The sequence below is a fragment of the Vombatus ursinus genome, unplaced genomic scaffold (genome assembly GCF_900497805.2).
Source record: "Vombatus ursinus unplaced genomic scaffold, bare-nosed wombat genome assembly UNPS02010284.1, whole genome shotgun sequence".
Lineage (NCBI taxonomy): Eukaryota > Metazoa > Chordata > Mammalia > Diprotodontia > Vombatidae > Vombatus > Vombatus ursinus.
Window position 1 is genome coordinate 16,334,180 of NW_020950062.1, and position 72,089 is coordinate 16,406,268.

The following is a 72,089-nucleotide window of genomic DNA, read 5'->3' on the forward strand; positions in this document are numbered from 1 at the left end:
CTGTCCTGGAGAAGATTTGTGGTAATAAGATTTAATGTGTATGCAAAAAGTCAAATATAAGAATGATCAATAAATCTTATAAGGAAAGATCTTCCATGTCCCCTGTATGACTCTAAACATTGGTCTATAAGCCAGAGTGTGGTTATCTATGTTGACCTGAGAATTTAGCCAGTTCTCAGGAAAAGATGTGCTCTGGTAACCTGGCCAGTTCATCAGAACACATCAAGTTAATTAATATTTTAAGATGTTTTGCTTGCTCTGGGAACTTGGCCAGTTCCCGGAGCAAGTAAAAACATGTACTAGAATCATGGACACCTTTGGCACAGGGCCTTCTTTGTTAGAGGCCCTATTTAAATCCTAATTTGGAAAGTCATCTTTGCATTCTAACCTATGGAGAGGATGCTCTGCCTGGGACTTTCCCAATCAGAGCCTGAAAGCTGTACCCTGAGAATCCTCAGCTTGGACTTCAGGTGTTGGTGCTTCCCTGAATTGGTGATGTTGCCTTATATTATTGCTATCCTTTGTATTCTTAGCCTGACTATAGTTGTATTGCTAATTGCATGTTGCTGTAAATCTAGCTTTTCTATACCTATATTATAATCTCAATTAAAGCTACCTTCACTTCTTTCTCTAGTAGTGTGTCTTATTGTAGTAGCGAATCCGAACCACATTTTTCTTTCTTAATCACACAAAGAAAAATGGTTTGGGAGAGAACATTAAAATCTGAACAACTGGAGGGATCAGGGAAGGCTTTTGGTGAAGGTAGTGTCTTAACTGTGTGAAGAAACTTAATTGGGGGATTTCCTGGGTAGTTCTGAGTTAAAAGTAAAGGATTTTGTCTTGGGCTTTGTGAAATAATTATTTTTCCCTTTATTTTGTAAAATATATGCAATCAAATTAAGGAGTTGCAATAATCCAGAAATCAGTGACAAAAGCAGGTGTATCCCATTTCATATGAAAAACAGAGCTAAATGAAGATATTACTTGAAAAAAGAAAAAGTTGCCAAGCAACAACATCTATCTGTTGATTGCAAGCAAAATAATATAAATATCATAATAAAGTTCTGAGAGAATTTGAAAATAAGAAGCTTATACATGAGTTTACACATGAGTTGTTAGTCCCATCCTGGGGCAGCTGAGTGGTACTATGGCTAGAGCTCAGCTCTAGAGTCAGGAGGACCTACGTTTAAATCTAGCCTCAGACACTTACTATTTATGTGGCCCTGGGCAACTCACTTCACCCATTTTGTTTCTGTTCCTCATTTGTAAAATGAGTTGTAGAAGGAAGTGGCAAACTACTCTAGTATCTTTATAAACAAAACCTCAAATGAGGTCATTGAAGTCTGACACAAGTGAAATGACTCTACAACAACAATCCTGTCCTACTAAGCACTACACTTACCTCACTCTCCCAACTTTTAACTTACTTTCCCTAAGGGTAGCTTATTACTTAGTAGGTTCTTTAAAAACTTCTGATGCAATGAATCATAAAGAATTCCTCTATATAGACCAATGTATGGACATTACTGTGTAACAAAAAGGAAGAAAAACACTGAGTTCAAAATCGTAAAAGGGATTCTCAGAGAAGTATTGAAGACATAGAGTGAATAACTCCTTTTTACATCTTGTAAGTAGGTACATGCGTTCAGCTGGGGTAGGGGTGATAAGGTGGAAAAGGTCTTTTGGTATTGGTGTGAGAAACTGGTAAAATGACAATAAACTGCGTGTATTTGCATGTGCACAATGCACAGTGCCTAGTACATAGTGGGAACTTGATAAATAGATGCAGCTTTTCTTAAATTGGGATATAATGTTACAAATTGACCAGTGACTGGGAGTGAATTCTGAAAGCAAGAGCAGTTCTCATAAAGAGGCAGAGTTCACTACTCTCTGATCAACTAGAGAAGCCAGAGGAAGACAATATGTATGATGAACATTTTTTGAGTCCCTGTCATATGATGTTAAGTTGAAGAAACTAGGAATATTTAAACTAAAGAAAAAAATAAGACTGATGAAGAATAGAGAAATAAATGTGTATAAGCAAATTAGATGTATCCAAGTATTTTGAAAGGTTATGTAGAACAAGATTAGATTTATCTTTCTTGGCCCTATCACGAATAAGGGGTTTGTTAATTCTGTCCTACCAGTGGCCTCTAGATACTCCTTCCAACAAACTTTCATTTCACTGTACTAGGGGGCAGAATGAAGAATGAAGAGGCAATTTAGGCTCTATTTGAAGGCAAAAACAAAACAAAAGCACAAAAATAATAAAAAAAAGAAACCTCTAAACAACTAAAGTTATCCAAAAGAAAAAATTGTAAATCTTCAGTCATATATTGGCTGAATACTTATAAAAATAGGCATAATGGGGTTGAATTGGGGTGTGAATTGGTTTAGAATACTTGAAGGCGTCCCTTTCAAATCTAAAATAATGATACTGGGATGATTTTTTAACTTATACTTAATGAAATCAAGGCAGACAGGTGTCCAAGGGGATCAAATGCTGAACCTGAAGTTGGGAAGACCTGAATTCAAATCCTCTCTGAGATAATAGCTTTGTGACCTAGGGTACATCCCTAAGTTTCAATTTATCTCAGTTTCCTCTTCTGTAAAGGGAATAATAATAGCATCTACATCCCAGGTTAGTTGTGAATATAACATGAAATATTTATAAAATGATTTGCAAGCTTTAAAGTACAATATAAATGCTTCTTCTCTTCTTCCTCCTTTTTCTTCTAAGGAGTGTGTCCTTGAATAATATTTATTATATAATTTAAAAAAAAGGTGAACTTAAAATAAGGTAGAAGTTCCTATCTACTAGCAACGTTATGGAAGTCAACATTTGACCCAAAATTGTTGAATTCCTTTCAGGTGATTCATGCTATACAAACTCCTTTGGTTTTGTAAATTTATAATAGAAGCTAAACTTTTTCACCATAAGTTTTCTAACATTACTATTTTTGCTGATAGTAAATCTCTCACAGATATTACATTGTGCCATGCACTTGTGCTATTGCTAATGACAGTCTTGCCTTTTAGCACCTTCACTACAGCTTTATTTGGTGTAGATTCATCTCCATAAGATCAGATGGAAACAGAGAATGCACAGTAACTAATTGCCTCAGGGAAATCATTTATATTGAATTGGGTTAAGAAAAATAGAAATGATGGAAACATATGTTATATATAATGTTCAAGGTTGTGTTGCATAGTGGAGAATAGGTGGGCCTTAAAGGTAGGAAGCCCTGCATTCAAACCTTTCCTCTGACAGAAAGTCATTTATTAACCAAGGAAGACCATTCATCTCTTTGTGCAATAGCCAAATCTCTAAGACTCTTAAGTTACAAATGAGTTGCCTCAGTGGAGGGAGCTCCCACACCTAAATTTCCCCACAATAATGAAACCATCAGTCTAGACCAAAAAACAGACAAATACACACACTCACACACACACACAAAACCCCTATGATATATCTATTACCATATAAGTGGATTACAAGACTAGGCCAGTAGCAGAAAATTTGTGGCTGCATATGGTGATAGGATATGTTTTGTTTTAATTTACTATGACCATGTCTTTCAGCATATTTGAAAAATACATGGTGACTGGCTCTTCTAATAAGGGGAAGAGAATAGGCAATTATATAGCACCTACTGTATGTCAGGTACTGTGCTAAGCACTTTTTGCAAATATTTACAAATATCATTTGATCTTCAGAACAACCTTGCAATGTAAAGGCTATTATTGTTCCCTTTTCAAAGCTGAGGAAACTGAGGCAAACAAAGGTTAAGTAACTTGCACAAGGTAAAACAGATAGTGAGTTTCTGAGGCCATATTTGAACTTAGGGCTTCATGACTCAAGCCCCAGGACTCTCCACTGTACCATCAGCTACCTTTAGTCCTCTAAGATATTCAATGTAAGTTGGGCAGTTCTGTGTGGCATGACTACAAATCATACCATATTCTTTAATGCCATGTTCAAGGACATTGAATATTAATCCAAGAGTTATTTCCTCTTAGGAAAACATTTTCTATTTTATTCATGAGTATCTGAGAAAATGGGAGTTGGGAAACAATTAGAAGCAATTATCTCTCTTCCCTTTGTTTACTTTTAGAGATTCTTGGCTGAGTGCTGGGTGGGGATCATTTCCAACAAGCCCATATATCATACAGCACTACTGGTTATTAACCACTTTTGCACAGTAATATTTCTTGCTTTCCCCTCAAAATTTCACCTGAAAATTCTATCCTGGACAATTGTATGTAGCTTGTATTTTGAATAACTTTAGAACAGAACCCAAGGGCATTAGCTTGTAGGTCACAAGAATAGGAAATTAATCAGATGAAGTAATTTTGTTTCTTTTTCCTCAACATGGACAATGTTTTGTTTTTATTTACAGAAGCTTAATTCATTTAGATACTTATTATCAGAGGCTTTGAATAATTACAAGGAAAGGTCTCAAGCACATAATGTTTTGGCTAAACTAAACAGAAGCTGTAAAATTCTTAAAGAATTTGAATCCATCAGTAAAAGTACGGGATTGAAATATGAGTGCCTCCTCATAATTTCAGAAAAGAAAAAAGAATTAGGGGAAAAAATAGCATCTTTCAACTTCCAAACTACATTTACTTAGTATATATGATAAAGCAAACATTACTGAGGAGTGGGGGGGTGGGGAGACAAGGAAGGTACTTTTAGCCAAACACTAAGTGGTTGTAATGGTGCAATGGTGGCACCTGTTGGTGTATGATAAACATGAATCTGAACTGCAGAGATATCTTTTTCCCAGGTTAAATCTTCATCCAGTTCACCATGCCTATATGCTGAGAATAGTACTGGAAAAAAATGTTTTTTCTTGTGAAAATAAGGCATTGCTCAAGCCTCCCATGTGTATTAACAAGTTCTACAGTAGCGATTCACCACAGTAGGCAGGGGACTTCTTGAACCACAGGACATTAAGGAGTGTATATCCTCATATCCTTCAGACACTGATATTTTATTTTATTTTTTCCCTTTTATTATTATGATTTTTTTTTACTTGTAAGAAATGCTTTACAAATCTGTCCGAGGCTTAAACCTGCCTCTGGGCTCCCTGAAAAGAATTAGGGAAAGGACACCTTGGTAATTTCACCTTAAGCTTCATATTTTTCATATTAAAGGGAGATGCAGTATTTTCTGTGGCTCACTGGGAATGTCTTATTTTACATGGTAATCAGCAGAAATATCCTTCTTTTGATTATAATAACTAAGGTAGGAAGTAACATGGTGGCACAGTGGATAGAGCACTGGGCCTGGAGTCAGGAAGACTCATCTTCCTGAGTTCAAATCTGGCCACAAACCTTACTACCTGTATGACTCTGGGCAAGTCACTTAACCCTGGTTGCCTCAGTTCCTCATTTTTAAAATGAGCTGGAAAAGGAAATGGCAAACCACTCCATTATCTTTGCCAAGAAAACCCCAAATGAAGAATCAAACATAACTGAAATGACTGAATAATAATAATAATAATACTAGTAATAATAATAATAATAAGCATGGTATAGGACAGTGAGGTAAGGGAGAAGTATCACTGGTCTGGGTTTAAGCTCTCTCCTACTTGCCATTTTACCTTGGACAACGCATTTCATCTCATATCCTTTATCTGTATTCATAAGTCTCATATTCTTTATCTGTAAAAGTAGAATTTTATTTTATTTTTTAAACTCTAATTACTGTGAGACTATGACCAACCTTATGAATAAGAAATTGATTTTACAGTATGAATTGAGATGCTATGAGTATAGCTATTCCTACTCCTTTTTTTTTTTCTCTTCAATTGACTTGAAGCTTTTTGGTTTTCAAAAGAGGGGGGAAATGAAGGGAAAAAAAATAACCTGGGGTAGTCAATACCATCAAATTTGGAATCATTTAATCATGGGACTGAGGCAGCCAGGTAGCACAATGGATAGAGTGCTGGGCCTGGGGTTAGGAATACCTGAGTTCTAATCCAACCTCAGACACTTACTAACTGTGTGACTCTGGGCAAGTCACTTAATCTCTATTTGCCTTAACCCACTGTCGAAGGACATGACAAACCACTCTAGAATCCTTGCCAAGAAAACCGCATGAGCAGTGTTGGTGTGATATGGTCCATGGGGTCAGGAAGATTCAGACATTACTAAATGACTAAATAACAAAAACAATCATAGGATTATATAGAGAAAGTTAAAAAAGACATCACTTCAGAGACCATCTGGTCCAATTGTTTTATTTTTCAGATGAGCAAACTGAGTCCCAGGGATCTTATATGATGTTCCAAGGTCACATAGATAGTATGCACAGATTAACTTAAGATATAAGTTTTTTTTTTCTCTAAATATTATAGGTATCTGAGAGCTAACCCTTATGTAAGCAATTAGGACATACATAAAGTTCTTGAGACAGAGTAAGGGACAAGCACGGGTGTACAACTGTAATTTGAGTAGATTGAGCTGCTATTGTACCAGGACATAAAAGAACCAAAGAAAATTTTTGGATTCCCTTAATGGCTTATCACAAAGGGATTTTAGTGGGAAAGAGTTTGTCAAATATCTTTCCACTAATAAGAAGAGAGAGAATACTTGTCACTTAAGAACACTATATCACTTCCTATAATACAAGTTGGCTGAGGGCTTTCTCCTAAGGAGGGGTGTGTGTCTTAATTCTGATTGGTAAAATATTTTAGATGAAACCATGACCAGGTGAACACAGTCTAATACAGCACATATAAAGAAGACTTTGAAGGCAATATTGTAGGAAGATATGAAGATGTGACTCACTGAGAGAGTATCCTGAAATCTATAAAAAGGTAAACAACTTCATTCTAGTGGTCTCTTCCTCTTAAGAATTATGCACCCTAGAAAAAACATCTTACTCAAATCATGTATAAATGAGTTCATAGAATATACAAAACAGAGTGGTGAAAGTGACAGCAAAAGACAGTGAGGAAATAAGAGAAGAAAGAGCAATGGCCCTAAAAATAGCTGACCAAAAGGAGGGATATTGAAAAGACTAAAAAAAAAAAAAAGAAAAAAAAAAGAAAAGATTTATTATTGTCTAAAGCAGGTCATATAGTGACAGATGCCCAACGGTCCTTCAAAGTCAATATATGTACTCTGAAATCTGCTACCAATATGGGTCCACTGAATAGGAAATAGCCACATTTAAATTCAAAGTAGCTCCAGCTATGATGGAATTTCGTTTTGTGAAATGTTTCATTTGTGAAGAAACTGGTTATTTATTTAGATCTTGTCCTGATAATTCTAAAGTACTTTATGCTGAAAATTATTCTTGTAGGCTTTGTGTCTCTGTGGAACATAAATTAAGAAAGATTGACTTGAAAATAAGAAGTCATATCAAATGGTCACAGTTGGATATTGGCCTAAGGGTATGAATGTAGATTTTAAAGAAATTTTGGAGGCTTCCAAACCACTCAACTAAAAAACTTCAGTAGTCAAGATGGTTAACTTTCAATTACAAATACAACTATCTTTTATTGTTATTGCTAGTATCTTAATAGTGTGTTATAGTTTGAATTGAGACAACTTTTCAAGGTCAGAATTGGATTCAACAAACAAGGATACAACTACTGACCATCTACAGCAAGTGAAAATTTATAGGAAATCTTCATGTTGTCAAAATGCCTTTTCTGGATTTTTTTGTCTACTGAAAAAAAGAGTAGTACTTGTATGAAATCCTCAAATAGGAGAATTTAGTACATAAATTAGAGTTTCTGGGGGAAACAGCTCAAAAGACATCTCTAGCCAGTAATCCCTAGCAAGCTCCCTTAGTCTTAGAACCCTCACTTTTTCATTTCTATCGATAAATAAATTTTAACTTTAGCCTGTCATTTGAATTTAATATATTTGTTTTATGTTCATTCAACTTGTTTGATAATACACATAAAAATTCAAGGTCATTTAAAACATATTTTGATTACTTATTTCACCCATAGTAAAATATCAATTTAATTATTAAATAACTAACATTCGTATATTCCTTTAATGTTTTTAAGTCTCAAATCAACAAATTTGAGCCTTACAATAGTCCTGTGAGACAGGAGATATTATGGCCATGATACACATATGAAATCAAAGACTAGAAAGATTAAGAGATTGCCCAGGGTCACATAGTTCATGGTTAATTTATCATAGTGAAAGTTACAACTATTATATAAATCAGTCTCTCAAATTTCAATAAAATAGAGGAAGAGGAATTTTAAAAGGCTTTCACTTCACTCAACTCATAAAAAATCCTTTACTTTATGAGAAGCTGCATGTCTGTGTATCCAGGAATCTATATCTATATCTACACACTTACATACATAAATGTATATGTATGTATATATATACACCCACATATATACATGTACACATATGTATACAATATGTGTACACATATTGTGCACATATACATAGAGAGATTTCATATAGATATATAACATACATTTGCATATAATATATGACATATTATAGATATCTATCTTTTTATATAATCTCAATGAAGATCCATAGCAAATGTGTGAGGCCAGTGTCTTAGATCCATTTTACAGATGAGATTATTTGAGCTAAGTAACTTGTTCAGGGTCACACTGCTAGTAAATCTCTGAGGCAAAATCTAAACTCAGGTCCTCCTGACTCCATGTCCAGTCTTCTATCTACTACTGCAGCCATCTAACTGCTTTTGATGAGAGAAATAAATCCCCACTCCCAAAAGTTTAGGGAAAAAAAAATTGTACAGAGGCAAGGTAGGTAGTAGTGTAAATATAGCACTGCCCTTGGAGTCATGTGCATGGAGATAATATTTTTGTTATTGCTCTACTTTTAAGCTTTTTTTCTTTTTTTTCCCCATTTCATAGTACTCTATTTTTTTAAAACTACATGTAAAGATAGTTTTCAGCATTCACTTTTATAAGATTTTGAGTTCCAAATTTATTTCTCCCTCCCCTCCTCCCTTCTCTTCTCTCCCCCTCACCAAGACAATAAATAATGTGATATAGACTATACATGTACAATAATATTCAACATATTTCAACATTAGTCATGTTGTGAAAGAAGAATAAGAACAAAAGGGAAAAACCACAAGAAAGAAAAAAACAAAAAAGAGAATATAGTATGCTTTCATATGCATTCGGAATACATAATTCTTTCTTTGGATGTAGAAAGCATTTTCCATCATGAGTCTTTCAGAATTGTCTTGGATAATTGTATTGCTGAGAAGATCTAAGTCTATCAAATTTCATCATCACACAATCTTTCTGTTACTGTGTACAATGTTCTCATTGACATAATAATTAAACCTATAGAAGCTGATGGAAGAGAGAGAAACAGACACAGAGAGACACAGACATTCACAGAGAGACAGAGACAAGAGACAGCACAAGCACAGTACAGTTCCTGGGGATACTCACAAGTAAGGAGCATGATATAATGTATATTTTGACAAAGGAAACTGAATAGTGGTAAAAATAGTAAGAGAATAAAAAAAACAATGTCAAAAACTCTAAGAGAAAATATTCAGGAGAGAATCATCAATAGTGTCAATTTCTACAGATAGCTCAAGAATGATGAGGGAGACTGAGGAAAATTACCAAGCTTTTTGCCTATGGCAATAGGCATAATAATCAAACCATTATATTAAGGTTGGTTCTGAAAAAGGCATTTCAAAGGACTGCTTTATGGATTACCTATACTTATTCTGACTCCCAAGAACAAAACTCCAATACTCGATGTGCAGACTCCTATTAAAATATGTTAACTTTCATCAGGGATTGTTCCCCCCTCTTTCTTTTTTTTTAATCCGTAATACTTGGCACATAGTGAGTGTGTGTATGTGTATGTGTGAGAGTATATGCAGACAAAGTACACACATGTGTATATACATACATATATTCATATGTTTACATTTATAAACTCACATATATACACTCTCACTATGTGTTATATATGATATATAGAAATATACATGCACATGAACATATGCATACTATATACTTGTAGATTCCATGCATATATGAACATACATATATGAATATATTTCATACATTTATATGTACACATATATAGATATATGTTTCATTCATTCATGATTTTTTAAACTCTAGTAATAGTAATCATTAAAGAAAAAGGATAAAACCCTGAAGATAGCTATAATCCTTCCGAAGATAAAGGAAGAAATAAAGATTTATATAATGCCTACTATGTGCCAGGCACTGTGCTAAGTGCTTTAAAAATATTATCTCATTCAATACAACATCCCTGCTAAAGGTACTGTTATTATCCCCCATTTCACAGTTGAGGAAATTGAGTAAATAGATTTTAAGTGACTTGCTCAGGGTTGTACAGCTAGTAATTGTCTCAGGCTAGATTTGAATTCAGGTCTTCTTAACTCCAGGCTCAGTGCTATATCCACTGTGCATCCTAGGAGTCTTATTTGCAAGGCAATAGAAGAGGAAGTAGTCACATAAAAGTCATCTGGTGGTTGGGAAGGCTATTAATTGGGAATTGATTTCTAAATATATTTTCTGCATTAAAACAAGAAATAAAGAACCTTTCCTGAATAAGAATTTCCTTTTAAACAACATAGTGAAAGCCATTTTTATCCCTAATTATAAAACAAAACAAAAAAAAACCAAAATCATGAAATGTATGTTTATATTCCTATTGAAATGATTTTTTTTTCTATGACAAATCTTTATGACTGACACTGTACTGGTTCTACATGATCTTAGAGAATTTATCAAATTTATTCATGCAGTTTTCTGTCCTGTTACTGTGTATGTAGAAATTCTGAAAAACATATTGAGTGAATTCAAACTTTATCTACACAGTGTGAATTAGTACTAAAATACTGTGTATATGTTTGTGTGTATATGTGTGTGTCTATGAAACATAAGACACAATGGATAGAGCACTGGGCTTGGAATCAATGAGTCATCTTCTTGAGTTCAAACTTGGCCTCAGAAACTTATTAACTGTGCTACCCTGTTCACTTAACCCTGTTTGCCTCAGTTCTTCATCTGGAAAATGAAGTGGAGAAGGAAATGGCAAACCACTCCACTATCTTTGCCAAGAAAATCCCAAATGTAATCACAAAGAATTGAACATAACTGAAATGACTGAACAACAAAAATATAACATATAAATATGGCTTTGTCTATTTATTTATTTGTTTATTTTTATCCAAGGACAAATTCTCTTATCACCACTATGATTTCTTTTAATTTTTCATTCTAATACTCATATAAATGCTATATTACATTTATGGATGAAAGCACTCCCTTGAAAAGCAGTAGCATGGGCTACTTGTATTAAATTAAGCTGATTAGAGTCTACATGAATACAATTATCTTTATATCCTTAATCATTAGTAAAACATGCCAAGATGGGAGATCCATCATGGGAGTTCAGCCTTTGACTAGGGCCCATACAGCTATTGAGCATTTGAAGACAGATTTGCACTCAGGTCTTCCTGACTCCATCCATTGTATCACTTAGCTGTCCACTGCTATTTTTCCAGTGCTTTAATCACCCCAAAACAAAAGTCGTGGGTTCTCTGATTTCATTATGCAGCAGATTTTTACAGTTACATAAAATTCAATGCCAGGGGTTCAAATACAATTTTAGTTCTTCACCCTCTAAACTATCATGCTTTCCCTAGTGCTGGCAAGTTTGTCATACAGTCTTCCATGAAATGTTTAAGTACATACCTCCAATTGTTTCCGTCTACAAAACAATTTTCTTGACTTAAAGATAAGTCCAATTTGTTTTAAGAACAATTTTCTTATCAATTTTTTTACAGTGATAGTCCATATTCCACCTGAGAAGAATATCAGGAGTGTTACTTCTTTATGTTATTCTTGTAAATAGCTGACTAATTACATAATAAAATTCTTTTCCTACTGCTTAACTCTAATGGCTTTCTCTGCTAAGTACCTCATAATTCAAGGATCTTATAATTCAGGGCAATTTGTTATATCTGTAGTGTGGTGAGTTTAGACTCATAATACTGAAATGAGATGTTTAAATTTTTTAGTTTATACATGGGATGTTCATTTTTTTTTTGGCTCTGCTGGCAGAAAACACATTTTTGCAGATACCCTACTTACTACTTGGAAAGAATTTTTTTTTAAGTTTGTAATGAAAAAATTGAGAGTTCTTAAGCTGTGGTTTAGGAGCTTGTAAGAATTTATTCTCAATGCCCCATTACTTTTGTGAAAAATTTCTACTGTCAGAACTGAGATAAGAAGAGTGATGTGAACAGTTTCCAGCAAGAATATGGATGCTGAACTCAGTGTGTAAATTCTCTAGGGAAAAGTACAAATCCCTTATTTATAGGTCAAATCATGAGAGGTAAAATGATTATTTTTATTAATTTTAGGCTTTTCTGGTTATCAATAAATTAATTTTATTTGTATTTTTAAACTAGGGTTTTATTATTTTTCTCTGCTTTTTATAGAATAATCATTTTTTTCTCTTCCTTCCTCCCTCATGCAAATAAAACTCATTTTTCTAACAAAGTGGGAAAACACTTGTAACATTATTGTACTTTGACCCCACTATCTCATGGCTAGATCAGTTACACAGTTACATTGTACCATTCCCTCAGTGTTTTTTCAAAGCTCAGGAGGTGACAGTGTGGGGAACTTCTTTTATCTGCCCCTATCTAGATGACCATTGATTGTGTGCCCCTAGTTTTAAGGGTAAAATTCTCTTTAACCATAGTTCCATTCAACTATTTGCATCTTAATAGATTGTATAACTGTATAGGTAACATAATCATTATTATTCTCATTTTATAGATGTGAAAATCAAGGCTCAAATTAGTACAGGGACTTGCACTATCATTACACAGTAAGTAAAAGAGGTGAGATTTAAAACCAAATTTTTTGGCTCTCTGTTTACATTATTTTCAACTGATAGATTAAGAAATGCAAGGTATAGACATTTAGTAAGGAGAAGCAAAACAGAGAAAGAAAAATAAAAGGGAAATATCTGCAATGAGTAATGATGCAAAAGTGTTAAATAAAATCTTAGCAATGAGATTGCAGTCTTCAGCATATCACAAAAATTATACATAATGTCAAGGTTGGCTTTATATTGGGAATGTGGGGCTGATTCTCTTAGGAAAACTATAAACATAGACCATATCAATAATACGAACAACTAAATATCTATAATGTCAATCAATGCAGAAAAGACTTTTGACAAGATAGAGTATTTATTTCTGTTTAAAATGCTAGAAAACAGGAATAAATTGATCTTTCCTTAATGTGATAAGTACTATTTATCTAAAATGAAGAATCGACATGCCATACCATAAGGATTAACAAAAGTTTTGTAGGTAAGATCAAAGGTAAAGGAAAGATGTTCACTGTTATTACTAATAGTGATAGAGTGGTGGAAATGCTGTTTGTTAATAGGACAAGAAAAACAAATTGAAAATAAAGATAAGGCAAAGTGAAAACAAAATTATCTCTTTTTGCAAATAAGATGATACTTAGATTCACCTAGTGTCAATCACAAAAAGTGTGAAGAAAGGGGTCTAGTAGTACTAAATTCCAAAAATGTGTTTCAAAGAAGCAATCTTCAAAGTAACTACATAAGGGTTAAGAAATAATGAAGTTGATTGGTGGAAGTACACAATATACAGAAGTAAACAATCACAGTAGGTTAGTGTTTGATAAACCAAGAGATGCCAGATATCAGGGCAAGAATTCAGCAAGCCCCTCCCCCCCAAAAAAACACATTTGGGAAAACTGGAAAGTAGTATGGCAGAACCTGGGCATAGACAAACAACTCACACCATATGTGATGATAAGCTCCAATTATCTAAATGATACATAAAGTATGGCATCATAAGAAAAATTGGAGGAGCAAAGAAGCAATTGCCTTTCAAATCAATGGATGGGGTAAGTTCTGTAACTAAACGACAGACAGGATCCCAAAAGATAAAAACAATTTTGATTCCATGAAATATTTTAAAAAGATCCTTCATATGCAAAAGAAACACAACTAACATTAGAAGAGAACTACGTACATGGTGAGGAGATCTTTGCAGTAAGTTCCTTTGTTAAAAGTCTCATTTCAAACATATATAGGGAATTAATTCAAATGAATAAGAATAAGAAATATTTCCTCAATTGTTAAATGTAAAGGGATATGAACTGGCAGTTTTCAGTGAAAGAAACCCAAGCTACCAATATTATATAGAAAAAATGCTCTAAATCAACAACCATTACAAAAATGCCAATTAAAACAACACTGATGCACACCTCATAACCCATAAAATTGGCAAAACTAACAAAAAAAGGGAAATGATGAATATTTGAAGGGCTGTGGGAAAACAGGCATATCAATTCACTATTAATGGAGGTTTTGCCTGGTTCTACTGATCTGGAAAGTAATTTGTTGTCATTTGTCCAACCCCATGAAATGCTTTCTTATGTTGCAACCAATTGTCTCTGTTTCTTTGATTACCATTGCATCTATTGCACTTATTTTTCTAACAAAGTGGGAGAATATGTTGGAGATTAAAATGTTTCACTCTTCTACAATCAGAGGGGAGTCTGTTGGGTGTTTAAAGCATTCTTAATACTCTATATCATCTGTGAATTGATTGGCACACATCCCTTCAAGATTTGAAACGGCATCAGGAGACTCAGTCATTCTGGAAATCTCAATGGCTTAGACCTGCTATTCTATTAGTTGCCAGTTTTAGTGAAGAAAAGCAAATCTAGGAGTCAGAAGCCCAGCTTGTTCTCTGAGCCTGTTTCCTCACCATCTTGGTTCTCCAATAACAACATTTTTGAAAAAGACAATCAACTTTAAGAGACATACAAACTCTCAATCACACCAACCACAACTGTAAAATGATTCAGGATTAAATAGAATACTCATCTCCTAACTGAGAGATGATATATTCATATTCAGATTTAGATAAATGTATGTATATACATATATATATATATATAGATGTATGTATTAAACATGCCTAGTGCAGGAATTCGTTTTGCTTAACTATTCGTGTTTGTAACAAGGATTTTGTTTTTCTGACTTTCTCACTTGAGGTGTTGAGTGGGATAGAAAGTGGATCTTAATTTTTAAAAATATAAACTTTAATTTAAAATAAAAGAAATATATCTAGGGTCATTTTTTTTGCAATCACAGGAAATGAGAGAATAGGTGGAAAAACTAAAAAGTTTTAAGCAATAGATGTTGTGAGCTGAATGAGCCCATTTTGGATTGCATTGATTTTCTCTATAGTAATTGAAGTTAATATTTATATAACACTGTGTGCCACTAGCTGTGCTAAGTGCTTTATAATTATTATCTTATTTAATCTTCACAAAACCCTGGGAGATTGTTATTATTATTAGAAACATTTTACAGATAAGGAAACTGAGGCAGACAGGTTATGTAATTTACTCTGGGTCACACAGCTAGCATCTGAGACTAGATTTAAACTGAGGTCTTCCTGGTTCGAACCCAAAACTCTATCCACTGTACTGCCTTGTAGCTACCTCAGAGCAGGAGATCTAGCTCATCTTGTGGAAGTGAGAGTTGTTTTTGGACTTCAAAGGAGAGCAGGAAAACCTTTTTGCATTGTCACTATAGAAAATGAGATAGAATAAATATGGATAGTATAATAATTTTTAATACCAGGGAAGGCTTATCCAAAATAAAGATAAAAGTCACAAAATATTATTGGCTACATTTTACGGTTTTTTCCCAGCATTGCTCAGTGCTATGAAATAGTAATGGTAAAATACAATCATATAAATTGCTCAGGAATAAGGGTTCTCATCTAAGAAATTACCTAATAGCAATATCAGAAGGGATTCCATGGTGGTAACTAATGAAACATTAATTGGTAAATCATGAGATCAGGCTTAATTATGGAACCAAATGAAACCAGAACTGTGTTATATGAAAAGGGGAAGAAGCTCTGGTGAGGACAAAATGAGAGCAGGTATGTTAAAAGGACTAACATTTCAAATAAGGAAGTTTTGAAAAAAGATTTCAAAAGTCCACATATTGAAATTAGTGACATTCTATAATATGATGAAGTCTAATGTTTAATCATGGTGCTCTGTTGCTGAAGTGGGATGGGAAAGGAAATTGCTGTAATTGTGAGAGTTGAAGAATTGTATGGCCAGATTATTCAAAGACATTCTAGTGTGAACACTGGAACTTCCAAAGATGATTCAAATGTCACAGATCTAAAGTGGATAGGGACCTGTGAGGCATTCTAGGTAAAAATATTCACTTTAGAAATGAATAATTGGAGACTCACAAGAATATTAGTGGTCAGATAAGCAGTAAGAGTCAAATACAGGGTGCAAATCTTGCTCCTCTTAATCTAAATCCTTGATTATTTTCAGTGTACTGTACTGATGTACTGGGCGTGGGATGGAGAGAAAACCCATGAAGCAAGATGAAAAGAAATTTGAGGAAATTGGGTAAGGGTGGGCGGAAATCAGTAAATGATAGCAACAAGGGTGGGAAAAGGTTTCGTAGGTCGCATAGAGATTTTTAAAGAGAGATGGTCTGGAAGTAGTAGTAGACTGAAAAAAAAGAGATGTTCATAGCCGCATTTGACCTGGTGAGTTGGGGTTAGGAGGAATATGTAGCCTGCAATACAAAGGACTGAAATATATGTGAAATATCAAAGTGTAAAAACAAAGAAACAACTTTCAGTTGATTGAAAAAGGTGGAAGAAACATTGATGGAATAGTCTGAGGCTCTAGGCAACTGGTTGAGACCTTTCAAGCATTTTATCAATCCAGAAGATCAATTTCCATTCAAGCATTTCTAAGTGGGAAGATGGCAGACAGAAGGCAAGATGATCTAGGTGGATGAGTGAATGGGAAATGATGGTAAAGCACTGTCCAGAGTCTGGGGCAACCCATGAGCTGAGTGTGCTTGTTCACACTTACTCTATCCATGAAGGAAAATGAGAAAATTCTAGCAGGCAGAAAGCAAGATGAGTTAGATAGGCAACTGAATGACGTGTGATATATGATTTGATGTTTGGAACCAACTATTTAGGGATCAGGAAGTAGACCTTAGAGGTAAAGATCAGATCATGGTAAGGAGAAATGATGGAAGCAAGAAGAATTGCAAGTAAAGGTATGGAAGGACCTGAAAAGGATTATGCATCTTAAAATATATGTTTTCTGACAAGATGGTTAAAAGCCATCAATCTGAATCTAGATTTGGCCTACTGGCTTTCTAGTTAATAGTACAGACAATAGTTAAATAGGTCCTGCTTTCTATATTGCTGCACTCATTTAGTCATGAGTTACACTAAGTACTATCCATATGTTATATATTTAGTAAATGATAGAGAAAAGCAAAATCCCCATATTTTATAGATTCTTATATTTATCCATATAAACCTTAAAAATTTTCATCACAGAATATCAGAATTGGAATGAACTTCAACTGTTTTCTATTTTAACCCATATGTGAAAGAAACAAATCCTCACCAAAAACTAAGTGCATGTCTAGAATCAGCTTGAAACATTCAACATACAACAAACTCTTAACCTTCCCCAGGACCTATAATTTAGTAGACACTTTTTAAGTAAACAGCCTGATCTAATACATACAGATCAGCAAATATTCTACAGCTTATAGTCCTAAAGAGATTCTTCTGGACATTTAAAGGTCAAATGACTTGCCAATGGTAACATTATATGAGTTAGAAGCAAGACTTGAACACAAGTCTTCTTAAATATTAAATGAGCTTTCCAGAAACTGACTTGTGTATTTTATTTATTATATAAACATTTTAACATTCACTATTGCCAAATAATTTTGAAAAAAACAAAACAAAACAAAGTTTCTCCTCTGAGCTGTAAATTTATTTACCATTTTAGGTATTCAGTGACAAATGAAAATACATATTTTCCTTTTTATCCAACTACTTGCCCCAATCAAATACTGCATCTTTCCTAAATAACCATGCTGTCTGAAAATGAAGTGGATTTTCTAGTGTTATATTTCATGAAAGGGTCCAAGTCTAAGCTGCAAAAACCATTTGTTAAGGATTTTGTAAATAACTCCTTGAAAAACTTTGATCTCACTCTATCCTTTCTTTTTAGTAATTAGGTGAAGAGGGCCTTTGCTTTCATGTTGGCATTGTTGTTCAGTTTGTTAAAGAATCCAAGATAATAGCATAGTACTGTTAGAAACTTGCTTTGTGTGCCATTTCTGAGGTCTTGTATTTACTGGAAATTACACTTTGAAGATTTAAGATATTCTGAATCTCTCCAACCTAATTATGCTAGACATTAATCATCATGTTGGCCTCATCATGGAAAAGCTTTAATTAAGAGGACTTGGTAGCTAAAGGTCTTTGAATTTTGTTTAACTTCTATACCTGGCAAACTCATTTATGTACTTTCTTGGGATTCATATGTGTATGTATGTATGTATATATGTATGTATGTGTGCATATGTGTGATAGAGAAAGACAGAGAAATAGAGACAGTAGAGACAGAGGCATACAGAGATATATGGAGAGAGAGAGACAGAGACAGAGTCAGAGAGAGAGAAAGAGAGAGAGAGAAGAGTCAGTCTCAAGAACTCCTCTACTATGTAATTTTAATGAAGTAATTTCTTCACCAATTTCAGTGATATTGCACATCATATTGTAATTTTTGGAAGCATACCCAAGGGCTCTTTTCAATTTAAATTGGTTTCTAAATGTATTCCCATGTAACAATAACTTACAATGTATTATGTTACATGTCCAAGGTTATTGATTCAAAATGCAGAATTTTGTGAGAATATATCAATACTATTTTAGTGGACTCATAAAATATGCGAATAATTAGACCTTTTCAAAAACATTTCTTCATAATACTGAATATATTACTTTTTAAAAGACATTTATCTGAAATAGAATTAGGACAATAATGTTTAATGAAAAATATTTTAATCTCAAACTTTGTTCTAGAGAAATATAAAATTGTGGTATTCATTGATCATAGAACAGGGTGTTTCTGTTTCCTATACATTCAAAACATATATTTTTCTAATTTTTTCTTGTATATAAGTTATTAGATTTCAAGTTCTTCAGGGGCAGGAACCATATCTTTTACTGTATTTCTTTTTCTTATCGTGTATAGCACAATCATTGTTAAAGGGTAGATGTTCTATGTAACAATTACTTCATTAATAAGATCATCTAAAATGAAATTTAGTACCTCAAGCCCTTCCTAACCAATACTTATTTGTAGCCTTTGATTAAGGGCCTTGGTTATTTTCCTCTTTGCCTTTGTTATTTCCAAGTTTAAGTAAAAGAGATTTGAGTTGGCTACAGACTTGTGAACTTCAAAAGGTCAGAAAATTGAATCACTAGAAGCTCCAACAGCATTCTTGATTTCAGCTTCTTTGGCTATCCAGTCCAGCATATATTACCAGAAGAATAGCTTTGTGCATCAAATCCACTGGTGGCTTAGATCAATAATAGATTAGATTAATAATCACTTATACCACATTTGAATGGGAAATTGGTAAGTTGAATATCAAGGAGAAACTGCATTAATTCTGAGCCAATTCTCCACAGGGACTGATATGGCACGTAGAAGAGTGAGTCCAAGTTGTTGTGGGGAAATGTTTTTGGTTTTCTTCCCATTATATCATCAAAGTAAATCTTCCTTTATAGAAGTTAATTAACATTAACTTGTTAATAGAACTCTGGCATTAATTACAGAAGAACCTTCCCTCAACACTCACGGGTACCCTTAGAACTTTGAAGCGATACCTAGCCAACTTAGCTCTGAAAGAATGAGTCCAGAGAAATTATTACACTGACTTCAATAATATAGTCAAGAATTTATTTAACAAACTGCAGATGTAAGCCAACTTTTAATAAAGCTTGAACAATAAGAAAAAAAAAACCCACAAGACTGTACTTTCCTTATTTCCTAAAAAGGAAATCATTCTCTCTATCTACATAGGTATTAAATAGTCTTTAAGTGTCAATTGAAGAAATGAAATAATTCTGTAAATGATTCAGTCCAAAATATTAAAGATAGTCTGCAATATCTAGAAAATAGAGGTGTCATTTTTATTATTTAAATTACTGAAAAAAATGACTACAAATTATTGGTAAATAAAAGCCATTACTATCTCATTATCTATTCACTTATATACTTCCCAGGCATTTTTTCATAACCCCACCATGCTACATCCTCTCCAACCATTATCCTTACTGACCTCCCCTACTCCCATTGCAAACTTCAATTCTTTTCCTGAGACTTGTACCTCTGATAAGTAAAGTTTTGCCTTGAAATTAAGGTGCCATGCCCTTCCTGATCTCCACAACTTGTTTCCTTATTAGTTGCTATTTATATGTAGCTCTCTTCAAATAGAATTTGTGCTCATTGAAGACAAGGGTTGCATGCTTGTATTTTTATCCGCAACACTCAGCAGTAGTGTGCATAAATTTAAATTTTGATCATATGAACATGAACAACTGATGATTCTGTATCACCTGGAATGATGAAATAAAGACTATAAGTTATGAAAGTGGATTGAGCACTTTTGTAAAGCCTTTGAATAGTAATGGAGATAAAGTTTGCATGGTTACATGGAATGTGAGGTGGAATTGAAGTCAGAGGAACTAGGCTTAAAGCATTATCTTTGTCACTTGCTTCACATGAGATCTTGGACAAATTAATAAATCTCTCTGGGCCATGATCCTCATCTGTAAAATGAGAAGCAGTAGGATATAGTGACTAAGACACTGGACATCAGAAAAACCCTTATTCAAATTTTATCTCAGAAACTTTCTATGTGACCTGCAGCAAAACATTTGATATATCTGTGCTTCATTTTACTCAAAAGTAAAGAGAATAACTTGGATTCAATGGTCCAAATATTTTTGTAGAAATAGGTAGGTGCTTTTACCTTTTCTTTGATTTCTTTGGAAAAACACACATGCACACATACACACACACAAACACACACACTCTCACACAAAAACCTCATAATGGTATTGCTGAGTTAAAGGGTATGAACAGTTTTATAGTCTTTTGGGCATACTTCCAAATTGTTATTAGAGAACGATTGAACTAGTACATAACTCCACCCACAATGCATGTGTTCCAATTTTTCCCCTTCAGCATTTGTCATTTTTTTCCTGACCTTTGTCAGAAAAGGTCAGACCTTTCTGAGGTGTTATCTCGGAGACATTTTAATTTGCATTTCTCTAATCAGCAGTAATTTAGAGAATTTTTAATCTGAATATTTATAGCTTTGATTTCTTCTGAAAACTTCCTGTTTATAAGCTCTGTTCATTTATTAATTGGGGAATAACTCTTATTTTTGGAAATTTGATCCACTTTTTAAAATGTTTATGAAATGAGGTCTTTATAAGAGAAACTTATACTTTCCCCCAGTTTCCTGTTTTCCTTCTAATGTTGGCTGCATTAGTTTTGTTTGTGCAGGAGCTTTATAATTTCATTAAATCAAAACTATTGATTTTACTTCCTGTAACCTCATCTCTCTCTTGTTTGGTAATAAACTCTTACTTTATTCACAGATCTAACAGTGCATTTTCTCATGCTAATTATTTGTTGGTTTGATGGGAATGACATTGGATAAATCAATTTACTTAAATGGAAATGTCATTTTTATTATATTGGCTCAGTTTACCCATGAACAAATAAATAAATAGCATTATCTTCAACAGGGACAAACTTGAACCTTCCCAATGAGATCAAAACTGAAGCAAGGATGTCCATCATCACTACTATAATTCAATATTATATTAGAAATACAGGCTATATCAATAAGACAAGAAAAAGAAAATGAAGGAATAAAAATAGATAATGGGGAAACAAAACTATCACTCATTGCACATAATATGATGATATTTGTAGACAACCCTAGAAAATCAACTAAAAGAAGTGGTTGAAACAATTAACAACTTCAGCAAAGTTGTAAGATATAAAATATACCTACATAAATCCTCAGCATTTTTATATACTATCAAGAAATCCATGCAGGAAGAGGAAGAAAGAGAGATTCCATTTAAAATAACTGCAGACAACATAAAATACTTAGGATTGTACCCAACAAGAAAAACTCAGGGATTATATGAACACAATTACAAAACATTTTTTACATAAATATAAACCTAAATAAAAGGAGAAATATTAATTGTTTATGGGTAGGTTAACTGAATATAATAAAATGGCAATTCTAAGTTAATTTATTTATTCAATTATATACCAATGAAATTACCAAACAATTTTTAATAGAACAAAAAATAAAAATAGTAACAAAATTCCTCTGGAAGAACAAAGAATCAAGAATATCGAGGGAATCAATGAAAAAAATGTTAATGTATATAGCCTAACAGTTCCAGATTTCAAATTATATTATAAAACAGTAATCATCAAGATAATCTGGTACTGGTTAAGAAATAGAATAGTGGATCAGTGAAATAATTATATAATATATGGTAGTAAGTGACCATAGTAATCTAGTATTTGATAAACCACCAAATTCAATCTTTTGGATAAGAACTTGCCATTTGACAAAAATTGCTTGGGGAACCTATAAAGCAATTTGGCAGATACTAGACATAGAACATTGTCTGACACCATATCCCAAAATCATGTTAAAATGGATAAATGAATTAGAAATAAAGAGTGATAAATTAGGGAATTTTTTTGCAACAAATTTCTCTTTTAAAGGCCTCATTTCTGGAACATAAAGGGAAAGGAGTCAAATTTATTAAAATAAGAGCCATTTCCCAGTTGATAAGTGGTCAAACATATGAACAGTTTTCAGAAAAAGAAACCAAAGGTATAGGTAATTGTGTGAAAAATTATCTAAATCATTACTGCCTAGAGAAATGCAAATTAAAACAACTCTGAGATACCATCTCACATTTATCAGATTGGCCAATAGGACAGAAAAGGAAAATAACGAATGTTGAAGGGGATGTTGAAAAAATAGGGACACTAATGCACTGTTGGTAAAGCTGTGAACTAGTCCAACCATTCTGTAGAAGAATTTGGAAGTATGCTCAAATGACTATTAAACATTGTTTACCCTTTGTCCCAACAACACTACTATTAGGTCTATATCCCAGATTTCAAAGAAAAGAAAAAAAAAGACATTCTATAAAAATATTTATAGCAGCTCTTTTTGTGGTGATGAAGAATTGGTATTCAAGGCAATGCTAATGAGTTGGGGGATGGCTAAACAAGTTGTAGCATATGACTGTGATGAAATACTAACGTGCTATGAAAAATCACCAGGAGGCTGGTTTCAGTGTACCTTGGGAATTTATGTATGAACTTATCCAAAGTGAAGCAGCAGAACCACTAGAACATTGTACAAAGTAACAGCAATGATGCTCAACTGTGAAATAATTAACCACCCTGTTCAAGACAATGATCAAAGACAATTCCAAAGCATACATAGTGAAAAAATGTTATCCACTTCCAGAGAGAGCATTGATGAACTCTAAATGCAGATTAAAACATTATTTTTTTTCCTTTATTTTTATTGTTTTCTTTTTGTTTGTATATCCCTTTGTAATATGGCTATGGAAATATGTTTTGCATAATGTCACATGTATTATCAAAATCAAATGGCTACTTTCTTAATGTGGGGAGAAGAGGAATGGTAAGGAGGGAGAGAATTTGAAACACTAAATTGAAAAAAATATTGTCAAAAAATTTACATGTAATTAGGAAACATGTAATGAAATAAATGAAATTAAGAAAAAATAAAATAAAGAATTTGAATACTATTCTATTTGGTGCATATATTTTTAGTATTGATATTATTTCATTGTCTATGCTTCCTTTTAGTAAGATGTAGTCTCCCTGCTTATCCTTTTTAATTAGGTATGTTTTTATTTTTGCTTTGTGTGAGATCATGATTGCTACGCTTGCCTTTTTTTTTTTTAACTTCAGCTGAAGTATAATAAATGCTGTTATAGCCCCTAATTTTTACTCTGGGTGTTTCTCTCTGTTTCAAATGTATTTCATATATAGAATATATTGTTGGATTCTGGTTTCTAATCCAATTTGTAATCTATTTCTGTTTTATGGATGAAATCATCCCATTCATATTCATACTTATGATTACTAACTGCATTTTCCTTCATCCTATTTTATTCTGTTTATTTTTCTCTGTTTCTTTTTTTTTATCCTATCTCTCTCTATTGCCTGTTTTGCTCATGACCACTGTTTTCTTTTATTTGCCCTCCTTTTCATCTCCCCACATTTTTCTTCCCCTCCTACTTCCCTCTTGGTTAAAATAGATTTCTGTACTCAACTGAGTGCGAATACACACACACGTGAGTGATTGTATTTGCTTTTTGAACCAATTTAGATGTGAGTGAGGTTCAAGCATTTTCTGACTCCCATCCCCATCATTTTCCCCTCCACTGTAAGAGCTCATCCTTGCGTGCCTCTTTTATGTGAAATAATTTCCCCTGTTCTTACTCTCTCTTTACCCTTCTCTTAGAGCATCCCTCTTTCTCATCTATCCATTTTTTTACATTATTTCAACAGAATCAATTCATTTTCCCATCCTCTTTCTATGTAAAATTTTTCTAATTACCCTAATAATGATATAGTTCTTAGAAGATACATGTATCATCTTCCCATTAGGAATGGTAAACAGTTTAACATTATTGAATCCCTTATTATTATTTTTTTGTTTCCTTTTTTTTTTGGTTCTTTTGAGTCTTATATTTAAAAGTCAGATTTTCTCTTCAGCTCTGGTCTTTTCATTAGGAATGCTTGAGAATCCTTTATCCATTAAATATCTTTTTTTTTTCCATTGAAAAAATTATTCTCAATTTTTCTGGGTAGATTATTCTTTGTTGTGTTCTTAGCTATTTTACCTTGTGGAATATCATATCCCAAGCCCACTGCATCTTCAAAGTAGATGCTGTTGAATTTTTTGTGATTGATTCTATTGTATTTAAATGGTTTCTTTCTGGCTGCTTGAAGTACTTTCTCTGTCACCCAGAAGCTCTGGAATTTGGCTATAAGATTCATGGGAGTTTTCATTTTGAGGTCTATTTCAGGTGGTGATTGGTAGATTTTTTTTCAATGTCTATTTTTCTTCTGGTTCTAAGAAATCAGGACAGTTTTCCTTGATAATTTTTTTTTTTTAGGCAATTGGGGTTAAGTGACTTGCCAAGGGTCACACTGCTAGTAAGTGTTATGTGTCTGAGGCTGGATTTGAACTCAGGTCCTCCTGAACCCAGGGCCAGTGTTCTATCTGCTGCACCACCTAGCTGCCCCTTGATAATTTCTTAAAATATGGCTAGGCCCTTTTCTTGATTCTACCTTTCAGGCAATGCAATAATTCTTAAATTATCTCTCCTCAATCTATTTTCTGGGTCAATTATTTTTTTTCCAGTGAGATATTTCACATTTTCTTCTATTTTTTTCCACTCTTTCTATGTAGTTTTGTTGTTTCTTGATGTTTCATGTAGTTATTGACTTTCACATGCCCAGATCTAATTTTTAAGGAATTATTTTCTCCGTTGAGCTTCTGTACCTCTTTTTCAAAATGGCCAATTCATTTTAAAGAGTTATTTTCATCAGTGAATTTTTGCATCTCTTTTTACCAAAGGTCAATTCAGTTTTTAAAGAGTCATTTTGTTGAGGTGGAGCCAAGATGGTGAAGTGAAAGCAGGGACTCACCTGAGCTGTCCCCCAAATCTCTTCAAATACCTCTATAAAGAGACTCTGAACAAATTTCAGAGTGGCAGAACCCACACAGAGACAGAGTGAGGCAGATTTCCAGCTCAAGACAAACCGCAAAGTTAACAGGAAAGGTGTGTTGCATTGGCCTGAGAGGGGAGTATCCAGCATGCAAGACACAGCACAGACCTGGACCAGGCAAAGCTGGAGCAGGCTTTGGGGATGGAATCACCAGCAGCAGTGGCAGGTTTCAGTCTTTTCAGCTGACAGATGCCAAAGACAACTTAGAAGATCAGCAGTAGCAGTCTGTCAGAACTGGGAGAGAGAGAAAGATGGTCCACTGCAGGGCTGCAGGGCATGCAATACAACCCTGGCACCTGCAAACAAGGAACAGGCCTTGGTGGTGACTGAATCAGCAGAAGTAATGGTGGCAGCAGTGGTAGCAGTGGCAGCAGCTGCTCCTGGAGCTATTAGCCCACAGACTGAATGTTTGAAAGTCACCTATTCCAACTTCTAGGAGCCAAGATGGTAGAGTAAGCACTAAGCTGCTCTCACCCTCCCTTATTGACTTTGAAAGACACAGAGAATACTGCCTCAGGAAAAATCCTGAAATAGTGGAGTTAACAGATAGACTAGATACAGCAGTCTTTTTGCTAGTGAGGCTAGGAGGATTAATGGAAAAGATACCTTTTGCTGTGGCTAAAGGGGGCCAATACAGAAAGGGAGGCATCCCAGCAAACCAGAAATCAGGCCCCTAGCCCCCAGCACAAGAAGCCTGGGCCAGTGCCTCCCATGCCCCAGAAACAGAGATTCCAGAAAACCCAGAAAAAGGCAAACAAGATAAGCAAGAAGCAACATAGACAAAACAATGACCATAGAAAAGGTATCTTGGTGATAGGGAAGATCAAAACACAAATTCAGGGGAGGGTAACATTGTCAACATACTCACATCTGAAAACTCAGAGGGGAATATGAACTGGTCTCAAGCCCAAAAAGTCTTCTTGTAAGAACGGAAGAAGGATTTTTAAAGGTCAAATAAGGAAAGTAGAAGAAAAATTGAACAATTCATTTTAAAAATGGAGAAAAAAATACACTGAAGAAAACAGCTACCTAAAAAGCAAAATGGACCAAATGGAAAAGGAGGTAAAAAAGTTAATTGATGAAAATAATTCATTAAAAATTTGAATTGGGCAATTGGAGGCTAATGACTCTATGAGATATCAAGAATCAGTAAAACAAAATTTTAAAAAATGAAAAAAAGGAGAAAATATAAAATTCCTCACTGGAAAAACAACAGATCTGGAAAATAGACCCAGGAGAGATACCTTAAGAATTATATGTCTACCTTAAAGCCATGATGAAAAAAAAAAAAAAGCCTAGACAGCATCTTTAAGAAGATCGTCAAGGGAAAGTTCCCTGAGGTCCTAGAACCAGAGGGTAAAATAGTCATCAAAAGAATCCACCAATTACCTACTGAAAGAGATCCCAAATTGAAAATGCCAAGGAATATTGTAGCCAAATTCCAGAATTATCAAATCAAGGAGGAAATCCTACAAGCAGCCAGAAAAAAACAATTCGAATATCATGGAATCACAGTCAGTATTACACAAGACCTTGCACCTTCTAGATTAAAAGATCAGAGGGCTTGGAATATGATATTCCAGAGGACAAAGGAACTTGGATTTCAACCAAGGATCAATTACCTAGCAAAACTGAGCATAATTTTTCAGAGGAGGAGATGAATATTCAATGAAATAAGGGACTTCCAGACATTCCTGATGAAAAGAGCAGAACTCAATGGAAAATTTGATCTTTAAATATAAGACTCAAGAAGGGAGTAAAGAGGTAAAAAGAAAAGAGAAAAAAACATGTTATTCAATAAGGGTAAACTGTTTACATTCATACATGGGAAAATGATACTTCTAACTCTTGAGAACTGTATCTTTATTACAACATTTAGAAAGGATATACATAGACATAAGTTGACCTTTATGTGATGGTAAAAACAATAATGAAGTGGTGAAAAGGAACTTTAATGGGGGAAGAGGAAAGGAGGAAGCAGAAAAGGGTAAATTACATCACATGAAGAGGCATAGAAACATATTACAGCAGACAGAAAGAAAGGAGGGAGATGAGCATTGTTTGAACTTTACTCTCATTATATTTGGTTCAAGGAGGGAATAACATACTCAGGTATAGAAACTTAACACGTGATATAGGCAGTAGGAGAGGAAAGGGGAATAAAAGGGAAAGGGAGATAGAAAGGAGGGAAGAAGTAGTAAGGAAAAAGGGAAAGAAAAGGGAGGGGGCTGATAGAAGTGAGGGCAGATTGAGGGAAGCAGTGTTCAAAAGCAAAAGTCTAGAGAGGAGGGAAAAGGACAAAAGGAGAAGGAAAAGTATGAACAGAGGAAGGGGGAATAGAATGGAGAGAAAGACACAGATAGTAATCATAACTGTGAATGTAAATGGGATGAACTCTCCCATAAAACACAAGCAGATAGCAGAATGGATCAAAAATCATAATACTACAATATGTTGTTTACAAGAAATACATTTGAAACAGGGGGATACACACAGGGTAGAGGTAAAAGGCTGGAGTAGAATATATTATGCTTCAGCTAAAGTTGAAAAAAAAAGTAGGGATAGCAATCCTGATCTCAGACAAAGCAAAAGCAAAAATAGATCTTATTAAAAGAGATAAGGAAGGAAACTATATTCTACTAAAAGGGATGATAGAAAATGAAGTAATATCATTACTAAACATATTTGCACCAAGTTGTATGGCATCTGAATTTTTAGAAGAAAATTAAGTGAGTCATAGGAAGGAATAGACAGCAAAACTATACTAGTGGGGGACCTCAACCTCCCCCTCTCTGAACTAGATAAATCTAACAGCAAAATAAACAAAAGAAGTTAAGGAGGTGAATAGAATTTTAGAAAAGTTAGATATGGCAGACCTCAGGAGAAAATTGAATGGGGATAGAAAGGAATTATTTTTTCCTCAGAAGTACATGGCACATACACAAAAATTGACCATGTATTAAGGTACAACAACCTCACAATCCAGTGCAAAAATGTAGAAATATTAAATGCATCCTTTTCAGGTTATGATGCAATAAAAAATATATACGCAATAAAGGGCCATGGAAACAAAGAATAAAATTAATTGGAAAATAAATAATGATCCTAAAGAATAAGTGGGTCAAAAAATCAATCATAGAAACAATCAACTTCATCCAAGAGAATGACAATAATGAAACAAAATACCAAAACTTATGAGATGGAGCAAAAGCAGTTCTTAGAGGAAGTTTTATATCTGTCAAAAGTTACATGAGTAAAATAGACAAAGGAGATCAATGGAGCTTGCAAATAAAAACAAACAACTAGAAAAAGTACAAATTAAAAATTCCCAATTAAATACTAAATAAGAAATACTGAAAACAAAAGGAGAGATTAATAAAATTGAACTTAAGGAAACTATTGAACTAATAAATAAAACTAAGAGCTAGTTTTATGAAAAAAAAATAGAATAGACAAACCTATGGTTAATTTAATTTTTAAAAAAAAGAAGGAAGAAAACCAAATTACCAGCATAAAAAATGAAAAGGATGAATTCATCACTAATGAAGAGGAAATTAAAACTATTATTAGGAACTATTTTTGCTCAACTAAATGCCAATAAATCTGACAATCTTAGTGAAATGGATGAATATTTACAAAAATATAAATTGCCCAGATTGACAGAAGAGGAAGTAAAATACTTAACCCCATTTCAGAAAAAGAAACTGAATGGGCCCTCAATGAACCTAAGAAAAGATCTCCAAGGTCAGGTGGATTTATAAGTGAATTCTATCAAACATTTAAAGAACAATTAATTCCAGTACTATGTAGATTATTTGGGAAAATACGTGAAGAAGGAGTTTTACAAAATTCTTTTTATGATACAAATATGGTGCTGATACCTAAACCAGAGTCAAAACAGAGAAAGAAAATTAGAGATCAATTTCCCAAATGAATATAGATGCAAAAAATTAAGTAAAATATTAGCAAATAGATTACAGCAACTTATCACAAGAATAACACACTATGACCAGGTAGGATTTATACCAGGAATGAAGGGCTGGTTCAATATTAAGAAAACTATCAGCATAATTGATCATGTCAACAACAAAAGTAACAGAAACCACATGATCATCTTAATAGATACAGAAAAAGCTTTTGACAAAACGCAACACCCCTTCCTATTGAAAGCACTAGAGTGCACAGGAATAAATGGAGTCTTCCTTAAAACTATAAGTCGCATCTACCTAAAACCTTCAGCAAGGATTATATGTAACAGGGATAAGCTTATTTCCAGTCAGAGCAGTGATGAAATAAGGATGTTCATTATCACCACTATTGTTCAATATGGGACTGGAAATGTTAGCTTTAGCAATAAGAAAAGAAAAAGAAATTGAAGGTATTAGAATAGGCAAAGAAGAAACAAAGCTATCATACTTTGCAGATGATATGATGGTATACTTAGAGAATTCTAGAGAATCAAGTAAAAATTATTTGAAGTAATATGTAACTTTAGCAAAGTGGCAGGATATAAAATAAATCGACATGAATAATTGCCATTTCTATATATTACCAACAAAGCCCAACAACAAGAGATAGAAAGAGAAATTCCATTTAAAGTTTCTATAGACATTATAAAATACTTAGGAGTCTACCTGCTGAAATAAAACCAGGAACTAAATGAACACAATTACAAAGCACTTTTCACACAAATAAAGTCAGATCTAAATAATTAGAAAAACATCAGTTGTTCATGGGTAGGCCGAGCTAATATGATAAAAAGAACAATTCTACCTATGTTACTTTACTTATTCAGTGCCATACCAATCAAACTACCAAAAAATGATTTTATAAAGCTAGAAAACATAATAACAAGATTCATCTGGAAGAAAAAAATGTCCAGAATATCAAGGGGGCTAGGGAAGATGGCTTAGCCATACCAGATCTTAAATTGTATTAAAAAGCAGCAATTATCAAAACTGCTTGGTACTGACTAAGAAATAGAGGGTTGGGTCACTGGAACAAGTTAGGTACACAAGACACAGTAGTCAATGCCTAAAGTAATCTATTGTTTGATAAACACAAAGACTCCAGCTTCTGGGCTAAGAACTCACTATTTGACAAAAACTACTGGGAAAACTGGAAAAGAGTTTGGCAGAAACTAAACATAGTCCAAAATCTTACTCCTTATACCAAAATACAGTAAAACTGGGTACATGATTTAGATATAAAAGCTGATACTATAAGCAAAATGGGAAAAAAAGGAATAGTTTACCTGTCAGATTTATGGAGAACAGAAGAATTTATGACCAAGCAAGGGATAGAAAACATTATTAAATGCAAAATGGATAATTTTGATTACATTAGATTGAAAAGTTTTTTTTCATAAACAAAGCCAATGCAACCAAGATCAGGAGGGAAGCAGAAAATTGGGTAAATATTTTTACAACCAGTGTATCTGATAAGGACCTCATTTCTAAAATATATAGAGAACTAGTCAAATTTATAAGAATACAAGTCGTTTCCCAATTGATAAATGGTCAAATGATATGAACAGGTACTTTTCAGAAGAAGAAAATAAAACTATCTATAATTATATGACAAAAATGCTCTAAATCACTATTGATTAGAGAAATGCAAATCGAAACATATCTGAGGTACCACATCACACCTATCAGATTGGCCAACATGACATAACAGGTAGATGATAAATGTTAGAGAAAATGTTGGAAAATTGGAATACTAATACACTATTGCTGGAGTTGTGAAATGATCCAGTCATTCTGGAGAGCAATTTGGAACTATGTCCAAAGGTCTATAAAAATGTGCAAACCCTTTGACTCAGCAAGAACACTTCTAGGGCTGTATTCCAAAGAGATCATACAAATAGGAAAAGGACCCACATGTACAAAAATATTTATAGCAGCTCTTTCTGTAGTGGCAAAGAATTGGAAATTGAGGGGATGCCCATCAATTGGGAATGACTAAACAAGTTGAGCAATATGAATGTAATGGAATACTATTGTGCTATAAGAAATGTTGAGTGGGCAGACTTCAGAAAAACTTTGAAAGACTAGTATGGACTAATACTGAATGAAATAAGCAGAACCAGGAGAACGTTGTACTCAATAACAGCTATGTTATGTGATGACTAAATTTAGTAGACTTAGCCCTTCTCGGCAATGCAAGAATCTAAGACATCTCCAGAAGTCTCATGATGGAAAATACTATCCACATCCAATGAAACAACTATGGAGTTTGAATGCAGGTAGCAGCATCCTATTTGCTCTTTTTTCTTCTGTTCTGCTTTGTTTCTTCTTTCTTGTGGTTCCTCCTATTGGTTCTAATTCTTCTTTACTACATAACTAATGTAAAGATATGTTTAATAGGAATGTATATGTAGAGCCTATATCTATATCAGAGCCTATATCTGTATCTATATCAATGTAAAGATATGTTTAATAGGAATGTATATGTAGAGCCTATATCTATATCAGAGCCTGTACCCCATCCTAGGGAGGGAGGTAGCGAGGGAGGAGGAGAAATTTAAAACTCAAAAGCTTATGGAAGTGAATGTTGAAAACTAAAAATAAATAAATATTAGACATAGCAGGGGGAAAAAACAAATGACAAGTAAAATACTGTAAAATTACTAATGAGTGTTCTCAGTTTAAAAAATAGTTTATATTATAGGTGAAAATAGTCTTTAATTCATAGAAAATTATAGCATCATTTTTTTTACTTTGCTATTCTTATCAATAAGGTGGTCAACAACAGTTCCAAAGGATTCATGATGAAAAATGTTATCGACCTCCAGACAGAAAACTGATGAACTATGAGTGCATACTGAAGCATATTTTCTTTTGCTTTTTTTTCTTGCTTTTGCTTTTTTTTCTTTCACAACATAGTTACTTTGGAAATAAGTTTGCGTGACTTATAGATATAATGGATTTCTCATTTCTTGCCCTCTCAATGGATAGAGGAGGGACTGGAGGTGGGGAGAAAATTCAGAACCAAAAAATTTTTTAAAATTACATAATGAAAATGTCATTTTCTTTAGTAAATTTGAGTCTCTTTTACTAAGCTAATGATTGTCTTTTCATAAGATTTTTCTTTTGATTTCATTCATTTACCTATTTTTTTCTCTACCACTCTTATTTGCTTTTGAAAACATGTTTAGCTCTTCCAAAAGTGCTTGTTGCACTTGGTGTACAATTCATATTTTTTTCTTGGAGGATTTGCTTGTAACTCTTTTAATTTCATCTTCTCCTGAGATTTATGTCTTCATTTTCCTTGTCACCATCCTAATTTTTATGGTCAGGTTCTTTGTTTGTTGCTTGATCACTTTCTCACTCTGTCTTGTTTGGAATTCTATATTAATGTTGGACTCTGTTCTGGTGAGGGAGGCAGAGCTCTGTCTCAAGCTTCAGACTTTTTCCACACTCCTGTTTTCAGAGCTAGTTCCAGAGTTTTGGAAATTTTTGCTGCTTACAAGGTGTTGTATTATGAGGAGACATGTGATCTCTGTTCTCTTGGTCTACATTCTTGTCCTTACCCAGGAAGATCCCCTGGTCTCTTGGTATTTCAATTGATACCACTCCTTATGGTTCCTCATCCATTTGAACTATAAACAATATTGTTCCTTAGCATCCCTGATATCTAGGAGCTGAAAGTGTTACTGACCCTCATGATTTCCACTTTTTCTCAACCAAAAGTGCTCCTCTCTGCCCTTAAAATGTGACCTAGAAGTGGATATAGGCAATACAGTTGCCAAAAATATCTTGTCCTACTTCTAGCACTAGAACAGTGGTACTCTGTAATCTTTCTTTCTCTGACCAATTGCCAAGTACCCTTACCATCTTTGGCTTGTGAGTTTTCCAAGCTGCTCCTGCTTCTGTCAACATTACCTAGTACCACCACTGTTGTTTTTTCCATGTGGTCTCCAAGTCAGCCTCCTTCCTTGTGTCACAGATCTCTCTTTCTCACCTTGTAAGTAGTCTTGGGCCAGAAGAATGCCTCACTCTGACACTTTGTTGACTCTTCCTCTCCAGAATTACATTTGAGACATTATTTTCAAGTTGTTTGGGGGAAAATGTAGGGAGAGCTTGGCTCTCTCTGTTTCATCCTCTTAACTCCACCTGCTTTGTTATTTATTTTTATTGCCATGTTTACCTATTTTTATGCATATCACTTCCCCCAATTTGTTTGTATATTCCTTGAAGGCAGGCCTGGAAACGTTTTTTTTCTTTTTACGCTTTCATTCCCCCATATTAAACAAAGGTTCTTGCACATTATTAAGTACTTGCATTTTTTTAAAAAAATTTAATTTAATTTAATTTATCAACAATAGCTTCCATAAGCTTTTGAGTTTTAAATTTTTCTCCCCCTCCCTCTCCAAAACAGCATGCAATCTAATATAGGCTATACATATACATTCCTATTAAACATATTTGCACATTACTGATATTGTAAGTAAGAATTAGAACTAATAGGAGGAACCACCAGAAAGAGGAAACAAAACACAGAAGAAAAAAATAGCAAATAGTATGCTTCAATCTGCATTCAAACTCCATAGTTCTTTCTTTGGATGTAGATAGCATTTTCCATCATGAGGCTTTTGGAGATGTCTTAGATCCTTATATTGCTGAGAGGGGTTAAGTCTATCAAAGTCAGTCATCATTTAATGTGGCTGTTACTGTGTACAATGTTCTCCTGGTTCTGCTCACTTCACTTAGCATCAAACCATATAAGTTTTTCCAGGTTTGTCTGAAGTCTGCTTGTTCATCATTTCTTATAGCATGATAGTATTCTATTACATTCATATATCATATTCACAATTATGATTACTATCTGTGTTTTTCTGTCCATCCTTCCCCCCTCCTCTGTTTATGCTTTTCTTTCTCCTTTCTCCTTTTCCCTCCTCACTAACGTTTTGCTTTTGACCACTGCCTCCCTCAGTCCCACCTCCCTTCTATTAGTCCCCTTCCTTTTCTTTCCCCTTTTCCCACCTACTGCCTATGGGGCATATTAGATTTCTATACCTAACTGATTATGTTATTCCCTTCTTGAGCCAAATCTAATGAGAGTAAGGTTCAAACAATACTCATCTCCCTCCCTTCTTTCCCTGTGGTTTAATAGATTTTTGTGCCTTTTCCTGTGATGTAATTTACCTTTGTCTGCCTCCTCCTTTCCTCTCAGTATATTTTCTTAGTTAGATCAGATTAATTCACTTACTTGGATCCATTTAACCCACTTGATTAGATTTTTTTCCATCATTATATCAAAGTCAATTTATACCTACCCCCTTTATGTATACTCCTTTAACGTGGTATAATAACAACACAGTTCTCAAGAGTTACAAGTGTCATCTTCCCTTGTAGGGTAGTAAACAGTTTGCCTTTATTAATAACATGTTGTTTCTTTCTGTCCCATTTACCTTTTTTATGTCTCTCTTGAGTCTTGTATTTCAAGATCAAATTTTCTGTTGAGCTCTGGTCTTTTTATCAGGAAGGTATGGAAGTCCCCTATTTTGTTGAATATCCATCTCCTCCCCTGAAAGATCATGCTCATTTTTGCTGGATAATCGATCCTTGCTTGTAATCCAAACTCCTTTGCCTTATGGAATATCATATTCCATGCCCTATGGTCATTTAATGTAGAAGGGGCAAGGTCCTGTGTAATCCTGACTGTGGTTCCATGATATTTAAATTGTTTTTTTCTGGCTGCTTGCAGTATTTTCTCTTTGACCTGGTAATTTTGGAATTTGGCTACTATATTCCTTGGTGTTTTCAATTTGGGATCTCTTTCAGGAGGTGATCAGTGGATTCTTTCTATGGCTATTTTACCCTCCAGTTCTAGGACCTCAGGGCAGTTTTTCTTTATGATTTCCTGAAAGATACTGTCCAGGCTCTTTTTTTCATTGTGATTTTCAGGTAGACCAACAATTTTTAAATTGTCTCTCCTGGATTAATTTTCCATGTCAGTTGTTTTACCAATGAAGTATTTTAGGTTTTCATCTATTTTTTCATTCCTTTGTTTTTGTTTGACTGATTCTTGCTCTCTCAGAGTCATTACCTTCCATTTGCTCAATTCTAATTTTTAACAAATTGTTTTCTTCTATTAGATTTTGTACCTACTTCCCCATTTGGTTAATTGCATTTTTTAGGGATGTGTTTTCTTCAGTGTACTTTTTTTCCAATTTGCCAATTGTATTTTTTAAGGATTTGTTTTCTACAGTTAATTTTTTTCCTTCCTTTTCCAAGCTATTGAATCTCTCTTGCATACCTCTCATTTCTTTTCCCATTTTTTTTCTGCCTCTCTCATTTAACTTTTAAAATCTTTCTTGAGCTCTTCTAAGAAGACTTTTTGGGCTTTGGACCAGTTCATATTCACTTTTGAGGTTCCAAATGTGAGTTTGTTGACAATGTTGTCCTCTTCAGAATTTCTGCCTTTCTCTTCACTCTTCCTATAATAATAATCTATTGTACATTTCTTTTTGCTCATGGTGTTTGCTTATTTCCTGACCTTTAAAGAGATTGGGCTCTCCTGCTGGGGAGCAGAGGACTTTGACCCAAGCATCTTGTGTTGATTGCATAAGGCCTGGTCGATGGCTTTATGTGCTGGGACCTCCAATGTTGGCAGTTGGAGGCTGTAGGATTCTGGCAGCTTACCTGGTGTTGGGCTGGAATCAGCAAAACTGTAACTCTAGGGATAGGATTGGGTAATGGGGCTGGAGATTTCCTGCTCACCCAGGCCTTTCTTTCCTTTTGCTTTTTTCAGCTCCTTTTAGATGGATGTTGTAAGGTATTAATCCACCTGGGGCCCCTTGGAGCACTGCTTCCCTTAGTTTTGCTGAGGCACTGGGAGAGCCAGTTGCTGTAGAAGGCCGAGGTGATTTTCTGAGCTGGTTTCCACCAGTTCCTTGCCCCCACTGAGGCACTTGGGGGTCCAGGTGTTGGTATTTGCTCCACCACCTGGGCTTCAGGATCTCCTCCTGGTATGCTGAGGTGGGGCTTTCCACTAGCTTGCTGGGATGCCTCCTGTTCTGTACTGCTCTCCTTCCCCCAAGGTAAGGGGGGCCTTTCCAGTTAATTTCTCAAGCTACCTGGGCTACTAGACTGCTGTACCCCATCTTTCTTCTGGTTCAGGTGTTCCAGGGTTTTTCCTGGGGTGATACTTTCTGGGCTTTCAGGGGCTAATAATGGAGTGTAAGAGAGACTCACCTCTTACTCTGCCATCTTGGCTCTCAGAAGCAGAAGTCAAGTACTTGCATTTTGTTGGATTGATAAAATATAGTGATAGAACTGATTCTCTATCAGTCTTGAAGAATTCCTCAAGTAAGATGTCTCTCAACATACAATGCAATCATGTAGTACACTATGCTGAATGCTGCTATAGACATTATTGTGTGAAAAAAAGATTGAAAATTAACATCAACCAAAGTATTAAGCTTTCAAATATATATTCACTTAAGTAAGATATTCATGAGATGTTTCATGTATGATGCAAATATAAAATTTCCCCTAATGTGAGTTACTAAAGATTTCCTTTGATTTCATGTTTCACATGGGTTTCTCCAACACTTAGCGCATTACTTGACACATAGTAGGTGCTTAACAAATGCTTGTGGAGCGATTAACTGGTTGTTGACAAAGTTCTCTAAATGTTCTTATTTGTAGAAGACCCTGTTATGAGATCAAAATCTGAAAGGTAGCTTAGAGATCATATAATCCAACAACCTTATTTCCAGGTAAGGAAACTGAGGCCTAGAAAGGCAATGGGACTTTCCTAAGGTTATAAAATAGTGAATAGTAGAACTGAGATTAAAATTGAAATCTTCTAACTTTAGATAGGCATATATATATATTTTTCTTTTCTAGTAGGCTATTCTACATTGCATTTTTGCACAAAGATTCAGATGATCACACAGTTTGTTCAATGAAATGCATAATAATTTGAAACATAATGCTTCCAATTATATTAACATCCTGCTGCTACTTAAGCCCATTCCACAAAACTACAACATTCCTTTGATTCTGTGGAACACACTTCTATTTAATGGATGAACTCATCCCTTTCACTTTCACAGTTATAATTACCAACTGTATATTTCCCTCTATCCCATTTTCTTCTGTTTCTTCTCTTCTGTCTTTTTGTCCTGTCCCTCTTCAAAAGTAACTACTTCTAAAGAAAGAGATTCAAGCATTGTTGCCACCCCTCCCTTTGTAATGGCTCTTCCTCATGAGCCTCTTTTATATGTAGGTTACTTTTGGTTGTAATCCTAGTTCCTTAGCCTTCTAGAATATCATATATCAAGCTCTCCACTCTTTTGATGTGGAAGCTGTGAAATCTTGTGTGATCCTGACTGTGGTTCCATGATATTTGAATGTTTCTTTCTGGCTGCTTGACATAGTTGCTCTTTGACCTGGAAACTCTGGAATTTGGCTATATTATTTCCTGCAAGTTTATATTTTGAGCTCTCTTTCAGGAGGTTATTTGTGGAGTCTTTCAATTTCTATTTTACCTTATGGATATAAGATATCAGGAGAGTTTTCCTTGATAATTTCTTGAAATATGATTTCTAAGCTCTTTCTTTGATCATGGCTTTCAGGTAAACCAATAATTCTTAAATTCTCTCTCCTTGATCTATTGTCCAGGTTACTTGTTTTCTGATGAGATATTTCACATTTTTCCTGTTTTTTTTTTCCATTCTTTTGACTTTGTTTTATTGTTTATTGATGTCTCATGGAGTCATTAGCTTCCACTTGTCCAAATCTAATTTTTAAGGAATTATATTCTTCAGTGAGATTTTGTACCTTTTTTCCATTTGGTCAATTCTACTTTTTAAGGAGTTATTTCCTTTAGTTTTTTTTTTTTTTTTTGGTACCACCTTTTCATTTGTCCAGTTCTGCTTTTCAAGGAGTTTTTCTCTTCAGTATATTTTTGTACTTTTTTTTTTTAACTATTTGGCTGATGCTGTTTTCTAAGGAGTTATTTTCTTCATTATTTTATGCCTCTTTTACAAAGCTACTAATTATCTTTTCACAATTTTCTTGCATCACTCTCATTTCTTTTCTCAGTTTTTCCTCTACCACTCATTTCTTTCTTTAACTCTTCCAGGAATACTTTTTGGATTTGGGTCTAATTAGCATTTTCTTTGAGGCTATTTTTTGGCAGCTGATTTCAGTTTGTTGTCTTTTTATGAGTTTATGCCTTGGTCTTTCCTGTCACCATAGTAGCTTTTTATGGTCCAATTATTTTTTTTTTGTTTGCTCATTTTTTCAGTCTATTTCTTGAGTTTAAAATTTATATTAATATTGGGTTCTGCTCACCTGGGGGTGAGAAGGCAACATCAAAAGATTCAGGATTTTTCTTGCTGCTCTTTTCAGAACTAGTTCTGGGAATCTGCAGTTTTTTGATGCTTCCAAGGTGGTGTTATTATGGGAGGGGTTTGGTCATTGCTCTCCTGTTCTGTGCTATGGTCTTTACCTAGGAAGGATCTGTGTCCCCTCCAGCCATAAGTACTAGCACTCTTCTTTGTTTTGGAACTGTGACCAGGCTCCTGCTCCCTTGTGACAGACCTCCAGCCCTCTGCCCTGGAACTGTGACCCAGAACTGCATGTTAGCAATAAATCACTGCCAGCTGTACTCAGTGCAATCAAAGGGTCCCCTGTAATCTCTTTCTCATCAGTTGTCCGAACCTTTTACCATCTCTTGGCTGGAAGATGCTGCTGCTGTATCCACTGTTGTTGCCCCACGTGTTGGCTCCAGAAATGCCTTCACTTTGGTGTTATAAACTTTCCTGCCCACCTCTTAAGTTTTCTTAGGCTGGAAAAATGTCTTACCTCATCCTTTTGTTGACTATTGCTCTAGTATTTGATCTAAGGAGTTATCTTAAAGTTTTCCAGAGGGGAATGTTCAGAGTTCAGCTGAATGGCTGCCCCTAATCTGCTGTCTTTGCTCCTTGTGATAAATAATTTAAAAATAATAGAGAGTGTCCAGATTGTTAAGAGTTGCAATATTCAACCCAAATCAAAAGGTAAATGTTACAGTATGCATAGTTTATTCTTTGAATATTTGACATATGTTAAAATTGGGGCAGCTAGGTGACCCAGTGGATAGAGTACCAGGCCTGGAACAAGGAATACTCATCTTCCTAAATTCAAATCTGGCCTCAGACACTTACTAGGTGTGTGACTTAATCCTGTTTGCCTGAGTTTAACCCACTTCAGTATTTTTGCTAAGAAAACCCCAAATGGGGTCATGAAAAGTTGGACAGAACTGAAATTAGTGAACAACAACAACAACATTGTCACAAAGAGAGGACTGCCTTTTGATTCAGTGTAAATAAACATTTATTAAGCACCTACAATGGGCCTGGTGCTGTGATAAGTGCTGGGGGTACAAGAAAGATATTCTCTGCTCTCAAGGAGCTTGCATTCTAGTGGGGGAAGACAACATACAAAAGGAAGCTAAAAAGGAGGAGAGGAATAGGTATTTAATTGGGGTGGTAGTACAGAAGTCAGTCAGAAAAGTCCCCAAAATAGTGCAGACAGTTGAGAAATGAGGAGATGTCTGACCTGGGCTTTCTCTTTAAATGGAAGCTTGGAGTTCATGGTCCCACTCACCAGTAACAGAGGTGGAGGGTAGTGATCAAGTGACATACTAAGCCTGATGAGATCTTAAGGATGATGAGGTTATCCACATAATGAGCTTCCAGGAACATAATGTAGAAGTCAATCAGAGAAGTCCTAAAGTAGTACAACCAGGTAAGAAACAATGACCATGGTTATGACTATGAATGGCATGGGATATTATTATGCCATAAGAACTTTCACAAGAGAGAAATAGGTGAAGATATATATGAACTGATACAGAATGATGTGAGCAGAACAGGAGATCAATTTATTTAATGACCATAATTGAAAACATTGGAAAACATTTGGAAAAAAATTCCAAAATTGAAAACAATTTTGGAAGACTCAAGACTGTTGATCAGTGAAATAACAAAACATAGTTTCATAAGACTGATAGTTAAGCATGAATCTGACTTCTTGTAGGAGAGACAATAAACTTTACTCTGGGTGATTGTCACCATCTCACTTTTCTGCCCCTAAATGAGAAAGCTGAAGGGCATAAACAAAATCCAGTTATAGTTAGATTTTTCCCTGGGGAAAAAAACAAACAACAAGCAAACCAAAAAAAACTCCTGTCCTTGCTCCCCTTCATTAGTTTAGGAAGACCCAGCTCATGAAGGAGAAACCAAATCAGAGAGAACCTGGAAAGTAAGAGGGATTTCTAGTAAGAGGAGGTGAGAAGAAAGAACATTCCATGCATAAGGAACAGATTCTACAAATTCACGGATGTGAGAGATGGATATTAGTTTATAATGAGGCCTTTTAGGTTGGATTCAGATTTCATGAAGTCCCAACTGAAAGGAGAAAACATATCTTTGTAGTGGACCCTGTTGTTCTGTTTGTGAACCTTCCCCTTGCAATGTTCATCAACACACAATCAAGAGCAGAGAAGACTGATGGTGGCACTAAAATAAGGTTAGGATTTCTCAAGACATGACTGGAAATGGATCAAGAAATTAATTCATTGTGTAAAAATGTGAAGGGAAAAAAATGAGACCTGACTATATTTCAAACATTTGGGGGGAAAAAAGGAAAATTAAAAGGAATCAGGGGTCTTTATAAGAATCCCTTAATGTAATGATCTCAAGATGTCTTTCCAGGGTTTCCCTTAACGCTAGTGCCTACCCTGTTGATTATAACCAATCTATCCTATATGTATGTGTGTATGTCTACGTGTGTTTGAGACATAGTTATTGCATATTGTCTCCCCCTTCATACTATAGGTTCTTAGAGAACAGAGATTGTCCTTTGTCCTTCTTTTTTTTTTTCTTCAGCATTTGGGAGAGTGCCTAACATACCAAAGGCACTTAATGAATATTTATTGGTTGAGTGATATGTAAAAGGTAATGTACCACTAGAGGAGCTGAGACACTTAGAGAACCAGAAATCCAATTACTCATATTTACATTTATGTCTATCAGACATATGCCTACTATTTAGGGACCAGCCTAACTAAATTCAACAAGGCTCACCAGAAGGGTTGTGGCCATTAAGTAGTGATTTTCTTTTTAATTCACAGGAATAAAAATCAATCTTTCTATTAAAATATAGGGAGATTTTGATTTATAATGATGGAAGGTGTACATTATTTAAGGTAGACATCTATTTAACATAAGATCATAGATTTAGAGCAGGAAAGGGCATTAGAAGTGACTTCCTTCACTCCTCTCATTTTATATATGAAGAAAAATGTGACTTAAAGATGAATTGATTCATCAAATGTCACACAGACAGTAAGTGCCAAAGCTAGGATTCAAACTCAGTTCTTACACTAAATTCATTTGTAAGTTTCTTAACTTCACAGTGCCCAAATACTCAAAGTTTACTAATTGCAGATCAGGGTGAAAAGAACTTCCATAATGGAAGTTCTATACATGGTAAAAAAATACCAGGTCCAGATTCTCCCTCTCCTACAATAAACAAAAACAGTCTTGTTGTTGTTTTTGGTAATTATTATGTACATGTTTTATCTGATGTAGTACTGGGGCTCTTTTTATCCCCAGAACTTAGCATGGTGCCTGGCACAGAGTAGGCACTTAATATTCATTGACTGAGTGATTAACATTAGTTTACACTCATCGTCTATGCTTCTCTACAATGATCATATTCATCATTTTTTACAGTACAATAATATTCCATTGCATTTATAGATAAAATGTGTTTAGTCATTCTTTAATCAATGAGTATCTAATGTTTCTATTATTTTATTATCACTAAAAGTGCTGTTGTAAATATGTTGATATATATGGAGATTTTCTCAGCAATGGCTTCCTTGGGATATAAACTTTGTAATGGAATTTCTGGATCAAAGTATGTAGATATCTTAGTCACTTTATTTCCATAAATTCAAAGTAATTTTCAAGATACATGTAGTGATTCATAGTTCCACCAACAATGCATCAGTGTTTCTATCTTCCCACAACCCCTCCAACATTAGCTGCTCCCATTTTGGTCATGCTTATCAATTTGAAGAGTGGGAAATAAAAACTCAGGGTTGTTTTGGTTTTCATTTCTTTTATTATTAGTAATTTGGAACATTGTTTCATATGGTTGTTAATGGTTTGCAATTGTTTGAAAACTTTTTGTTCATATCTCTCGATCAGTAATTCATTGGGGAATAGGTTTTGGATACATACACCTATATATTTGCATAATACACATATCCCTGTGCATGTCCATACAAATATACATGCACATACATTCACATATATACATCTACACATGCATATACATATATACAACCATATACACACCTACATACATATATAGCTATTAAAGCTTACAAATATATGTGTGTACATACACACAGAGACATTCATATACACACATGTGCTTTAATTTAAAATAACACTAAAATTTTGGAACCCTCTCTATATGCCATTTGCATACCTTTTTGGAGTATGTTTCCCTTGCCCTATTCTCCTACCCCAGACTTAGGCTGTGAGCTCCTTAAGAACAGAGGCTGCCTTTCGCCTCTCTTTTATCTCCAGAGGTTAGCTTATCCCTTAGTGCTTAGCAGGTGCTTAAAATAAGCTAGATGACTACTTGATGCACTTGACAGGCTGACTGGTGTGAGGGCAAATTATTGATGAATGCTCTTATGGGGGAAGAATGATATTTTATAATGAGAGATGGGGGCCTTAATAGGGCTATAAGGTTCAGGGACTTGGTGCTTAGAGAGACCACTTATCTTATCTCAGGAGAAAAATGATTTGAACTCCTGGGGCAACACTAAGAGATACATGGAAGAATTGGAGAAAATGTCTAGTCTTTGATTTTATTGGTCATGTGACTTGAGACAGAGACTATTAGGATTTTTAAAAATTTTGTGTCACTTCCCTTTGGCAGTCTGGGGAAGTCTATGGACCCCTTTACAGAATGATTTTTTCAATGCATAAAATAAAATACATAATACAATGAAGAAATACATACATATATGTATGTATATATATGTATATACACACATGTACATACAGGCTGTCACATCTGTCTTAGTGCAGTTTTAAGCTTCTTTTGTATCATATTGTAAAGTGATATCTTTTGTAAGTTCACAAATCCTTAATTAAAAATCCCTTCCTCTGTCGAATATAATCTTCTTGAGAACAAAGAATAATTTCACTTTTTTTCTTTTTATCCCTAGTACCAAACATAGTGCCTTGTCCATGGTAGTCACATAATTGATGTTTATTGCTCTAATTTGTGTTCTTTTTGTTGTTGTTGAATCATTTCCCCCAGAATTAAAAAGCTGTAGGATTATGGGAAAGGCTATTCTACTCAGTAAATTGTAACAAATAGGTAGGCTTATTTTGTACTAATTACAATACTTCCTATATAATATTTTGGAATATTTTAGGAAGAGCTTTGTTTAGTAGTATCAACCAGATTAATAAGAGAGTGGGACACTGGAACATCCTATTTTGCATGTTGATGGAGACCTTAAGAGGAATAAAATCAGTTTGGGTCATTCCATGTATGGAGAGAATTTATATTTCACATACAGTAAAACTCAGTAGAGTTGTCAAAAACTTTAAAAAAAAGTAATAAAGCAAGTAACTCATCATATAGCTTGGAGTTTCATTACCCTTGGGGCATTTTTCAATTTTACAATTGAAAGTTTCTGACTTTCTCTAAGTCAGCTCAAAGCTAGGTGAAAACTTGACAGGTTATGCTGACTTTCCCTTTGAGTTTAGTGATTCAATGAAAACAAAAATCTCAGGAAAATGCAGCAAGTGCAAATCTTGACAAACTGAAACAACCACCTCATGGTTCACAAGCACAGAAAGCCCCTGGGAGAACAGTGCTGAATTTTCCCCCTGCTAGTCAGAATTACAAAGTGACAAGTAAACACAAGAAAAAAGAACACCTCTAGACATTCTGTAGAAGCTCAGGTTCAAGGGGTTCAGTAAAGATTCATTAAAATAGTTACAAAATGAGTCTGTGGTGATACATGTTTGTCAAGAATGTTTAATATTGGCTTCTCCTTCTTTTCCTATAATATAATAAACTATTTACACAAGTACTTTATCCTTAGTATCCTTTATTTTTCTTTGGGAAAATAAATGCTATTTAAGTTTCCAAAAATACAATTCCATTATATTTAGGTAATAGTAGAATGTAGAAATAATTTCTCACATGACTCCAGATTTAACACATGTATGATACACAATATGATATTTTCAGATGACATTTTCTGTTGACATTATACAATTCAAATATTAGGTAACATTTAATTTCCTGTAACTATTCTCCTAGATCTGTCAACTGGAAAAGACTCAGGGGAGAGTTGATAGTTATTTTCAAGTATTTGAATGGCTGTCAAGTGGATAAGGAATTAGAATTGTGCTTCTTGGCCCCAGAGGGTAGAACCAGTACCAATGGGTGGAAGTTGCAACTGGGCAGATATAGTATTGATGCCTGTGAAACCACTTCCTAACAGGGCTGCCCAAAATGTAAAAGGATTTTTTGGGGGCTGGTGGATTGGCTTCTTCACCATTGGAGTCTTTGAGAAAAGGCTAAATGACCACCTTTCAGGCACATTGCAGTGTGTATTCTTCTGAGGGATTGTTGCTGCTCAGGCATTTTCATTCATATCTGACTCTTTGTGACCCCATTTGGGGTTTATTTTGGCAGAGATACTGAATTGACTTACCATTTCCTTCTCCAGTTGATTTTACAGATGAGGTTAAGTGACTTGCTCAGGGACACACAGCTAGTAAATGTCTGAGGTCAAATTTAAACCCCGGAAGAGGTATCTTCCTGACTCCAGGCCTGGCACTCTGTCCACTCTGCCACCTAGTTTCCTTCTTAATGATATAGGATCAATACCCACAGTTTTTCCTTCCAGTTATTCCCATTTTTTCTCATCTGTAAAATGAGAGTGACCTCATGTGACCTCAATGGTAACTTTGAATTGTGATCTTAAGATTTCCCATCTGAAATATTATAATTCTGTGAGTCTTTTCCTAGTGAAAATATTTCTAATATCGTTGGGTTAAGGAAAACATCCCTTTGAGTACCACATTGACTTATAGCTACCTGCCAACTAATTGTAAGGAAAACATGCATTTGAGCACCACGTTGACTTATAGCTACCTGCCTATTAATATTAAGTAAAACAAACTCCACCTCTAATTCCATAATTCTCTTAGGTTAAATAGTGTATATGTGTGTATGTATGTATATATATATATATATGTATTTTAAAAAATTAAGACTTTCACTGACATGCGAAAAGAATGTGTGATTGTGCTTTGCTTTTGGCAGATGGAAAACCCCACAGATCAATGCATATGTGGAGATTGTGTTTTTGTTTTAGCTTTTTAAAAAAAATCATTTTTATTGTTATGCATTTAAAAGACCTGTGAAGAGCAGAATGTGACTGGCACTCAATTAATTGTTCATTTTCTCACCCCTCTCTTAGCAATAGGTTCAGCAATACAGAGAAAAAGAAAAAAAGTTAATTTTGGTATAGACAGAAACAGAGACAAAGAGATATAGACACTAGAACTATTATTTTTTGGTATAAAAAGCTCCTAATGAGGACCTTCCTCTACCAATGCAGATTGGTAAGTTCCTAGAATTTATAGTCTTAGAGGGTTGCCCAATGCACTGAGAGATTAAACAATGTGTTCTGCATCACAGAGCCAGCATACTTCAAGGATGAGACTTAAACTCAGTTCATCCCTGTTCTGAGACAATCTTTCTATTCACTATGCTACACTGGCTTTTCAAATAGTTTGAAAGATAGAAATTTATATATAATATAGATGTAAATGTATATGTGTATATACATAAGTATATATATCAAGGATTCTATATTTTTTATTTATAAGAAATGAGTAGTCTTCAGAGGCAATTATTCAAACACAAATTAAGAAACAAATTATAAATACAATATAGCTAAGATATTTTATAGGAAAGTAGGTCATTAATAATTTATTGCATAGCTTTCAGAAAGCCAAATAATCTGTAATGGGAAAAATAAGGAAACAATAATTTGTTCACAGAAGATCATGTTTTTTAAGAATATAAATATACAAAATTAACTATTTGACAAGTCTTTATAGCCTTTCTACATTCCTAAATTCAAATGCTATTATGATCTTTAAATTTATTTCTAAATATAAAATTTTACATTCTATCATGGACTAATTGTTACTGATTCTCATATGTGTCAAAGAAAGAATACCTTCTATGTGTATATAAGAAATCTAATATGTGCCTTCCTACAAAGATAACTCAGAAGTTATCACATTCTGGAATTTTTATAAAACTTTAAGGTGGAGCCCTCCACCTTAGCTATTTAGAATTAAACAAATGGAATGACTTCACCAAAATGAACTATTCAATCTTTGGCACCCAAGGGTTTGAGTGGCAATTTCAGTGAGGCAAGTCATCGCAGGAAAGGAAAAAAATTCCCTTAGAATAACAGCAATCTTTTGAGATTTTCTGTCTTGCCTCAAAGGTACATAATTATGATTCACTTTGGGTTTTCAAAGTCCTTCCTCAAGAATCATGGATTTCCCTCACTTTTTACTAATAGGATTTATGTATTTTGCTTTTCATATGCCATTTTGAAAATCTCCCACTTGGAGGATTAAGTTAGATATTGTTTGATGGGAAATCAACCATTGTTTTAGCACAGATTTTATCATTTCAAGCGTTATATGGTTCCAGGTTATTGTCTGTTAATGTATAAAATCTTTATCTTTATAGTCAATTGAGAACATTTGAAATAATGGTGAGGAAAAATAAAGTGGCCCCAATTGTTTTAAAATACTAGATATTGCATTTTGAATAATTATTTCACTTTTCAAATAAGTATTTTTGTACTTTTGACTAATAGGTTAAACACATGGAACTTTAAGCTTCCCTTTTGCTTCTTTTCTATACTTTTTAAACTTGTTATATTCTTCTCTCTCTCTCTCTCTCTCTCTCTCTTTCTATTTTCTTGCCTTCTCTTCTTTTCAATCTCATGATGTGGAATTTAAAGTAGTAATAGGAGGAGGAAGAAGAATAGTAGCAGCATTTATGACCATGGTTAGATCACTTAGCCTCTCTGAGTTTCAGTTTCCTCATCTGTAAAATGGGTATAGTACCTACCTGACATGTTAACAAAGTGCTTTATATAACATATCCCATTTGACTCACACCTATGTAGATCTTATTTATGTGTAATTGTTTGTTTGGTGTTTCTTTCATTTGATTGAAAGCTCCTTGAGAGCTAGGCCTGTCTTTTGACTATCTTTGTATCCCTAGTAATTAGCACAGTGCCTGGCATATAGTAGACAAGTGGTGGAATAATTTGTTAGAGTGCTGAGTCTGGAGTCATTTAGAATTCAGTTCAAATTTAGCATCAGACACATAATAGACACTATATAATTGTTCATGCCTTTCCCTCTAGTAGACAAATTGACTGATAGATGATTGGAGGAGGTGGCATTGGAAAATTAGATGAAGGGGAGGTGACATGATGAGATTTGAGCTTCAGGAAAATAAATTTGACACTAGTGAAGTATATAGGATGAAAAGAATTTGGGGGAGATGGAAGATTAGAGATACTTAGTAGTTCATTGGTTCATTCCAGAAAAAAAATTATCATAGTCTGAACCTGAACAGTGTCAGAAAGAATGGGGAGAAGGTGATAGATTATATGTATATAAACAATATGACCAGTGACTGATTGGATATGAGTGAGCTGAATATAGGAGTAAAAGATGATATCAAATTTCAAACTTAGGTGCCTATGAACTAGTCAACTTGAAACACTGATAGCTATGATTTATTTTTTTTAAAAGCCTTTTGGGTACATACAAAAAAAAAGCTATACACCTGAGCTGAAATACTTATGGGCTAGAGCTCAAAAATACCAATGAGACTATAACAGGGTCAAGAAGTAACTTTGTTAAGACAAGAGAAAGTAAAGGCATGCATGCCAGGACCCCTCAATACACAATACAAAGGAAACTAGCTCTGTAAAACCTGAGATATTTATGGATTTCAGCAAAATTGGGAGATATAGAGGGAGGAGAAAAGCCAGTCCCTTCCAGAAAATGCTAGAACACAGAAACAGGTTGTTCTTGTGTAGTATAAGTTGGGGAGAGGGAGTTTGCAAGTAGCAGAACTAGTTCTAGTCACCTCTGCTGTTGGCTAGCTGTATAGGTGCAAAATCCAAAGTAGGGTAGCAAAATAGGGCAAACACAAAGGATTGCTATTATATCAAGGGTAAGCAAAGTTCAGATTGGTTACTGATTGATACATTCCATCTTTTGGCCCTCCATCCTCCTCCTCCTTCTCTAATCCTATGGAATAGGGTAATGAGGAAAATAGAGAGATTAATTCCAGGTGTATATTTACATACTTGAGAATATCTTCTTAAGATATCTCCATCTTCAGGGATATGTTTTATCATGGATATATGATAGCTAATGATTTGTTATCTTTCATTCTTGAAGGGGACCATAATGATATATCACTACGATGAGGTCAAGGTACAGTGTGTCTGACTGTGGTTGATTAGACCAATAAAAGTTTGGAAGTCTCTACCACAGATTGGGTACAAATAGTCCATATGAACATTTGGAGTGGAGATGTCTCTAAATTTGCACACCTCACATTTCCTTTGAGTTACTGAAATTCTGCTTTGCTCATAGATCACAGCACCTTCTTTCATGTGAGTATGCCATTCTGGGTAGTCCTGTGTTAGTGTCTCCTGTCTCTCACTATTGATTCCAAAGTTCTTCAGGAAGATCTTGGGAGTGTCCTGTATTGCTTCTTTTGATCTCCATGTGAGCTCTTGCCTTGAGTAAGTTCTCTGTAAAATAGTCTTTTAGGCAAATGTGCATTTGGTATCTGAATAACATGGCTAGCCCATTGGAGTTGCCCTTTCTGCAGTAAAGTTTGAATACTTACTTGGCAGTTCAGCTTAAGAGAAGATTGTAGTGTATTGCCAGATAATCTTCACCATCTTCCTAAGACAATTCAAATAGAACTAACTTAGTTTCCTGGCATGGCACTAGTAGACTGTCCACATTTCAACAGGTATACAACGATGAGATCAGCACAATAGCTCTGTAGACCTTCAATTTGGTAGGCAGCCTAAATACTCTTCTCTCCTACACTTTCCTTCAGATCCTCCCAAACTCTGAGTTAGCTCTGGCAATGCATGCATCAACCTCATCATTTCTGTGTATATAACTGGAAAGTATACTGCCAAGGTAAATTAAATTAACCACAGAATTCAAAATTTCTCTATTTGCTATAATTAACTAACTATAGAATAACAACTAATGAAAGAAGGGATGACAGTTTGACTGTTAATTATCTTAAATTTAACCTTCAAACAGGAAAAGAGCAGTGTCAAGAGCCTTAGATTTTCTGCCATTGCATCTAGATTCAAATCCTGACTCAGTTGCTTAATACCTATGAGATCTTGGGTAGTCACTTAATTTCTCTGGATCTCAAATTCCTTATTTATACATGTAATGGTTATACTAGATTAACAACAACAACAGCATCAACAATAATTAATGTTTATATGGTGCTTACCATGTGCCTAACACAGTGCTAAGTGCTTTTTAAGTTGTCCTAATTCATCTTCATAACAACCCTAAGAGGTAGGTACTATTATTATCCTCATTTTACAGATGAGGAAACTGAGGCAGACAGAGGTTCAATGACTTGTTCATGATCATACAACTACTGTCTGAGATTGCATTTGACTACAGGCCCAGTGTTCTATCCACTGAATCACCTAGGTGACCTCTGAGGTCCCTTCCAGCTCTAATTCTATGATCCTACATAATTCTGTTTTTGTAGGACTTTGAGAACTGAGTGGAATCTAGGATTGTATATGTCTCCTCTCAGGCTTGAAAGTGAATTGAGACTACAGTAATCTTTCAATCAGAAAGCAGAATTGAGTCACTACCAGACTCATCTTAAAGATACACCCACAATCTTTGAGGAACAAACTGAGAGGAAGAAGGGGAACCTCAAGAGTGAAACCAGAAAGAAAAGGTTGCACCATGTCAACAGACCAGAGGAAAAAAGAAAACATATGGCAGAACTACAGAGGAGAAGAGAGATATCAAGGAAGTCTTTTGGACCCTATAGATATCTCAATACAACAAACATATAGAAGCTACTGGTTATACCCACCACTAGAAGGATTGAGACAAGTTCCAATAAAATGTCTGGTTTCCCCACAACTCACCCTTCTGGAACCTATCTAATAATAGATACTTAAATACACTCTACTTTTTCTTTTCCCCCAACATTTGTTCACTTGATTTTTGTCTTAATTAAAAAAAAGTCACTATTTAGCTAGAGATAAATCTAAATTCAATTTGGGTAAAGTGTCAAACTTATACCTAAATGTATTATACTATGACCTTCCTAGAAAATAATAACAACAAAGTATCTTGATATTAATTGAGATCATTATTAGCCTTGCTTAGCCAATGACAAGGAGGAAGGCATGTGGCCCCTATTTTCTGTCTAATATTGCCAACTGCTTTGAGCCAGAACTAAGGAGCAAGGACAGCAAATATGATCAATGGGGGCAATGGTTATTGCTCCCCAAACTGCTTCTGTCATGACTATGTTTCCGAAAAATCACTATGACTTAATAGCTTCTTGCATCATCTGGGAATGTGCAGAGGGGGAAAGGCCTATCGTATAAGCCATGTTCAATTGCTGCCTGGTCTGAATTAGTAGTAGGAGATCTGGGTTTAATGCAGCCCCTTGCTGAGAGATTAGAATCACAATGGCTGTACTAGAAGTAGGTTAAAAGAAGAAAGGAAAGTGGAGTGGAGAGAATGAAAAAAAACAAAACAATAAAATACAAGGATATTCCCACTAAAACTAAAGACCACTATGAAGTAAGAAAACTCTAGGTTAAAACTCCAGGAGTTTTGAATAATATAAATAGAATTAGAATAACAGAAAAAAAGACTTGGTTGACCCAAAGAATTCACAGAATGTTTGGAAATTGTACTAAATTTAAGGAAAAGATAAGGATACAAATTAGAACTCTTTAGGAAAAAAGACATTAAGAAAAATAAACAATTTAGAGAGAAACAAAAGAATGTGGTGGCAGGTAGGTGGTTCAGTGAATAGAACGTCGGGCCAGGAGTGAAAAAGACATGAGTTCAAATCCGGCCTCAGATATTTATTAGCTATGTGACCCTGGGCATATCGCTTAGCCTCTGCTTGCCTTAATCCACTGGAGAAGGGGTCGCGAAGAGTCAAGCACAACTGAACAACAAGAAAATTTTACCAAAATAGTGAACATACTAAAAAATAGAATGGATAGAAATAGATCTAAAAACATCCATATATCAAAATGTATTAGAGCAAAGTCAAAGCATAAAAAAATTGGAACTATCTATTAATGAAAACAATTGACATGGAAAAGAAATGGATATACAATTTAAGGATCATTGCACTCACTGAATTGTATGATAAAAGAAATTAAAGGGAAATATATGTGTATATATATATATATATGGTATATACCTATGTACATACACACATAATCCCAAGAGATCATAGGAGAAAACTGACCCTAAACTATTGGAACCAGAGGGAAAATTAAAAAAAAAATAGAAACAATCCTGAAGTCACCACTTTAAACAAACGAGCAAACAGAGCACTGAATTCAATACAACCAGAAATGTGATTGCCAAACCCAAATGATTATTAATGAAAAAACAAAACAGCCCCCAGGAAGAGACAGCTCATGTGTCAAAAAACTGTATAAGCACAGAGTATCTCAGTATAAAGGGCAGGGAAGAAAATAGTGCCAAACAATTTAACAAAAGGCCACAGAAAAGGCCTATGCCAAAAATAAATTTTTCTATAAAGCTGAATGTCATCCTAAAAGAAGATGAGTAATGGATATTTCATAGAATAAATGACTTCCAAATACTCCTGTTGAGAACTCTAGAAATATGTATCATCTTTGAAAAGCAAACACAGGAGACAGTGATACTTAGGAAGGATAACAAATAGAAAGAGATAATAAAGTATGCTAAGGTTAGTTTTCCTTATCTAACAATAAAAAAAGAAAAGAAAAGAAAGGAAAAGAAAAAAAATCTATAGAACGTGGGATACATTTACCCACTAAAATTTCTCCATATTACTTGATAATAGGACAAAGAAAATGATTTTATTTTACTATGAATTTTTTCTTATAAGATCTGTATTATTCTCCTTTGTCTCTACCACCATAATGCAAACCAAATTCATTTATGGATTTTTTTATTAGACTAAAGAACCTTTTCAAATACTTTAGCATTTTATAGAATCACAGGGTACCTGAGTTGGAAGAAATCTCAAAAATAATCTAATCCAACTCCTGCCTGAATTATAAACCTCCTAAGCAATATCCCCAGCAACTGATTTTCCAGCTTCTATTTAAAGATCTCTAGGGATAAGGAATTTCCTGAGTCCTGAAGTGCACCATCTTACCTTTTGATATTTCAAATTGTTAGGAAATTTTGTTTTGTTTTATTTTGTTTTGTTTCCTCTGTTATTGGGTTGAAATTTCCCTCATTGTCCCCTTCCAGATCCTATTTCTGTCCTTTGAATCCAAGAAAAATAAGCTTAATCACTCATCTACGTGGCGATTATACAAAAAAAATAGCACAACTCTAGAATGAATGAATTCTGTCTACTTGGAAACACTTCATTAGCCTAGGTCATGTTAGTTTATGTAATTGACAGTAACACAACTGAATGTTTTTTAAAATATTCAGACTTCATTATTTCAGATTGGCCTATCCTCTGTGCCCCAAGAGGAAATAGTAAGTTTTTTTTTCCAGTATATTTACATTTTATTTTGTGGAATACGAAGAATAACAAGCTGTATGAAATCCATCCTACCCAGTCACAGCAAAGCAACCTAAAGTCTAGCTACAATGTTCTCAGAAGCCAGTGAAATAAAATTTATTACTAAAGATCACTACTCTCTGCTTACCTTGTTGACAGATTGATTTGTTCATGAATTACTGAAATATCTCCTAGAAGATACCTTAGGAAAATCATGTCCGTTGCTTTCATACGCACCAGACTAATTGTAGCTCACAGAAACTCCCTACCAGTTACTGTGAAGACTAGCTTGTACTGCTTGTGGTTGAATTCCTTTTTACTACAGTCCAAATTAATTAATCAGGAAACATTTATTAAGTTCCTATTCTGTGCCAAGTTATGTGTTAGGTGGTCTCTGTCTCTCTGTCTCTGTCTATCTGTGTCTCTGTTTCTCTCTGTGTCTCTGTATCTCTGTCTCTGCCTCTCTGTCTCTGTCTCTGTCTCTGTCTCATATAATACTACCACAGAGACCAGATGTAATCACTACTAGTTTTCACAGAAAGTCATGTATCTTTGCCTCTGGATTCTGTACTGTCATATAATTGCCAACTAGGTGAATTGCTTTAAGGCGACCTAACTTCCTATTTGGGAAGTTGATTGACTAAATCTCACATCTATTGTCTCATCATCCGTATACTATACTACTCTGGAGAAAGTTGCTGCTTATTAAGAGAGAAGCATTTATTAAGAGCTTAATACATGATCCTCACACTAACTCTGGGAAGTAGGTATTTTTAATATCTCCATTTTACAGTTGAGAAAACTGAGGCAAAGAGCAGTTAAGTGACTTGCCCAAGTATCTGAGGTTGGATTTGAACTCAGATTTGACTCCAGGTATAGCACTCTATCCACTGTGCTGTCCACCTGTCAGGCAGAAATTTTGTCTCATATCTTATGTGACTCCATTGCCTCTGATAAGCTTTGTAATATGTTATTTGATTAATTTATCAATTGTAGGGGAAGAGGTATGGATGTGACCATTATCCTCACTTGTCAGTTTGGAGGAATGAAATATCTATGCAACACGGGCTTTTCTGAAATCCTTTAGTCCTTGGCACTGGTAAAGGCATTCCAAATGGTAATGTCACTATCTCTGGGAATCCAAAGAATTCTTCTGTGTAGAATGTTCAGACAAAGAATCTAAAATATACCTCAGCCACATGGCAGGTGACAGCATAGTTTTAATGGGAGATAAAAGTGTGCTAAAGGTAAAGGACAATTGAGTGCCTATTCCTTAGGCAGTGCTCAGATACGCCCTTGTGAAGGGATATACAGATCATGTGCAGATATTCCCTGTCTAGTCCTAATCTCATACATTGAATTATGGAAGGTTGTTTCCATCTATATTTGACTGAGATGGTTGGTATTTTATGGTAATGAAAAATCTTCTAACTTGCTGCAGTGCAGGAAGAACTGATGAAACAGAAAGCACTAAATTGTATTGAAGTTTACATATAAAACAAGCTGCCCAATGAACTTTTTTTTTTTACACTTTTCTTGGTAGTGAATGAGGTAAGAACTGTTATAGACTTTTGAGTGGGGGAAAGAGTGTCTGCTCTCTCTCCTACTGTCACTGCATATCTGTTAGGATATATGCCTCTATTTTCCATTTTCTGTTTTATAATCTCATTTGCTTGATTATCTGAGAAGAGAGTGCTTATGTGACTGTGAATTTAAGATATCCATCAGAGGTGACACCAGCAACTAAAACTGATAGTAGAGTCAGCTAGAGATCATAACAGTGACCAGAAGAGTGATAGTGACAACTGATTACATATGAAGTGTCTACAGAGAGTTTTGAAAAGATAGTCACTTGAGGAGAGTGGAGTGGCAGATGATCCTTCATGCCTAGAGAAGTGCTGACTATCAACTAAAAATACCAATCATCAGAAAAAAAAAGCACTACATCTAAGGGTATTTCATGTAGGATGTCCAAAAGGGAGGAAAGGACATCCAGGCCAAGGAGTCAAAAATCTCCCCTAGGTTGCATGGAAAGGTAGATTCATTGGGTGCAATATTTTATATTGACTCTCCTTGCTATATTTTCATCATAAGTACCCGTTTATAAAGGGTAATTGAATTTGAGTGCTTAATTAGTAATGGGGAACACATTGGTGGACATTCAAGTATTATAGCAGTAACACCCCAAACCCTTATGGTTAGCCCTAGAACCCTAACAGAGTGGTGGGCATTGCTTTTTGACAACCCAACAGTCTGATGGAAGAGTGAGTGGAAAGGATGTGCTACACAAGTAGCACAATATCTCCAAAACAAGTTAATTTTAAGAGGGGAAGAAATTGGATCTGAGGGAATCTGGAAACTTTTTTTTGGCTTGGAGATGTCAGCGAAGCTGAGTTTTGAAGGAAATTAAGGATTCTTTAATGTTTAAATGAGGAGGGAATACATCACAAGTATCTAAGATAACCAGGTCAAAAGCATAATGACAGAAGGTGGAAAGTTAGCTATAAGGAACAGTAAGGAAGCAGGTGGCTGATGGAGTCTCAAAAAGCTTAAAAGCTATGACATTTAAAAACAATTATAGACATTCCCTGTATTACTTTAATGATAATGCTTCATCTAGATTCTTTAAAACATAGCTTTAATTAGCTAATTTAATGGGTTTGCTTCAGCTTTATTTTTTATTCTGCATTTGATTCTAGAGTGGCCTCAAACAGCCCAATTTGAAGAAAACTTACATGAAATGTCATCATTGTCTTTAGGAGACTGCTTCTGGGGAACTGATGAAAATATTTCAGCCAAAAAGTCTATGCCATTCTATATGGCAATGAAAAAGAAATACTTTATTCAATCAAAATTTAATAGAGTACATAATGATTTTAGAGTGCTAGAAAGGAAAGAAATAAGAGTTCTTAATTTCTTCAGGAGACTTTAAAAATTCCTTCTGGGGAAGATGGCATTAAATTCTAGTAATGTACAGTTAACATTTCATTGCTCTTTAACAGAGAAAATGGTTCACTCTGTGTGTGTGTGTGTGTGTGTGTATGTGTGTGTGTGTGTAAATACACTCAGATTACTGTACCTGTTTCTCATATCTAATTGCACTTTACTCATACACACACACACATACACACACACACACACACATGCACAGGTGTTGCTATTTTTATACCTATTCTTTTACTTATGCCTCTATCAACTCTCTTTCTCTCTCTTTTTCTCTCTTTATCCGTACATATATATAAATATATCCACATCTATATAACTTTCCATATATATATATATGCATATGGATAGATACAGAGAAATAACTAGATACATATTCATTTTTAAGAAAAATTCTGTTATCTTCCTAAGACAAATGGACCCATATAAACATAAAAGAGCTTATACTTTTTGGAAATTGTAATAAGTTATGCATAAAGCAATCTGTAGAGGGCAGATCTTGTATCAATAAACAAGACAGTTGCTTGTGCAATGGAATATGTTAAGTAGAAAAATAAATAAATAAAAACCTAATACTAACTAACTGTATTGACTTCCCTTAACAAATTTCACTTTTAGCAATTCATTTCATGGATAATTATAAGGTCATTGATGATGTGATTTGAAAATTTGTTTGACCTCTATCAGATTAAAAATTCAACTGATCATCCTATCCCACCATTGATGAAAGGTATTGTTTTCTTTCATGATGCCAACTATATCATGGTTTCATATTTTATCCTGTTGTTGATTTTCCTTTGTTTTTTTTTTATAAGACTGGCTGAATTGAACAACATTTAAACTTGGAAAAATTGCATGACTTTCCTAAGAGTATTGATATTCGATAGTGAGCATATGGGGCAAATACAATTAAGTATGGACAATATTTAATTCCTGTACTCTTTTGAGGTCAATGATTAAAACATTAGAACTATTCTTTCCCATACCCAATTTATCATAAGAGAATGCTACTTCAACATTGCACTCTAAAAAACAGACTTATAAGCATATAACTCTTCTGGGTAGTGACTGATCTTAGCATATCTATGCCCGTGTATCACTCAGTAGCTGGGTTTATTTATAGAACCTGACCACCTCTTATATATGACTACCATCTGTACATTCAGGGCAGGCCATGCTTAGAAAACAATATAAAACATGGCAGAAAATTTCAGTATAGGTCAAATTCTGACTTAGTATACTTATTTGCAACACTTTTGCTGAACTTCTTTAAACATGAACTCTACCTGTTTAAGCAATTTTATCCTATTTATGTATATTCTTTTACTTTATTGATTGTAAATCCATTTTCCCCAAATCTAAGGTATGGACTAGATCAGGGTTTGCAGAGCCTGTGGCCTTGAGGACACATATGGCCCTCTAGGTCCTCAAGTATGGCCCTTTGACTGAATCCAAACAAATTCTTTGGGATTTGTTCTGTGAAGTTTGGATTCAGTCAAAGGGCCATACTTGAGGACATAGAAGACCATGTGTGGCCTTGAGGTCACAGGTTCCCAACCCCTGGAATAGATTATTCCCAGCTTTCCTGACCTTTTCTATCATGGTCTCAAAAATCAAGTAGTCACTTGTCCCCAAGATTCCCATCATTTTGTCTTTAACAATAAATTCTTTGCTAGTGAGAATCAGATGAAAGATGCAAATGGCAAATGCCCTTTGTTGTGCTTGCCATCTTTTCAATACAAGTTAAGAATTTATCAGCTACTCTGCCTTTGGCAGAAAGTTCTAGAAAGTGTGCGGATTGTTGAAATGCCCCATTGCTATAAGGTCTTATTTCCGTATTGATCCTGCTTCTCTTTGTGGTATAGAAAATAGATCCTGGCTGGTCTAAGTGTGTCATTGTTCTAACTCCTGCTTCCTTTTCAAACTAAAGTATTTTTTTTTAACTCATAGTTTCTAGGCACTTATGCTTTTAATGGTATTTGATACTTGGACCACATCCCTGACTAAAAGATCTTCATCAAGATATTTGACGTCATCAACACAATAATGCAAATCCTATTTTCAGTTGCCATCTTCTTGACAGCTGTTTACTCACCAAACTTGCCTTTCTCTTCTAAATGACCTACCTTCATATGCCCCCTAAACCACTGAAGAAATTTTAGGGGGTGGTTTTTTTGTACTTGTTGTCCAGTCATTTGGTGGCGTCCATCTTTTGTGAAACCTCATGGGGTTTTCTTGGCAAGATACTGGAGTGGTCTGCCATTTCCTTGTCTGGTCGGTTAAGGAAAACATAGGTTAAGTGACTTGCCCAGGTCAGATAATGAGTGTCTGAGGCTGGATTTGAACTCAGATCTTCCTGACTTTAGGCCCAGCCCTCTATCCAATGAACCTTCAAGCTAAATCTTAACAGTACTTTCTGGATAACCTTCTAGGTACTTCATTTGTCTCTACTTTAGATATCAATAATAGAATTAGGGAATCATGTTTAACAAGTTTCAGGAGACTCACTGTCACATCTAGATTACATGCTATAGGAAGACAGAAGTCCTCTCTATTATTTATATCTGATTGAGAAATAGCTGTTTTGCCGAAAATTACCAACCATCACTAGTTATGTCTTCTCTAGTAATGAATAACCTATCACCTTCTAGCCCCTGTTGTCCTACATTATCATTCTTTGGGACACAAAAAACTGAGATGATTCAGCTTCACTCCCTGCCCCTCCAAAAATGTCACATATCTGTTTATAAATTCCAAGTGTTAAGTGGTCTTTCTTCTCCCCTCTATCATTGTGTCATAATCTTCCACACTTCAACTTCTCAATAAATGGTAGAATACACCTTTGCCTCTTTATATTCTTTTTGTTCATTATTTGTTCTCTCTTTATGTCCTTTCTCTCGAAGTCTTTCAAAGAATAATTAATTTTCTTTGATAATCTAGAGAGTACTGGCATGCCTCTAGCCTTTACCTTCCTCTTCTGGATAGAAATCAAAATACATTTTGTGCCCTTGGTGCTACCTAGGATTAGCAGAAATATATGTATATCACAGTCTCTGTTGGTCACTCCAAAATTCTCCTTTTCCTCTATGCTTGCTTGAAACTAGATAACAATAAAATAAGAAAGATTTATTAATTACTTACTATGTGGCAGATACTATGTTAAGCACTGGGGATAACAAAAATGCTTCCTTTAATGAGATTACATTCTAAAGAGGAGAGACAGGTTGTACATATTTAAGTTCATACAAGTAATAGAAAATGCAGATGCAGGGTAAGCTTAAGGGAGAAGGTACTACCATCTGGGGAAGTATGGTGGGAAGGACTAGGCTAGAAAAGCCTTCTGCAGAAAGTGACTATTGAATTAAGTCTCAAAGGAGGCCAGAGATAAAAAGATATGGAATCAGGATGGAAAACATTCCTGGCAAAAGATACTTAGTCATTCTTTCTTACTTCAAATAAATAAACAAAAACCAACCAAAAAAAAAACCCAACAGTTATTCATTTGGCTAATCCTCATGACTGATTCTGACTAGCAAATAACTTATTGTTATAGACAAAATGATGGGAATCATATTCAATTTTTGGTGTGCTTTGTTCAGTTTGCTTTTGATATTTTGTTCCCCGTGTGGAAGTCAGTTTCTGGGAGAGTTGGGAGAGTTCTAAACACATCTTAATTTATCAATTTATCAATTTTCCTTGCCTTTCTTCACTTTCTCTTAAGGAATTTTCTTCTCAGCTTCCTTGAGAAATGGGTCCTTTCTGCTATGCCCTAACAAAGAGAGAAGCAAACAGAAGACAAACCACAAGAAGAATTCCAATTATTTAATTAACCCTCCAATGTTTATTTCTTTTTATCACTAATCTCTGTATATCTCTCTGTACCTAAATGACTTCCCTAATATGTTGGGCCTCAGAGATCAGTTATCAGAATCCCCATCTTTTTTGTTTTTTCCAAATATGGCTACTGAGGGACAGAGAGGTGCAGTGATTTCCCCAAAATCTTATATCCTCTAAATGACAAAGCCAATATTTGAGCTTAAGATCTTATTTAAAAAGATATTATTTCATTAAATATTTCCAAATTGCAGATAAAAATTAACAATCATTTAAAAAAATTTTTTGAGTTCAAATTATGTCCCTCCTTTATGACACTTCCCTGTCTTTGAGAAAGCAAGCAATCTGATAATGATTAAATGTGTGAAGTGATGCAAAACATATTTCCTCATTAGTCACATTGCAAAAGAAAACATAAATAAAGCAAAACAATAAAAATAAAGTATGCTTCAATTTGCAAATGTGTACAGTTCTTAGAATATACATGTATCAAACAAAACTGAATCCCTTTAGATTTCCCTTTCATGTTTGCCTTTTTATACTGATTTTGAGTCATGCATTTGAAAGTTAAATTTTCTATTCAGCTCTGGCATTTTCATCAGGAGTGCTTGAAAGTCCTCTATCTTATTAAATACATATTTTTTTCCATTGAAGGATTTATAGTCAGTTTTCTGGGTAGGTTATTATTGGTTGTATTCCCAGCTCTTTTGCCTTCTGAAATGTCATATTTCAAGCCCTCTTCTCCTCTAATATAGTTAAATCAGTGATCCTGACTGTGGCTCCACAATGCTTGAATGGTTACTTTCTGACTTCTTGAATTATTTTCTTTTTGACCTGGGAGCTCTGGATTTTAGCTATAATAGTCCTGGGAGTTTTCATTTTTGAGTCTCTAGAAAGAGGTAATTAGTGAATTCTTTCAATTTCTATTTTACCTTCTGGTTTTAGGACATGTCTTGAAGTATTTTGTCTAATCTCTTTCTTTGATATGGCTTTCATATAACCCAATAATTCTTAAAATATCTCTCCTCGATCTATTTTCCATGTATGTTGTTTCCCCAAAAAGATATTTGATATTTTCATCTATTTTTTCCTTCTTTTGACTTTATAATTTCTTTATGGTTCATGGCATCCTTAGCTTCTACTTGCCCAAATCTAATTTTTAAGCAATTATTTTTCTTTGATTTGTTTTTGTAGCTTTTTATTTTTATTTTGTCAATTCTTTTTAAGGAGTTATTTTCATCAGTAAATTTTTGTACCTCTTCTATTTGGAAAATTTTGTTTTTCAAGGTGTTATTTTCTTCAGTAATTTTTTGTGTCTCTTTTACCTGTTAATTGTCTTTTCATAAGTCTTCTTCCTTTGCTTTCTTTTCCTAATTATTTGATTTTGAAAATCTTTTTTTTTCAGTTTTGCACTAATTCTTGTTGGGCTTGTGTCCAATTCACATTTTTTTCTTAGAGAATTTGCTTCTGGCTGTTTTGACTTTATTATCTTCTTCTGTATTTGTGTCTTGATTTTTCCTGTCATCATCACAGATTTTTATTCTCAGATTCCTTTTTTGTTGTTTGCTCATTTTCCCACCCTATTTCTTGATTTGGAGAGTTATGTTCATGTTGGTTTCTGTTCCAGTTGTGGGAAAGAGAGGGGCACTGTTCAGGCTTTAGTTTTTGGAAGTTTTCAGTACTTTTAAGGTGGCATTATCAAAGAAGAGGTGTGGTCATTGCTCTTTTTGTTTGTAGTCTGGTTCTTACCCAGGATTGACCTCTGATCCCTTGAAATTGCACGTGCTACCCCTCCCTTGGTGGAACCAGAAAAGTTATTATTCCACACGGTCCCTGAACCCTTGGGGACAGAAGTGCTATTACCTTTCAAGATTACCACTCCTGCTTGACCAAAAGTGCTGCTCTCTGCCCTTGCACTATGAACCAGATATGGGCACAGATAATGGAATTGCCAAACAATGTCTAATCTAGTATGCAGTGCTTTAATTGGAGTACCCTGGAAATCTCTTTCTGACCAGTTGCCAGGTTCTCTACCATCTCTGGCTTGAGAGCTTCCCAACTTGTTGCTACTTCTGACAGCACCATCTAGTCTCAATGCTGGTGTTTTATCCACATGGGTTCAGGACCAGGCTCTTCCCTCATGCTACAGATATCTCTTTCTCACCTTCCATGCTATCTTGGGCTGGAAGAATGTCTCACTCTGACCTTTTTTTGGCTCTACCACTTCGGAATTCAATTTGATGTATTATTTTAAAGTTGTTTGGAGGGAGATTTAGGAGAGTTGAACTGAGTGTTTTCATTACTCTGCCATATTTGCTCCATCCTGGGCAGTCCAGAACCAAATTCTTATTAACCAAGATCCATCTTGGATAAAGCAGTCGCTTTACTTTGGTGGTGTTGATTGTCACCCCTTCCTAGTGTCATAAGAGAATTTTAGTATTGCAGCCATTTTGCATGAGATAGCAAGTGATGTAGTGATAGATAAGCTTCTGGCTCAACTTTATTACCCCTATTTACTTTAGCTGAGACATATAACTTTAGACCTGTTGCTATCTGGTTAGTGTCTGCTCTGTCTGTCCACAAATTCCAAAAATCTTATATAGGATAAGGCAGGGTGGATACAGTTGGAATTCCAATTAATATTCTCTACCATTTGCTAATATGATTATTATTTTACCTGATGTGGATCTTCCCACTCTTCTATTGGTTCTTTGCTGTGTAAATCTCTACCTCTCACTCTCTGTCCTCTACAAAATTCTAATTGTATCCATCTTTATCTTATATGAGAGATTTTGAAAATACTTATGCCCCATTGCCTAAGTTGTTCCATGGGATTGTGGTCTAATCATATTATAAGCTATTACTAAAATGCCTCTTTGTGTTAATAAGTATGATTTGCATCAATCCCTATCAATGAATTCCTGGATATTGCTATGTCTTTACTTATCTAATCTTACTACACTTTACTCCCTTTCACATACTCTATTGTCTAGCTACTCTGACCTATTTTGGCTTTTCAAACTCCAGTTGCCAATTCCTTGCTTTTCACTGGCTGTCCCAAGTACTTGGAATGCTTTCCTTCTTCCCTTAATCCTCTAGGTTCCCTTGCTTCTTTCAAGACAGCTCAAATGATACCTTCTGCAAGATGCTTTTCCCAATCTTCCTTCTGAGATTAATTTTCATTTACACTACGTTTATCTAATTATTCCTATCTCTGTCTCTGTCTGTATATATGTATACATATAAATATATGCATAAATGTGTGTATACATATATACATTTATACATATGAATATATGTATATATCTTGTGTGTACATAATTATTTGAATGTTGTCTCATCATTTGGGTCAGCAAGTTGGCACAGTGAATAGAGAGTCAGGCCTGGAGTCAAGAAGACTCATCTTTCTGAGTTCAGATCTGGCCTTAGGTACTTACTGTTTGACCCTGGGCAAATCATTCAATTCTGTTTTCCTCAGTTTTCTCATTTGTAAAATAAGCTGGAGAAGGAAATGCCTTCTTTGCCAAGAAAAGCCCAAATAGGGTCCCAAAGAGTTGGTTATGAACTGAAAATGACTGAAAACAACTCCACTAAATTTGAGCTCTTTGAAAGCAGGGAACGTTTCTTTTTGCCTTTGTATCCCCAGGCTTTAGCAAAGTGCACAAAACAATTTAAAAACCTATAAATGTTTGTTGTCAGATGGTATATATGAAAATCAGCCTCAGAATTATTTTATTGCTGCATAAAGGAGCCACTTCCTTCTCCTTTCACTAACTGGCTCCTAGATACAGTGCCTAGCACTAGAAGTCCTGCAGAAATCATAAAAGAAAAAAAAAAGTAAGATATGGATATTAAGTAGACAGTACTGAACAAGAAAAGCAATGAAATACAGAATGTTGCAAAATAGAACTGCCTGCATTGCACTGTATTTACCTAAAAGTACACACACACACACACACACACACACACACACACACACCCCCTTCCCTCTCATTTTCTATGTTTCCAGGAACTCTTAATTTTGAGTACTGGAGGAATGGACCAGAATGTTTTTCTTCTTCATGATTTCCATTTCTGCTGCACACTGGCTGGTGGCTACTTTGGATGACAGTGCTTTGGAATCTCAAGGTGGGAATGGTAATAATTGTATAACAAATTCTAGCAATGCTTTCACATCAGTTTTTATCATTTAGTTTTTATTGACTGTGCAGGATCTGGGGAATAAAAGTTAACTTTCAGTCTCACAGGAGTTTCATAAACAATGGCAAAACATTTCAACAAGGAATTAGTCTAGCTTTTCTGGTTTGGTTTGAACCAGTAACTAAAGATTTGAAACACTTGTTTATTTATTTGTTTTCCCCCCAGACTACATTGAAACAAAGGAATGGTTTTCCTTTCTATGTTTTCTGCTGTCTACAATGAACTTGTTTTCTTTTCCTTTTTGGTATGATTGAAAAATAAAATATTGAAAAGTGAGTTGTATCTGATAGAAATCACAAGAAAATATAGTCAGTATGATTCTGACAAAAATGATATGTCTTAATGTGCAAAATAGTCACTCTACAATCTAAGTAATCTAGCTCATACAAAGGACTCCATTAATTAAGGATTACCAAAAGGTAAGGTCTTAAATATTTTTTAGTTTATAAACAAAGGTAAAACTTATGTCATTGACCTCCCTCTTTCTTGTTTTTCTTCCTAACAATGTATGTCATATTTTTTCCTATTTCTTTTTGGCCTTTTGCCCAGTCCTGGTGCAGAATACTGATGAGACATTTGTTTACTTCTAGCCTGTTGATTTTCCACCTAACATCTTTAGGTTAGGGACTCTTAATCTATGTTGATTCAAGTATCACTGGAGTCTGCTAGCTCAATTAGCTGTGGGGCTCTTTTTGGTCTCTGCTTCTTCTGGCTGAGTCAGGCACAAGGGCTTATCTCTCCAGAAGACAAATATAGCAGCAGAAACTTCAGCCTTATGTTGATGACACTTCCCCTGTCAAATCCTATTGTGTGTGTTCTCATTCTCTGTCCCTTTCCAATTCCCTGCTGGGCCATTGCTTCTAGGACATCAGTAGTAAGTCTGTCATTCAACTCTACACAGAATAATTTTCTTTCTCAATTCTTGACTGGCTCATGGATGGATCTGTTACTTGCTATTTTGTGCTAGAGTACCACTTAGTCACACCATTTAGGCCACTGTCTCTGATTTTAAAAGGCTGTATTTTTCAGAAAGTGTTATGTATTTTTTTTTCTCCATCCAAGAACAACCCCATAGATAAAGAGTATAAATTAGAATCTGAAACAACCTACATTTCTTCATGCCTATCAATTGGATGGTAGGGTAACATTCTTCCAACAGACTTAAAAAGTAGCATATCTTGACCTCATGACCATTTTGATAATAACACAGGTGGGATCATAACAGTAAACATGAGATGGAGAAATTTGTTTATGTTATCATTGAGACCTTATGAGACAGTCTATTCTTTTTTTTTTTTCAGCCAGAGACAAGGTTTATTAGAGATCTGCCATACTGGCCAGACTCTTAAGGAATCTGAACATTTGTGAGCCATTGGCAAGGTTCTTAAGGAATCTGAGCAGTGGCTAGATTTTAAGAATCTGAGCACCCTTAATGGAGACAAGATGGACCTTATATACAGAAAGTCTGTGGGAAGGATCTAGGAAGGATCTTGATGGGAGTGACTGGGAGATTGAGAATGGGGTCTAGATAGGGTCAAGAGTAGGAAATAGCCAGGGGCAATAGGGAGGTAAGACAATGGAGGGCTAGGCTAAATTAAGGGTAACAGAAAATTGGAAGATTGGGTATAGGTGATAATGAAAGCCCAGTTAATAGGATTATAGCTTCAGGGGAATGCCAAAGACCTTCTTGATCAAGTGGGAGAATTCAAAGAGAATCCTTCCGACAAAATGGTACCCAAATTCTTTTTGGGGTGAAGGGCAAAGGTCTCAGCTTGGGCCCATACCCCATAATTCCCCCCCTCAAACAAATGGGACCTAAATTCTTCTGGGCTAAAGGGTGAAGGTCTCAGCTTCTGAAACTGCCTCCTGATGGCAAGGGATATGGAGCTGTCCCCACCTCTCTGAGTCCTGTTCAAGGGGTCAGACTTCAGGTCCAGTGGGCTAGAAAACCTTGTACTCAGTTGGAAGTTGGTAGACTGAGCAATCATCTGGAAGTTGATGGCTAGGACCCTGGAGGAGACAAACCTTCTAGTCTTGGCTGGAGAAGGGCTTGGAATTAGACAGTTCTTCCTAGTTAGCAGGGAACCATATGATGAGGTTTAGGGGTTAGGGGTGCTGGGACCCCAAAATCAGAACACATGGACCCTGCCCGAATGAATTTAACCCAAGCCTTCTTTCAACCAGAGACAAGATTTATTAGAGATCCACCATATTGGCCAGAATCTTAAGGAATCTGAACATTTGTGAACTATTGGCCAGGTTCTTAAGGAATCTGAGCAGTGGCTAGATTTTAAGAGTCTGAGCCAAGACAGGCTATTCTTGAAAGACTGATTGCGCTGATTGAAGAAATGGATAGGAAACCTCTTGACAGGATAGAATTGAAGGGAATATGCTTTGAAAAGTAATAAGTGCTATGCAAATGAATATTTCTTTTATTATTATTACCAACATAACTATTTTTCACAATTTATCACAAGTGAATTTTAGATAGATTTTGGGTAAATTCGGCACTGGGCACTAATTGAAAAGGAATTTTGTTGCCTCAATTCCTCTGTCAGAATTTCACTTGATCATATCCCTAACAAGCACCTACTGCTTTAACAGAGTCTCAAATACAGGTAGTTTACTAACTAGCATCACACTCGCCAGTGTGAAAATAGCCAACCAGTGAGAAAGTTAAAGGTAGGAAGTACTGCACGCATGTGTGTGTTTGCTTTGATCTTTAAAAATAGAAATACCAGAAGTAGTAATAAATTAGGTTAAAATCAGTTTTTAATGTTCAAAACAGTCCTTTTAAAAATTTCAGTTACTATCTTTTCAATATTTGGAGAGGAATTAAAATTGTAAATAGCCCAGTAAATTGCTTCCTTCATAAGTTATGCTACATTTATTAAACTTTATTAAAAATAGATTGAATGCATATTTTATGAATTTTCTATTAGACAAATTATCAAAGTCAGAACATAATTCACATAGAGATGATTTAGAAATATGCTATGAGGTGTTTTTTTTCAAAGATGATTTGTTTCTGTTTATAATTTATGAAACACTTTCAGTAAGGTAATGTAGAGACAAATCCTGATTATCTATATTAGAGATTATTTATGATATTGAAAAAAATATCAGTTTTATTACCTTCCTCCCCCCATAAGTACACAATCTTGGTAAGTTAGCATTTTAATATTGGCATAAATACACCATATTTACTGTAACAGAAAGACCCACTCAGATCTACAAATTCCACACTGAAGCTGGGGAAGCAAAGGTATGTTGGGAAATCAAAATTAAGCAGATATAACCCAATCCCTCTTTTAGAGCACTATCTACCAACATAAAGGGCATGAATCATACATCAATTAGCAAAGGATTTAATTAAGACAATAACAAAGGAAATGAGAAAGGAAAATGAAATATTAAGATCTCACTGGGTGATGAAGTTGATCAATCACTGGGATTGTAGTTACAAGACCTGAGTTTAAATTCAGCTTCAGACACTTATTAGCTATGTGACCCTGGGTAAGTCTTGTTTACTCTCTCTGCCTCAGTTTCTTCAACAATAAAAGGGGATTAATAATAGCACCTACCTTATAGGATCATTGTGAGAATCAAATGGGATAATGCTTATAAAGTTCTGTAACAATGGTTGATACATAGTAAGCACTATATAAATATTTGTTGTTATTATTATTTATTATTATTTTTAATACTCTCACCCTCTATGTGAAATTGTACAATCTCCCACAGAATCCCAGGCTAGTAAGGAAGAGAATTTTTTTCTATACAAGCTGTCCTCAGAGTACAGAAAGGTAGCATTCTAGCCTAAAAACACATCATAACTCCTTTTCCTTATAGGTAATGTGGAACATTTGAAAGAAGTCTGTGTTTAGAATGATAGGACCTAGATTTGATCTTGACTATAATACAGGGCATTTCCAAAGTATTAGTTCAATTTTAAGATTACAGCTTAAAAGCTCCTTGGTCAATGTCAATTATATGACTTAGGGTTAAAAAAAATCATTTTAATTCATGTTAAAGTCCTTATTATTTTAGGCTATTACAATCTAAAACTGTAGTAAGACTTTTGGAATACCATTTGCTAGCTGGGTGATCAGGAAGAAATAACTGCCTCAGTCTGTAGTACCCAGTTTCCTTATATGTAAAATGAAGAGACAGACTAAATGAGGTTGAAGGTGTTATGGTCTGAGAGGCTGAGATTCCTCACAGACCGAAGTACAGGACAGGGTCATTTGAAATGAATTCACAGACTCAAGCATTCTTTAAGTGAAGTTGGCAAAAAGTTTATTGTTATGCTTTTCAGCAGGCAAGGATTATTAAGGAACCTATGACCTTAGAGGGGTACAGTTAAAGTTTATAGAGGATAAAATATAATAAAACGTGTCAAATATGCTAACTAGGTGATTCAGGGTGGAATTAGGGAGTGGTTAAGGAGTGGTCAATTCTTAAAGGAACACGCACTTCTTGTACCTACTACACAGGCGTCTTACCCAGAGTTCACTAGGAAAAGCCCACAAGGGGGGCCACATGGAGGTGTAGTTTTAGGCCTGCTATGTCACTAAGTTAACTAGAGTTCAGGGGTAACTGAGAGTTGACCAGTCTGACACTCTCTTGTTTGACGAGATGGATGTAGGGAGTATACATATGTCTTAGGTCTAGAATACAGATAATGAGGAGTCCAGGATGTAAATAATAAGGTAGGGTGGTAGTATAGATAGTCCAGTGGGTAAGAATATCTTTATGACCCAGTGCAAAGCCAGTTCAAACTAATAATTCCTTCAGGTACTGTTTGTAACTACACCAGGGAGAGAGATAAGGGTCTTGCTAGGGCCCACTCAGGGGTAATTGCTAGGTACAGTGTCCTTGGGCTGGGGAGAAACTGCCAGAGACAGTGTTTCTGAGACTAGGGAGAACTTCGGGTCCAAGTGCAAGCACAAGCACCCAAACACAAGGACCCCATCAAAGACTTTCTTGTCATTAACAGCAGCAGCAGTAGTAACAACAAGAGCAACAGCAGCTTGTATTTATATGGTGCTTTAATGTTTGGGAAGTATTTTACCAACATTATCTCATTTTATCCTCACAATAATCCTGAGATATAAGTGCTGTTACAGAGATTAAGTGACTTGCCCAGGGTAGCACAGATAATAAGATGTCTAAGACCGAATTTGAACTCAGTTCTTCTCCTTTACTACATGTCTAATATTTTTCTATATAGACTCCTTTACCTAGCTGCCTCATAGTTGAGATATTAAGAGTTGGTGGCTCACTGCTTCTTGGCTACACCCATAGTAGCTCTTTTACAAGGTTCTAGGGACACCCTTGATGTTGTCACTCCATTGTGCCTCTGAAGCTGCTGACATATCTGTTTCTTTGCTGAATCACTGCTGCCATCTGCTGGTTCTGCTATCTATTGCTGCGACTTCTTTATGGGTCAGTGCCTTCCCTGTTTTTTTGAGATTGTCCTGGGCCAACATGTCTCAGGAGCTAAATCAACAGTTCAGCTCTTTTGTTAGCCATGCATAAACTAAATAAAAGTACACTCAGGCACCATCTAGATCATTTTCTACTCATCCTCTTTTGACCAAAAGGTTCAATCAAAGCTAATAAATGTCTCTTCCATGCTCCAAGGTAGAAAATGGGTACCTCCCCTTATATCCAGGGCATCTGGTTAATTTTTACAAGTCTGGAAATAATGACATTTATGAGGTTTTATTTGTTCTTTTAATTTCTGTCATACCCCATCGATACTAGCAAGTACCCGAAATATTCAACTTGCTTTCAAGCTTTGATAAGCTTCAAGATGGTACTTCTGAACACTGTAGGGATGGAGGGAGAGATGGATTTTCAGCAACTTTGCATTTTATTCTGCCCTCATAGAAAAACAAATAGTAATCCTTGATAATCATAGTAATATAGGAAGGTCAGCCTAATTCAGAATAATGGTGACACAATGTGGTTTAAATCTAGATAGGGATGAGTTTGGGATTATCACATCCATTTATAATTCCTCAAAAGATGACAGTACTCAGACTCCTGGAAAGATAGGCATAACCTCATTAAACCTCCATCAAATGCATACAATATGTGAATTATGACAACACTGATATTTTGAAAGTGTTGACCAAAAAATTTCTTTGTCAAAACAGTATACTAATTTTCCTGCCACACTCTGTTCCCAACCTCTCTGTATACATCAGGGTTCCTAGTTAAAAAAGATCAAGGAGTTATACTTTTACAAGAAGACTAAGAATAATGAACTATGGATGTACAATAGCACTACTAATGGATGTACATTAATGCACTACTAATCATTTGGAGATCTTCAGTCAAGGTGACCTCACAAGCAGAGAGTATAGGTTTAATAATCAACAGAAAAGATTTCAAGATGAAGTGAGTTGGAAGAGACTAAATTTATGAAAGCTTAAACTGATTGGAAAAGACATAGACCAATTCAACAAGTTGGAAGTGGCAGAATAAGCATTGAGGAGACAATGTGTGATTAAGAATATGCCAACCAACTAGGTGGCACAGTGGATAGAGTACCTGACTTGGAGTCAGAAGACTATTTTCCTGAATTCAAATCTGGCCTCAGACACTTGTTACCTCTGTGACCCTGGACAAGTCTCTTAACTGTGTTTGCCTCAGTCTCCTCATCTGTAAAATGAACTGGAGAAGGATATGGCAAACCATTATAGTATCTTTGCCAAGAAAACCCCAAATGAGATCACAAAGAGTTGAACACAACTAAAATGGCTCAATAACAACAATAATTTATGAGCTGCATGAGCAATGGTTGGCTCTATTATATTCACTCTTTTATCTCCAAACTACAGCACAAAAACATGGTTGACAGGAGACACTGAGGTAGAAAGAGGCTAAACAGTAATAGATGTGGGAAAAGTGTTGTGACCTGGTAATCAGGGAAGTGGAATGGGCATTATAACAAGAGGCAATTTATTTTAATTAAATAAAACCTTACAGGTGATGGAATTTCTGCTGGAGGCCACCTGCTTGAGGTGATAGAGTCATTCTGTTTGCACAAGGAATTGATGGAGATTTGCTAATTATCAATTAAAAGAAGCTTCCTGAAATGGTGTTATATCAGAAAAAAAGAAAAAAAAAGATGTCACATCTAGATATCTAGTAAACTAAGCCTTGAAGTATGACTGAATCTCTATGTTAGGAAATAGAAAACAGGTAGCTTCTTGTAGCAGTCTGGAATAGGAGTTGCCCTAGAGGGCTACTCAAAGGAAGTGCATATCTCACTAAAGGACTTTTGTTTGAAAATAGGGAGACAATGAAGATTTCTGTCCAGTAGAATTCAACACAAAAACTGGAATGTTATTGTTGGCAA